General features: G+C 30.3%; 3 protein-coding genes, 1 long non-coding RNA gene and 1 pseudogene across 6 annotated transcripts; 3 read left to right on the top strand and 2 right to left on the bottom strand.

The window, feature by feature from the left end:
- Positions 1–934: 934 nt before the first annotated feature.
- Positions 935–2029, bottom strand: LOC114195829 (zinc finger A20 and AN1 domain-containing stress-associated protein 5-like). The gene has a single exon (XM_028086256.2). It carries the CDS (start codon positions 1765–1767, stop codon positions 1267–1269), a length of 501 nt encoding a protein of 166 aa, XP_027942057.1. The 5' UTR covers positions 1768–2029; the 3' UTR covers positions 935–1266.
- Positions 2030–8021: 5992 nt separating this feature from the next.
- LOC146888653 (uncharacterized) lies at positions 8022–10343 on the bottom strand. Of its 2 annotated transcripts, none has more exons than XR_014996843.1 (4): positions 9858–10343; positions 8742–8945; positions 8598–8645; positions 8022–8192 (listed from the first exon to the last, which is right to left on the bottom strand). It is a non-coding gene; the product is annotated as an uncharacterized LOC146888653 (long non-coding RNA). The 2 variants fall into 2 exon arrangements; XR_014996834.1 differs by having other exon boundaries at positions 9140–10342.
- A 3127-nt stretch (positions 10344–13470) lies between these two features.
- On the top strand, positions 13471–14793 carry LOC146888652 (uncharacterized). Its single transcript, XM_085665537.1, has one exon. The coding sequence runs from the start codon at positions 13471–13473 to the stop codon at positions 14791–14793; it is 1323 nt and encodes a 440-aa protein (XP_085521663.1).
- A 1947-nt stretch (positions 14794–16740) lies between these two features.
- Positions 16741–17325, top strand: LOC146888651 (secreted RxLR effector protein 161 pseudogene; annotated as a pseudogene).
- Positions 17326–40932: 23607 nt separating this feature from the next.
- LOC114184223 (RNA binding (RRM/RBD/RNP motifs) family protein) lies at positions 40933–48083 on the top strand. Of its 2 annotated transcripts, none has more exons than XM_085669529.1 (9): positions 40933–41490; positions 43551–43651; positions 43754–44114; positions 44575–45402; positions 45724–45781; positions 45990–46051; positions 46127–46233; positions 46333–46420; positions 47224–48083. In XM_085669529.1, exons 1-9 carry the CDS (start codon positions 41356–41358, stop codon positions 47542–47544), a joined length of 2061 nt encoding a protein of 686 aa, XP_085525655.1. In that variant the 5' UTR covers positions 40933–41355; the 3' UTR covers positions 47545–48083. The 2 variants fall into 2 exon arrangements, with proteins under 2 accessions (XP_085525655.1, XP_085525653.1); XM_085669527.1 differs by having other exon boundaries at positions 40935–41490; positions 44575–45417.
- Positions 48084–60948: the final 12865 nt, after the last annotated feature.

The raw sequence follows: 60948 nt of genomic DNA, 5'->3' as shown, positions 1-60948 counted from the left end.
AATTAACAAGTATACAAACATAATTAAAAAAACACGTCGTTTCTTAATAGAAAATAAATTATCAAATAAAAGAAATACACTAAAACCTAGTAATTAAAAAAATTGTATTTCTATAATGGTGTATAAATTAACCAACTCACTTATAATTCGTTTATAATCATACTTTTCATCTTTAGACACTTAAATATCTCTAAGTCAAATAAGTCTAATTTGAAAATTCTCAAAAACAAGAAGATCGGAATATCTTAGAGGATACAGAACCTAATAAGGCAATTCGCTAACCCCTTATCCGAAATAAATATACTTCCTCCAGAGAAAAAAAAAAAGGAAAAATTCAAGATTCGTTTTATTAAATAAAAATATATATTCCTTTCGAAGAAAAAAATTAGAAAAAAAAATTGTCTGTGTCATACGTCACATACCTTTATTCAGCAAACACCTGGCGATACTCTATTGGGTCACATAAGGCACCGGTCACTTTCATAAAGGAAAAAACCGCGATATTTCGCACCCGAACTCGTTATCTCACAGCCCAATATATCGTCACATGTCAAATCACGTGGCCCCCACCCCACTTTCAATTATCGCTGTTACCGAAAATTCCATTTTCAAAGCGCTGGAAATTACCACAATACCCCCACGAACACAGCCGAATTACTCCACCACGCCGTGTCTCATTTCTCAGAAAAATCATCATCGCCCACCAACTAATCTAACAACAAAATTCAACGCTTTCCAGAAAATAAGTTCAATTCAAAATCACGAGTTCAATCTCCGAATCGATCGATTTCAGTTGTAAATTAATTTCGAATCAAACAATCTCAAAATTTTCTGAAACAACTTCGAACCTTCATCGATGATGCAAACAACAAAATATTCTTTGATCGAAATCACGCATATAATCAGATCCACGACGCGAGAATGGAAACAAATATGGTAAATCACAATAATTTATCATTTCAAGATCAAATCGGGAAGAAAACAAACGTAAAAATAAGAGGAAAAAAAATGAAACGATCTGAGCTTGATCGAAGAACACAAGAGAAATTCAGATAAATTCTTCTTCATCTTTTCGGCAACAATCTCTCTCTAAACCTCACACACGCTCTCTCTTAAACCTGTCATCAGCTACTTTCTTTTGCTTCTCTATATATATAATCTGAAAAAAACAAAAGCGGAGACCCGTGACCCGAACCGATCGCGTGAAGCCGGGTCAACGACGAGATTCCGTTTCGGGTTTCTCTTCCTTTTTTGTTTTCTTTTTCTTCAGACTTTGACGATCTTCGCGGCTCTGACCACCGGATTCTCCCTGGCGATGGCTTCTCTACCGGCGGCTTTGTAGTCGTAACTGCAGTCGTGGCGATCGGAGTACCGATGCTCCGCGCAGAAGAGTTCGCCACACCGGCACCGGAATCCCGTGAGTCCGACCTTCCGCCTGCAACCGGAGCAGCGGTTGACGACGCGTTTGGCCTCGGACGGCGTGTTTTGGTCGGAGGAGGGAGGATCTGCAGCCGAGGAAGGCTCTTCGGGGAAGGATCTCTTCTGAGGACGCGCGGACGCAGCGGATCTAGCGGAGAGCGAGGAGACTCCGGCGGTGGCGGCGGTAGCGGATGACGTTGTGGCTGTGGAGGCGGTGAAGGCGGTGAAGCAGTTCTGGCACATGTTGTTGGTGGCAGGGTTCCCTGTGACCCCGCAGTTGTTGACGCATAGAGTAATGGTTTCGGGAACCTTGAACTCGGTTTCTTCGTTCTCGGTTTTCTGAGCCATGGAGGAAGAGAAAACGGAGTTAGGTTTTTGCGATCGGAGAAAGAGAGACAGAGAGAGAGATAGAGAGAGAGAGAAAGAAGAAAGGGTTATGATTGTGGATGGGTTGCGAAGAGGTGCGAGAGAGAGGAGAGGGGATTTGAAGGTGTTGCGATGCGTTGTGAGGTCGGTAATGGCAATGGAATATGGGCCTCATAGAGACGCGTATCAAACATTTCTTTCTTTTCTTTTTCTTTCTCTTTCTCTTTCCTTCATGCTCTGGCGGCGGAAATTACCAATTTGTCCAACTGCCTCCTTTCTTTGAGTTGTTGCTGTTGCAATTTGCCTCTGCCCCCTTTCTTTTCTCACAGGTTTCTGACGTGTTCCTGTCACTGCATCATCCAAATCATATGTCTCTGTCTTTTTCATTTTATTTTTTATTATTTTATTACGTTTATTATTATTGCTTTTATTATTATGGTTGGTGTTGCCTCTGTTACTATTTTGATTCATTTTGTTAGGTTGGGTGGGTTGCCTTCGAATTACACCTTTCTTTCCATTGCTACACTTTCTCACAAAACTACTATTTCTACTCCTCAAACTTTTTTAAAATATGTTATATTTATTATATAAATAAGTTTTATAAATTTTTTAGTATTATTTTGTTACATAATTATGTAAAAAATTCTTTGTTAATTACAGTAATATTTTATATTAATTACAAAATAACATTGATTAATATGTAAAAAAAGAATAAATAAGAGTACAAGCAAATAATTTACCAACAATAACATATAGATAATAAAGTATATGTTTTTATCAAATATTTTGATCCGTATATTTTTTGTATGAGTACATGAAAGTGTGTATGTTTTGGTAAAATACTATGTGTATTTATAGGATTTTTTAGATTTTGGATCCCGATGATAAAACAAGGTAATATAATATCAACCAATATTAATAAAATAACAACTTAACTTGAATAAATTAACATTAATAATAATGTAACACCTTATTTAATATATCAAATATTTTTTAAATATTTGATATCAAGGAATATCAAACTAAAGAAATTTGTCATGATTACTGTTAATATGTGAATATTTGCTCTAATAAATGTATCTTAGATAATTGGGCCTTATTGAGCCACATTACTCGATATCATCTACTAGGTTGGGTAGGTACATAAGCCCCTCAGTCTCTAGAGTTTGATTGACATGTAAGGCGTGCTTGTTGCAGCTGATTGGCCTCTTGGTCGACCTGTATCAAGCTTTTACAATGTTATAGTTGGATAGGTTGTTTGCCCGGACTATATGTGGTCGTCTTTAACCTTGCAGGTGGATGATTCGGTTTATCTTACTAGTGGGCAAGACCTAGGACATTTATCTTGATGTCGTAGAATTATGGGGGTGTTTTTGGAGTGCGACCTCTCTAGGCGGGCTGGGTGGTTAAAATGCATACTATCAAGCTGAGGGTAAGGCGGTGGCGCTCCCCATGACTCAGACTGAGTCATCAATTCCTAAGGCTCGGGGGAAGGGCTGTTTTTCGTCCATCATGGACCCCAAGTATACTTGATGTGGCCTTTTACGCCTCTGAGTTCCTTACTAAGGTAAAGCTATCCGAGTTGATGTCTACCTTCAACTTTTGCCCCCAAGGGGCTTATCGCCTTTCCTTGCTCCCTAGGTGATAGGGTTTTTTCTCCTCCTGCCGAGGAAGACGACATTTGTATATACATATATGAATACTTTAGGGATTTTAATATTTCGTTTCCCTTGTCTGATTTTGAAAGAGAGCTTTTGTCGATCATATCTATGGTGCCAAGTTAGTTTCACCTCAATAGTTGGGGCTTTGTTAAGGCGTTTGAGATTGTCTGTGAGCATCACGGTTTGAACCCTACACCACGTATGTTTATGTATTTTTATCAAATGAAAATGGGGCTAAAATTGGTTGGGTTTCATTAAATGGTGCCACATACAATTCTCTGTTCATCGTGTATTTCCAGCCCTTCAAAAACTTCAAAGACAAATTCGTTAAGTTGAAGTCTTCCTATGTTGCATCTAAGGTCAAGTATTTCCTGCACTCGGGTACTCAAAAACCCAGGTTCCTCTATTTTGTTCGTATCCCAAGAGGTTTACCTCGGTGCCTGATGGTGTTCTGATCATTGAGGAGGAGAGAGGGGTTAAGCTTATTGGGCAGCTTCCTCTACCCATAAACTGTAGGAAGGTGATATATGTCCTTTAAGTTGAGGACACTAATGCGTACTTCGAGTGTAAGGCTAATAGTTGTGTTTTTTGTGGGGTTAAAGCTTGGTGTTAATGTTTTAGTTGATGATGTGTAGAACTTTTGTAATGCCTTTTGAAACTTTGAAATGACTTTTTGGATATGTACTAAATTGATGAATGAAAATTTTAAGCATGTATATGTGTATGATGATACACCGATCTTATGCTATATACGATTATTTATTGCTACGTTGGCCTTACTTTTTAAAGTTGCTAGAAGTTGCCCCATTAGGTATGTTTGGATGTCGTTGTCTTAAGCGGGCTTATCATTGTCGTTTTCTGAACGAGTTTTGTGTTGCCGTTTGACAAGCTTCGTATTATGTTGTCATCCATACGGGCTTAAAGATGTGTTTACTTCTCTTCGACATTTGTCACGAGATAAACTTAGCTAATAATTAAGTAAACAAACAATGTAAGAAAAAAAGGACTTTATTAACGAAATATGGTGTGCCTTGTTAAAATCTTGCTCGGCAAAACTCAACTTAGGAATCAAATCCAAGCGAAGGGAAAAGAGTACATACCTCATCTTACATTTAGTTATAGTACTTCTTTAGATGAGTAGCGTTTTACATGCTCGAAATTAGTTTTCCTCTTAGTTCTTATAACTTGTATGCTCTGTTCTAAAGGGAGTGGACGACACGATAGGAGTCGTCCTAGTTAGGGGCTAGCTTTCCTTTTGTTTTGTTTCTTCGAGCGTTACAAATCTTTTTCTAGACTAGGTCGCCTTTCTGAAAGGACCTTTCATAAACTCGGGTGTTGTATCTTCGACCTGCTCTTTCTTTCGCAACAAGAGTTTTTTATTAGAACATTGTCTTATAAAAAACAAATCTCTTGTATGATCTTTTTACTCTTGCTTTTTTTATAAGATTTTTTTGGGTTAAGTATGTTTTTAGTCCCTGAACTTACATGCAAAATTGGAATTCATCCCTTTTTCAAACTTTGATACATTTTGGTCCCCAAACTTTGAAAATAAATGGATATAGTCATCTTAACCTAATGACATTAATTTTTTAGGACTTCTTAAACGTTATTTTAGGTTGACATTTGAATTGAAACATGTCAAAATAGTGCAAACAACTCAAACGTCATCCTAAAACGTGTTTGACACGTGAAAATTATTTAATGTAGTTTGGTTAGAAGGACTATATCCATTCATTTTTAAGTTTGAGGATCAAAATATATCAAAATTTAAGATATGGACGAAATTCAAGTTTGCTTTTAAGAACTAAAAACTTATTTAACCCATTTTTTCTAAAGTTGACAATGTGACTTACATTCATTTTTATTGTCCTAAAAATATTATTATTAGGTGTTAAAAGAAAATTCAAAAACATAATACACTCAAAACTTTGAATTCTGTATAAGAATAAAATAAAAATATAAAATTCATATTAAAGAAAAAAGTCCATTTATATATCATTATAGGTGAAAGAAATGGTTTTTTTACGTCTTTAAGATGAAATGAAACTATTTACATTTTATGTCTTTAAGATAATTTTTTACATACATTATTGTGGCAGTTTCAATATCTAATCATATATAGAGTTGTCAATTTGGTCCAGTCTACAGGGCTTGGTCCTAATCCACTTGGGCTAAGGCCAAAAAACCCACAAGGCTAAAAAGTCTCTCATTTAAAAAGTCCACAGAACCAAAAAGCTACAAAAGCCATGTGGACTAGGATCAACCCATAGAATTTCTTTTTAAACATGAAAAATATATTATTTTTTATATTATTAAACTTTCGGTTAAGGAATGTCTGTCTCGACAATCAATCTTGGCTCACCCATCTCTATAATCGACCCGGGCTGGTCAATCTCGACCTTTGTTACAGATTGGCCTGTCTTAATCTTCGGTCTGAACTAGTTCTAAATGGTCTTTGGCCTGAGTCAACTTATCTCTACCTTCAATCCAAGATGACCTGTGTCGGCCCATATCGGCCTTCGCTACGGGTTAGCTCGTCTCGACCTTTAACCTAGATCGATCCGTACCAGTCTTTGGTGGGTTGGCCCATCTCGACCTTTGGCACAGATCGGCCCATCTCGACATTCGACCAAGATTGGCCCATTTAGATAATTAGTCTAGCTCGGCCCATCTAGGCCATCAATTTAGCTCGGCACATCTCGGAAGTTAGTCTAGGTCAGCTCATCTCGACTATCGACCTGGTTCGACCCGTCTCAACCGTCGACCTAGGTTGGCACGTCTAAGATGTCGGCTCGGGCCAACCCGTCTTTCTCATTGACCTGGGCCAGCCTGTCTCAGCCTTCAGCCTAGTTCGACTCATACTGAACTTCAGGTCGGGTTGGACCTTCTTAGCCTTTAGCCTATTTGGGACTGTCTCAATGGCCTTGTCCATCTAGGTCGTAGATCCGAGCAAGCCTATCTCAAACATCAGTCTGAGCATACCTGTCTCGATCCTCGATCTAAGTTTTCCAATCTTAGATGTCAGGCCGAGTCGGCTCGTCTCGGTTGTCAAACTAGCCCAACTTGTCTTGGGCATCGACACAGACGGTTGTGTTGGTCGTCGGCATTCAGCTTGGGCTTCAACTTGATCTTTGACTAAGACTAAAGTGTTATTTTTAAGAATTAATTAGAGTTTTTTAGTGGGACCAAGTCCACATTAACCCTAGTCCTAACGCACTTGAGAGAAGACTTTAGAAATTGGAACTCGCCCATTAGCCAAAATGACGCCTCTTATCACATCCTATGTCTCATAATATTGAGAATACTCCTTCTTTATATTACTTTGTTTTAGAAAAAAAATTTAGAATTATATATAATTAATATTTACAATTATAAATAAAATCAAGGTAATGCTTAAAAATATTAAAAAACGGTGCTTGATAATTTTAAGGATTAACGTTACTATTGTTCGTGACTTTGAACTAATTTTATGTGTCACTTAGGAAGTAAAATTATTGGACAAGGGCACAGTAGTACTATTTGACTAATTTAAAAAGAAAAGTAAGATACTAAAAATATATCACATGAGAAAAGTTAAATTATTTGAATCATCTGAAAAGAAAAAGCAAGCTTCTAAGTTTGTCCTTAAAAGTTACACACACCATCATGTGGTATTTTAAAAATTCTTTACCATATTATAGCTTTCCTAAAATCTAAAACAAGACTAATTAAATAGTATTAAATTATCTGAAGGAATTAAATATATCACGTATAAGTCGAGTGTTTATCTAATAGTTTTTCTCAAAAAAAAAATAAAAATACATAACTCGAGTGTTTGTTTTTGAAAGAATTATCCGTATACATGTATTAAGTATATTGTATAGTTTCTGTTTTCACACGTGAGATCTAGAATAATTATAACATGTTATTGATAAAAAGGACAAATTTATAAAGATAATGATTAATTTTCTTACAGTAAAAAATCAATAAAGGAATATTCTCAATAATATATATATATATATATATATATATTATTGTAATTTTCAAGATCGTAATATCATGTATTAGTTAGGTTTACTAACAAATAGCACTACAAAAAATCGTGTAAGTTGTGACGTTTATTTTTGTATATTACGATGTTTTTAAACGTCGTTATTTACGCGCGCGGCGTTTTCTGAAAACGTCGTAATTCTTGCCGTCACAAAATATAATATGGCGTTTTAAAGTGAAACGCCGCAACAAACGCCATTTTATATGTTGTATAAAATGACGTTTTTAAGAAGTAATTAATGACAGTTAAAAATGACGTTATTTACTTACTGAAAAACAAATCCAATAAAAAGAACGACACTTATAAATGTCATAATTCACATTGTATTATTACATTTATAAATGTTCCTGTTATAAATAATTCTTAAATAAAATATTTTATTATTTATTATTATCCACTTATATTTATAATTTTTTAATTCAATATAATATTTTTTTAATAATAACAATTTAAATTATATAAAAACCTGTAAAAATAAAATGAAAATATACAAAAGAAATGACAATTTTTTTATTTCATTGATTGTTTAAAAATTACAAGTACCCACCAAGAATTCAAATATACAAACATAAAATAGATAATATTAAAAGATATTATCAAGTCATAATACATTTTTATACTTAAACCTAATCCTAAACTATTTTTTTCCTCCTATTTTGCTCCTCCATTTGATCATGCTTCATCATTGGGAGACGATACCTCACTTTGAACATCATCTGTCCACGGAATGAATAAATAATATAAGTATTTGAATAATTTTAAAATAACAAAACAATAAGTTTAAGAAATTTTCTTAAGTAAATTATCTAGATTTTTTCTTAAGTAGAAAATCTAAATAAAAAGTGGCAAAGAAATATGACAGAGATTGATGCTTATCTATAAAACTGATAAATGATGCTTAGCATTGTTAAAAGAAACACGTGTATGTAGGTGATGGTACAACTATATGTTATAATATATTATTGAAAAATAGTTATATATTAGATGAAACTTTAGTCATGGATAAATTTTAGTAAATACTAGTGTGATAGAAAGAATGTGATGTCATATCTCAAATAATAATACTAATAAGAAAATAATAAACAATAGTAGCAATCAACAAAGGGTTGGATTTCCCCTACAGCAGATCTTAGCAGAGAAGCTTTCTTTGCATACTTTTCTAACCATTCCTGCAAATAATCAAGGAATGCCGAGTCTTGATTAATTAGCACATGTGAGGCAAACACATGAAGACGAATATAAACTTAATCTCAAGTCACATGTACCTCAATTTTATGATGGAAGATTGAACCAATCAAGAAAGGAAGTGATACTCCGATTGTTGTTGCAATAATAATTAGAAAGAATCTCAATCACATTCTTTATGTTAAACTAATTCTATAATTCCTTAAGGATGAAACCCTTTAGAATACATAGCTTCCAGTATGATGAAGCATGACATCAATTTGTTCACCATCCTCAATTTCCAACTGCAACAACAAAATTATAAGTTAAAACCAAAAACTGCAGAGTTAAGAACATGAACAGAAAAGAAGAAAACACAAACCTCATCAGGAGTATGTTCATAGCAACAAGCCAATAACAATTAAATGTCATTATCAAATACTAGAGAATCTCCTTAATATCTACTTCAATACCAAGTTCAATATTCATGTTTAAATACCTCAGTTGGGTGAATTTGGCATCGGAAGGTAGCTAGAGCATGAGATTGAGTCTGAGTATAGGTATAAGAACAAGAAAACAACATCAATCAAAAGTGACCATTTAAGATTGGGAGAGACATCAAGAGTAGGGGGCACAATATGGTATCTTCCTCTTGAAAGCTTGCAGAAACCAAGCAATGCTACCTCCAAATCTGATGTCTTTAGTGTTGGGAATTTTTGTGGTAGAAGTGGCGTCTGAAAGGAGAGTAATTGATCTCACGCAACCAGATGAACAAATGATTCTACTTGACTAGATTACAAGGCTTTCTAATGAAGGGAAAATCCTGAAAGCACCTCATACAAAGATAAACCCAAACATTTAAAAAAAATCAAGATTTAATTTTTACCCAACACCAAAAATCTGAAATAAAAAAAGAAACATAATCAAAGTATCCCAAAAATGAAGCGCCAATTCAATAAAAAAAGAAAAGACAAAAGGTAAGAGATAGTCACAACAACAAACAACGTCACACCAATGCAATAGAAGAAACACGAAATAGGTAAGAGACACGAAATAGAAGAACGATCAGTGAGATGCACAAATCAAAGCACAAAACAAAAAGTGGGAAACCTAATTTCAAGAAAAAACCACTGGCTCACAATAGAAGTAAGATTAAAACGGTTTAGCTGGAAAAACTAAGAAATCGAGAAATCGAGAAGCTAGAATTTGGGAGGTACCAAATGTATATACGTTAATAGGATTGGAGGTGAAAAGTGGATTCCAAGCAAAGACTCACTAGAGTGAGGGTTTAGGATGAGCGATTCCGATGAGGGTGGGCGATTTGGGGTGGTTTTGGTGAGCTTCATTAGGATGAGCGATTTCGATGAGGGTGGACGGTTTCGGGTGGTTTTGGTGAACTTCAATGGTGTTGGTGTGAAAGGATCGTAAGAGAGCCGACATGTGGTGAGGTACAAGTGTGATGACACGCAATGAGGTATAAGTGTGATACCCACGTTGAGCTCCAAGTAGAGTCGGAGAAGGTCCATCTACGGTGGATATGAGGTATGTGAAGGTGGCGGTGTTGGTAAGGAGAGGTACAATGGTGGTGAAGTTTTTGCGAGGAGTGACTGTGGTGGGAGAAATTGAAGAAAATTAGGGTTTAGAAGGAGGAATTTGAATAAGAACATTGAGTTGGGGTTTAGGGGAGGGGGAAAGAAATTTGATAAAAAAGGTTCTCAAAATTTTAAACAAAAACTTTCCGAGACTTGAAAATTAAAGGTTGCAAGAAATTTTAGACAAGAAAAAAAATTTTTATTGTAGAATAATATTTATAAAATGTCATAATTTTTAATAATAGTATGACATTTAATAATACGACACCTAAAAACGTCATATATTGCATGTAAATTATGACAGTTCCATAAACATTGTATTATATTGCAAAAAGTGACATTTTCAAATAAACGTCATATTAAAAATGCCATAATATACATGATTTTTTGTAGTGTAGAAATTCAAAATGAGAATTATATTGCTTAAACTACTTTTCACCATTCAAAATATTAATGCAATTACTCATTTTGCTAGTAGAAAGCAGTAAATTTGAACAACAATAGAAAATAAATACTCACTACAAGAAATTCTCCATTTTACTAAAAAAATTAGCTACAATTTTTGTTTTAATTTATGAGAAAATTACAAAGGAATGAGATCGTTGCTAATTTATAATAAAATAGCTACAAATTTGTTTGAACATACATTTATCATTAATTCTTTTTAATTAAAAAATGAGAAAAAAGTAAAATTTAAATTTTATATAAATAAACTAAAATTTAAAAAGTATTAATAATATAAATATATAGTTATTTATTATTTAATATTTATATGAAATATTAATTAAAAGAAAGTAATGTGATAAAAAGAATGTAAACCCTAAACATCAAATAAAAAATTAATTATTAAGTTTATACATAAACAGTAGTAATATTTATGAAAAAAATTTAGTAATATTTATGACAAAAAATTCCATAAGTAGAAGCTTTTGGTTTGCTTTCTGTATTTAATTATTAAGTTTTAATTAATTATTTATGAATATTTATGAAAAAGATTAATTATTAAGTTTTATTTTTTTATAATATTTATGAATATTTATGCATATTCATTAATTGGCAACAAATGAAATGTACTTGACTAGTAGATAGATGCTTAGCGATATGGGGAACATTTGATTTAGGTTTTTTCTCGTTGATTGAAGAAAATGTATAATAGCCTTCTTTGTTAATCTTGTTCTCATCGCATAACCTTCTTTTGTTGTATTACTTAACCCGAGTTGAAGAAAATGTAGAACGTGTTTTCGTTCATCTCCCTCTCACACATTACCTTCTTACTATTTTAGTGCTCTTCACCGTTGGTTCCACCTCTCGTTACCGTTTGTGTTAGTTTCATCTCACCGTAAGTTCGTCTGCTCCAAATTGGTAACCTACTCTTCTCTTTGCTTTTTCATCTTCAGTATTTCAGTCACTCATGATAGTACTTTTCTGTTTAAGAGCTCATGGCGTCTTTCAATCTATTCAAGGTGTTGGTTGATGTCCAAGGTTTCAATCTTCCACTCTAAATCTAAAATTCGTTGTGGCCTTTGATTCGATTAATCAAAATAGGTATTCTGTTAGAATTTTAGGGTTTGAAACAATTATTTATGTTTGTAATTCCTAAGGAAGAATCTATTTTCTAATTTTTCGGAAACTTAATTAAACCCAACAAAAATCACCACCAACCTCAATCTCTTATGTTTTTCTTTCTCTCTTTTCTCTTCGTTACTCTTTCATGTCATTCCAATTATTCCATACATTACGACAAATTAGTTACGGACTAGCGAGAACAATATTGCGACAGATTAGCTACGGATTTGTGAGAACAATATTGCAACAGATTAGCTACAGATTTGCGAGAATAAAATTGCGACATATTAACTATGGATTTGCGAGAACAAAATTGCGCCAAATTAGCTACGAATTTGCGAGAATAAAATTGCAACAGATTGACTACAAATTAACTAGCAATTATAAAACTTTTTCACTTCAATTAACAAGGAAACATTTTCTAGGATAATAAAACATTTTTATTAGAGACTAATTAGCTACCTAACAGTGAGAGAGTATATCCCTCTCTAATTAGCTACTTGGATTTAGCTAGGAAACATTTTCTAGCAATTTTCTGGTTAATCTGCTGCAAAATGTTTTTGCTACATATTAATTAAGAAATTTTTTGTAACTAATTTGTAACTTTTTTGTAACTAATTTGTAACTTTTTTGTAGTGACTTGGATGAAAAAAAAAAACAAAAAGAGAAATTTGACGACATTTTAAGATTTTTAGAAATTAAATGAAAATTAAAAAAAAAAATCTTCCATGTTCCAATGCTATTGTTCTATAAAAACGTATTTTCACATATTGAAAAGTTATACAAAATTCATAGAAATACAGTCACCAAAATAATTTATCAAAATTTGAATATCATATGATTAACTTCTTTTTTTTAAATCTCAATTGAAAATCACTCAATTTAGTTCTTTAAATGAAAATTTGACTAGTCTTGATCAAATATCGTAAGATTCTTTTTGTGATATTTAAAAAATAAATAAAAATTGTATCAAATATCACAAGATCTTTTTATACAAAAAAGTTTAAATATTTTGAAATCTTAATTGAATACAATTTTTTTAATATTTTCAATCATGAATTTTCCACTATAAAGTCTTTAACCAAAATTTTAACTTGTGGGATTCCACATTTTATATATGTAAATGAATAAATTTTATTAGGAGACAAAACTCATTTCAATAACCTATATATATATATATATATATATATATATATATATATATATATATATATATATAATAGTCTTTAGCTTGGAAGATTATTTAAAAGAAATAAAAGAAAAAGTAAGAAGTCTATGTGGAGAACATATTTGGTGCTGGTTGACAATCACGCACACACAAGTTTAATATTGGTTTTGTTAGGATAAACTTAAATTAGGAGTTATTGAGCATACTTTATGAGTGGTTACATTTGTGATGTTTTAGGAGAGGAAAAGTCAAAAGTTTTATGTGTTATGTTTTGGATGTTAATGATGATTAGTGTTCTGTTTTTATAATAATTGGAGACATTATGGCTTACAGATAAAAAGCCAAATGTAAGTCCTATAAATTGTAGTGTCTTGCTCATATGAAATACACAAGTGAAATAAATCATATTTTCAGAGATAGAGTGCCTTTGCTAATAAAGTGGTATCAAGAGCCAGTTAGCCTGAGTGTTTGAGAGTGAAAAAAGTGTGAGTGTTGGCCAACAATATGTCCTTACCCCAACTGACACAAAAATCTGACTACGATAAGTGGAGCATGCAGATGAAGGCCTACCTCGGATCCCAAGACGTGTGGGATGTAGTTCAAGGTGGCTTTGAAGAGCCAGAGGATTCTGATGAACAGACAGTTGCCCAGATTGCTGCGTTGAAAAAAACACGAGTCAAAGATAGGAAAGCTATGTATGCATTGTACCGAGCTGTGGACGATGCATGCCTTGAGAAGTTAGCAAACGCTACGACTTCAAAAGAGGCGTGGGAGATCTTGGAGAAAACATATAAGGGAGATGACTGTGTGAAACAGGTTCGTCTTCAAGCTTTTAGAGGAGAGTTTGAGAGGTTACTGATGAAGGAGAACGAAGGGGTAACCGAGTTCATATCTCGGGTGGAGACTGTGGCAAACCAACTTGGCAAGAATGGGGAGCCGTTGCCTGCAAACCGAGTTGTGGAGAAAATTTTGAGGTCAATGACAATTGACTTCGACATTGTGTGTGCTATAGAGGAATCCAAAGACCTCTCAAAGCTCACGATGGAGGAACTTGCTGGGTCTCTAAAAGCCTATGAACAAAGAAGAAGAAAGACGAAGGAGGACTACCTTGGCCAAGCTCTCCAAGCAAGGATAAATTTCAAGGAGAAAAAGGCATTTGGAACTCAGAACACTCGGGGCAGAGGTGGAAGAGATCACGGGAGTCAAAACCGAGGTCCTGGAGGCAGAGGTCGAGGACGTAGTGGTCAAGGTCGAGATGATTACGAAGACGGCACTCCCAGCCTGCAAAATTGGCGAGGCCGAGGTCGAGGTGGAGGCCGAAGAGGTCGGTCAGGCAACAATGGTGAGTGCTACAAGTGCGGCAAGCCCGATCACTATGCAAATGAGTGTAGATCGGTCAAGTGTTATAACTGTGGTAAGACCGGTCATTTTGCAAAGGATTATCGGTCTCAAAATAGGAGAAATGAATCAACCAATCTTCTTACAAAAGAGGTTGAAGAACAAGCTGGAATATTGTTGATGGCCAGTAGCGAACCGAGCTTGGCACATGATGTGAAGAGCTCGGTAGATGATACGAAGAATTTGGCAAGGGAGGAAACTGATGAGGATGAGATGTTGTTGACAAAGAGCTCGGATATCGAGCTTGGTCCGAACTCTAGCACAAACACTGAGTTTGGTTTGCAAGTCCTAAACAACTCGATTTGGTATCTAGACACTGGAGCTAGTAACCATATGTGCGGAGATGAAAATATGTTTGATGAGCTCTCCAAAATTGAAGCTGGACATGTGTCATTTGGAGACGCTTCCAAGGTGATGGTAAAAGGATGAGGTACGATATGTTTTTTTCAAAAGAATGGACGAATTTGGACAATTCGGGATGTGTACTACGTACCCGACCTCAAAACCAACATATTGAGTATGGGGCAGTTAATGGAAAAGGGGTACTCAGTCATCATGAAAGATCGAGTGCTGGAGTTGAGGGATAAACTCGGACACCTTATTACCCGAGTAGAAATGAAACAAAACAGAATGTATAAACTAGAGCTGAGGTGTTTGAAACTCGACGTCAAGGATGAAGCAATGAAGTGGCATTTTCGATTCGGCCATTTGTACTTTGGAGGGTTGACCGAGCTAGTACAGAAAGAAATGGTGCGTGGATTGCCAAACATAGAATTTAAGAAGAATTTTTGTGAAGATTATGTACTTGGCAAGCACCAGAGAGCCTCGTTTCCAAAGACAACTGAGTATCAGGTGAAGGAACAACTCAGCCTGGTGCATACAAATGTTTGTGGACCAATTACTCCTATATCTTTCAATGGTAAGAGGTACTTTTTAACATTTATTGATGATTTCTCTCGGAAGACATGAGTTTATTTTTGAAGGAGAAATCTGAAGTATTTGGAGTGTTTAAAAAATTTAAAGTAATGATTGAGAATGAAATGGGCACAAAAATTAAAGCTGTTTGGTCAGGTAGAGGAGGTGAATACACATCAGCCGAGTTCATGAGGTACTGTGAGGAGCTTGGCATTATAAGATTTTTGACAACTTCATACTCACCACAACAGAATGGAGTTGCTGAAAGGAAGAATCAGACAATTCTCAACATGGTTCGAGCAATGTTGAAAGGTAAGAATATGTCAAAAGAATTTTGGGCTGAAGCAGTGCAGTGTGCAGTATATGTGCAGAACAGGTGTCCTCATGCAAAACTCAATGGACAGATACCACATGAAGCATGGAGTGGAAAGAAACCATGTGTATCTCACTTGAATGTATTTAACAATGTAGCATATGCTCATGTTCCAGCACAACAAAGAACCAAGCTCGAGGACAGGAGTAAGAAACTTGTTTTTATTGGATATGATGAAAAAACAAAGGGCTATAAATTGTTTAATCCAGTAACAAACAAAGTTCTTGTGAGTCAAGATGTTGTAATAGATGAGGAGAATGAATGGAACAACTCGACAGTGACAGTTAAGAGCATAGCAACGACAAGTGGGAGCTCGGAAACTACCTTTGGAAGCCCGGCAAGTGAAAGAAGAAATTTGGACAATGTACCAGCAAGACAACAGGAGGTCTCTAACGAGGAAGAAGAACCATTGCAGCCCAGAACTCGGAGCCTACAAGACATATATAATACAACTAACAAGGTACATGTTGTGTGTCTTTTGGCAGAATCGGAAGATGTTAGATTTGAAGAAGCCGTGGTGGATGAGAAATGGAAGAAGGCAATAGACGAGGAGATTGCTGCTATAGAACGTAACAACACGTGGGAACTATCTGAGTTACCACAAGGAGCTCGGCCCATTGGAGTAAAGTGGGTTTTCAAGAAGAAAATGAACGCACAAGGTGAGATAGAGTGATATAAAGCTCGATTGGTGGCAAAAGGCTATAAACAGATGGAAGGAGTTGACTATGCCGAGGTGTTTGCACCTGTTACTAGGATGGAGACTGTTCGTCTACTAATTTCTATAGCAGCTCAGAACAAATGGCCCATTTTCCAAATGGACGTAAAGTCAGTTTTTCTAAATGGTGTGTTAAAGGAAGAGGTCTACATTGAGCAACCACTCGGCTACATGAGGAGAGGTGAAGAAAAGAAGGTGTTGAGGCTGAAGAAGGCTCTTTATGGCCTGAAGCAAGCTCCAAGGGCGTGGAATGACCGAATCCACACTTATTTCGTGGAAAATAAATATGAACAATGTTTATTTCGTGGAAAATAAATATGAACAATGTTTGGTTGAACACACACTATATATAAAGAAGCATGGAGGTAGGATAATGTTTATAGCTCTTTATGTTGATGACCTTGTGTTCATGGGTAATGATGCAGAATTAATCAAGAAGTTCAAAAGAACCATGGAGAAAGAGTTTGAAATGACGGACTTGTTACTAAGCGTTGGTATAGTAAGTCGATACATGGAGGAGCTGACCTACACACATTGGAGAGCACTGAAAAGAATATTGAGGTATGTGCGGGGAACAACATCACTCGGATTATACTACACTAGGTCAGACGATTACCGATTAGTAGGGTACTCAGATAGTGATTGGTGTGGAGATGTAGATGACTGGAAAAGCACTTCCGGGTATGTATTCTTCATGAGCAACACGACGTTTACCTGGCTCTCAAAGAATCAACCTATAGTGACGTGGTCTACATGCGAAGCTGAGTACGTTGCAGCATCATTGAGTGTATGTCATGCAATATGGCTTAGAAATCTTCTAAGCAAATTGGAGATAAAACAAAAAGGAGGGACTATAATTCAAGTAGATAACAAGTCGGCTATTGAGTTGGCAAAGAATCCAGTCAACCATGGAAGGAGTAAACACATTGATGTGAAATTTCATTCCATCCGAGAATAGGTGAAGGAAGGTAATGTAAAGATGGTGCACGTGGGAAGCAGAGATCAAATTGCAGACTTATTTACAAAGCTATTGCCAACTGTGTTGTTCAATAACTATAAAAATCTAATCGGAATGAAGGATGGAAGAAGTATTTAAGTTTACGGGGGAGTTTTGTTAGGATAAACTTAAATTAGGAGTTATTCAACAGACTTTATGAGTGGTTACATTTGTGATGTTTTAGGAAAGGAAAAGTCAAAAGTTTTATGTGTTATATTTTGGATGTTAATGGTGATTATTGTTATGTTTTTATAATAATTGGAGACATTATGGCTTGCAGATGAAAAGCCAAATGTAAGTCCTATAAATTGTAGTGTCTTGCTCATATGAAATACACAAGTGAAATAAATCATATTTTCAGAGATAGAGTGCCTTTGCTAACAAGTTTATATTAGTCTTGCTAACCAGTCTAATGTAGTTTCACTCATTTATGTATTCTTGGGTATAGATAATTTATTATTAGCCAAAATGTATGGGATTGATTTAAGATCATTTATCATAATTATATATATTTAGGTTTAGATGATTTGTATAAAAAATTTCATCCAAATGAGAGATTATCATTCAAGCAACTTTTATAGCTTTTATATGATAAAATTAATGTTTCAAAATTGAGACTTTTTACATCTATTATTTGATTTTTTTTTATGTATGTTTCAAATTTGACGTTATATTAGGATATGAAAATTTATGTCGACAGTGTAGATTATCCAATGTAAATTTACATTGGACTCTTTCAAGGATTGAAGTAGAATTATGTCGAATAATACAAAGATGGACATAAAATGTTTTACATCCAATAAAAAAATTATAATAAATGAGCATTTCTGAACTTGTTTAAGTTTTTAAGTTTTGTGTGTTTTTTTTCAAATGAAAATTTTTGATAAAGTGAAGAAAGAGTTAGTAAATAGAGAAGCTAAACTTAAGATAGAGATTGAATCACCCAAGAAGAAGATTGAGCTATACATGTTCAAAGGCATTGAAGTCGAAGTTCATCCTTGGCTTAAGTACCCTTAAATATGTTGAACTCAATTTCTTTTGAGTGGCTCAATCTCTATCATAAATTTGACTTCTCTAACCACTAACTCTTATTCAACTTTATCTAAAGTATTCACTTGATATATAACAGACAAAATTGAAATACGTTGAAAAATACTCATTTTATTGTAGTTTTTTTTATTGCTTATAAAAATGAACCAAGGTGAGACCGATATTCAGTTTTGATTTTAAATACCATGAATGTAGAAAAGATGTAAAAATTTTTACAACTATAACATATTCCTAAATGATAAACACGGTATACAAAAAAAATGAGACATTTATGCAAAGCCATGACTGAGTTTCCCCCTAAAATAATCACGGTCACGAATGAAAATACAAATTTTAGCAAACAAATTTCAACGATGAAACCAATTGAAAAGAAGTATTCCCCATGAGAGGCCCATCACAAAAGAACAAGACTTGGTCAAAATGAACCATCAAACCACCACCATTTCATCATCGGAGATGAAATCCTAACCCGTAACAATGTTTCAACATGTTTTCGTGCAATGAGAATAAGGAAGAGAACATGTGGATAATTTAAAAATAAATACGTCAAATCCCCTATTAACCGACGTAAACGAGACCATCTATGTCAAACGGTACAATGTCTGATGTAAATTATTTTGTTTATGTCGGCCAATAAGGGGTCCGACACAAAATTGTTTCATTTATTTACAAAAATGTCACTACACATTTTTTTACGTATGTTTTTTTTTTCTTTTACTTCATACATAAATGAGGTGACGTCAAAGGTAGTTCTTATGTTAGTAATAAGTAGATAATTTTTGTTAAGATGTTATTTGATTAATGATATAGATATTTATATAGAGATTTCATATGATAAAGTTGATTAAATTGATACATATATATCAAATTTGATCGTTTAAGTTACATTCATAGGATAATACAGTGGCGAACTTAAGACCGTAAGTATGTGGTGACAATTAGAAATTATTTGAGTCTACATCAAGCAACATTTTAAAGTAAAAGTAAAGAATTAAGGCAAGCAAAATTAGCTGGACAAATATATAAGATTAGGGAGAGCAAAATAATTTTTTTTTCACATATTTGGTTATAATTTTAACAAAATCAGGGAAGCGCTTGTCCACGTTCAACTGCATATAGGTTCACTACTGGGACAATATGTTGACTTAATCTATTTATTTGTTTGATATATGTATTAGGTATGTGTACCTATGTTTAGCAAATACATTCTAGTTTAATGGTTAGTGTTTGATAAAACATAAGTGAAAAAAAGTTAGAAGAGAAATACTAAGAAATATTGGAAATAATTTATTGAAAGTATGAGAATAAGTTATTTACATATGTGAATTATGCTGGTATATAAAGAGAAAATACAAGCAACAAAGAATAATAACATAATAGAATATCATAATAAAAAATTATAATATAAAACCTAACATAAATTCATAATTGAAAGATATCAAAGATATCTCTAACACCCCATGTCAAAGTGGGCATGGAGATTAACAAAGCCCAACTTGAAAGTAGTAGGTTTAGAAAGTAGTCGGATGGATATCCTTGAGAGATTGAGAACCTTGATAAATGGAGAACCTTGAGAAATGGAGAACATGAGAAATGAAGAACTTGAGAACCTTGAGAAATTGAAAACCTTGAAAAAAGGAGAACCTTGAGAAATTGAAGAAAATTAATGTTTTATTTTTGTTGAGAGCTCTGATATGTAAGAGGTATTGATCAGAAAATTGTACAATCAAATTTTCGTTGTTGAAAAATTGTACAATCAGATTTTCATGGTTGATAATTGTTATTAACAAGAAAGGGATATAAAAGAATAGGCACATCATTTTTTTTTTTTTTAAGATGAAGAGATAAAGGGTGAGGAGAAGCAAAACTCATCATGGGTAAAGTGGCAAATAGGAGGTAATGGCGGAAGATGTGGGAGGTATATTTCATCTGATACCATATTAGTGTTTGATAAAACACAAGTGAGAAAAAATTAGAATAGAAGTACTGAGAAATACTTGAAATACTTTATTGAAAGTACGAGAATAAGTTATTTACGTAAGTGAATTATGTTCGTATATAAAAAGAAAATACAAGCAATAGAAAATAATAACATAATAGAAAATCGTAAGAGAAAATTATAATATAAAACCTAACATAAAATCATAATTGAAATATATCAAAGATATCTCTAACATTAATTGAGTGCATAAATCATGTAAATTAAAATCATGTATAAATCAGGTATATATATATATATATATATATATATATATATATATATATATATATATATACAACTAGATAGACAGATAGAAGACAGCTAGATAGACAAATAAATAAACAGATAGATAGACAGCTAGATAGACAGATAGATAGACACAGATAGATAGATATATATAGACATATAGATAGACTGTTAGATAGACAGATAGTTAGACAGATAGATAAATAGATAGACAGATAGATAGATAGATAGATAGAGATAGAAAAAGAAAGTATATGAAAAAAATAAAATAATAAGTTCATCTTGCAACATATCTTTTATATCTATCATATATCTTATATCTCTCATATTTTTACAATCTCTACAAATTTTTAGCACTCATACTATTTCATACTATAATTATATAATCCCTAATATTTTATATTATAATATGACTTTTAAAATTTCAAAAGTTTGAATCATAATTAAACCCGCATCAAACTGTCAAGATCAAAATGCAGACCTAAACAAATGTTTACTATACGTAGATAAAAAAGAGAGGAGTAAATTACATCTCTATAAGCTACACCAAACTTTACATCATCAATAATGTTATATAGAAAATTTTGTGAATCTAATGATTAAATTACAATTTTGTATCTTCGTACTTATTCATGTAAATATTATTTGAATTGATCACAATAATAAATTATAAAATTTGATTCCAATTTTAGTATATTTAGAACAAAAATATATATTACTTAAATTTGGATGTATATAAAAGATACTTTTTATAGAAAATCATCAAATAATTTTAAATTAATATAAATTTGTGTGTATGATCTATAACATAGCTTTCATTTAATAATGAATTTTGGAATAAGATATCATCATTATTGAAAAGTATAACATTTAATGTACAGATTAAAATTGATTTATTTATATATCGGTTAAATCGTGGATTCAATATCTCATTAGGTACTAGAAATGACTACTCGACTTTCAAATCAAGACGGTTTGTTTTGATGGTTGATTTTAGACTATTAAGTTAGATTTTTGTTTTTAAAAGACTCGACTCAATGTGTGATTTTGGAAGATTTGACTCAATTTTTGGTTTACGATGACTCAACTTCATTTTTGGCTTGGAATGACTCGACTCAACTTGACCTCTTTTCTAGGCTAACTCAAACATACCTTTAGTCAAAGTAGACTAGACTTAGCATTCAACAACCAGCTAGCTTAACCTTCGGTCGTGGTTAGGAGTGTCAAAAATATTTGTATCTACGGGTATCCGCGGATAAAACTCGTAATGGGTAGGAAATGGATATTGTAAATGGATGGTACGAGTATTTTTTATACCCGCGTGTTAACGGGACGAGTATAGGTATCATAGTATTCATACCCGTGGATACCCATACCTACTAACTCTAATTTAAATTAAGAAAACATGATTAAAATATTAACACATTGAGTTGGAATATGTTATTTTTTATCAATTGGTTTTAAAAAAAAAAATTCTTTGTAAACTGTCATTAACCCTATTTAAATGAGTTATTTGGACTTTGTTTGAAATTTATGAATGTTAAGTATCGTATTTTATTTGAATTTATGATTTAAATATGTTGTTAAATATTTTAACTTTTTTTTGTAAATACATACGGGTACCTGTAAATATCCATGGATATTAAAAGAATATGTGGGTACCCGCATAGTTGATACCCACACGGATATGGGTACAAGTACGGGGCCAATATTTATCCAGCGGGTAGGATACAAGGGAGTTATTACTTGTACCCTACCCATCTCGTTGACATCCCTAGTCGTGGTCGACTCGACTCAACATTCAACCCTAGCTAACTCGACTCAACCTTCAATCCAGGCTTACTCAAATCAACTTTTGATCCAGGCTAACTCGACTTAACCTTTGGCCCGACATGAATCATCTTGATTCTTCAGCCTGAGTAGACTCAACTCGACCATCAGCCTTCAGTAGACTTGTCTCGATTGTTCTACTTAGGCCAACTTATTTTGATTCCTCAAAATCAACTTGTCTATACCTTCGTACAAGGCTAACTCATCTCAATTATTTGGTCTGAGCCAACTCGGCTAGATCTTTAACTTAGACAAACTCGACTCAACTTTCGGTTCGGGCCAACTCGACTTGACCTTCAATCCAGGTCGACTTCAACTTGACCTTTGATTTGGGTCGATTCGGTTGGACCTTTGGTCAGGGCCAAGTCATTTCAATTCTTCAACCCATGCTTACTTATCTCGATTCATTGTCCCTAGTTGACTCATCTCACTTTTTTGGCCTACATTGAGTCATCTCGATCTTTATACCAATTCTTTAACTTGGATCAACTCGTCTCGACCTTCGATCCTAGTTAATTCGATTTGACCTTTGAATCGAGCCAACTTGGCTAAACATTTTGACTTAGGCCGGCTTAACTTGACCTTTTGGCCCAAGCCAACTCTACCTAGGTCGTTTTGACTCTACCTTTGTCTTGGGTCAACTCAACTCAATCTTTAGTCCGACCAATGCTACCTGACCTTGGATCCCGAACGACTTGACTCGATATAGTCTTCAACTATTTGATTTGACTTATACACAAATTTTATATTTTCAAAATCTAAAAAAATCTAAATCTAAATCCTTTCCAAGTTTAATTAAGTAGATTGGAATTCAGTTCGGTTTAAAATAAATCTATTTAAATAGATTTAAAATAATATATCTTTTTTATTATTATGAATTGAATTTCACATATTTTACGCACACTTCGACCAACCAATTCATCAAATTTTTAATTAATCTGACTATATCAAACAAAGTTGATCTTAATTGTTTCCAGTTTAAACATTAACCCTTCGTCATTTGATTATTCCAATTTTTACAAGTTTACTAAATAAAGAAGATATAATTTCTCATAGCTATGTTTGGTTTACATTTTTATTTTTTATTTTCTTTTACCTTTTTTAATAACATTTAGACACTTTGTTATGATATGTACAATGTGGACATGAAATATTATTAAGTGAAGGTAGAAGCAAGATGCTTATTAAATCGTATCCATTCATTATTAGTAAGTCGTTTTCAAACAAAATTAATGAAATGTATATTTATTAAAATTATGGGCGAAATTAGGAAGAAAATGTTTGGCTTTTAGAGCCACATAAAATATCATTGAGTTGATAAATGATGTACATGTAGCATTTTTAAATAATATTGTTCGAGAACAGTGTTGAACTTTAATAATTCACCAATTTTGATAATTTTCTCTATGTTGTTTATAATTTTATAAAGTTATCATGAAAAAGTTGTCTCCAGCCATAAGGCAGTGTGTTATGTGGAGGACCATCTATTTATTTACAAATTGTACTAAAAGCTTTATAGTGCGTGAAATTTATAAGTATTCTCAAAGGAAATTTATTTTAATTTTAAGTTGGAAAGATGAAATAAAGGTTAAAGTAATAATAACTTTAAATAGTATTTTAATATTTTAGATAATAAATTATAATTACATTATTGATATATAATAATATCCACTAACTTGGTTGATGATAAATTTTTAGTGGGAACTTGTCCCTACTAAATTTTCTCGTCTAAAGTACTCCAATCATATACAGATACATTAAATTTGTTAATTTTGGTAACACATTTTCTTTTTATAGTCAAGTTATCAAATAAAATATATGTTAACTTTGGCAACATATTTTCCTTTTATAGTCAAGTTATTAAATAAAATATACACTAATTTTGGTTTTTTTCTTTTTCACATAAAGCATTTCTTGTTATTTATATTTTCTATTTAGAAGATAAAACTTTGGTAAATTTATTAAAAAATATTTATATTTAAATTAATATTGATTTAATTGCATAATCTACCAATCAATTATTAGTATTTTAAAATATTTACAATCCAATTTTTTTTATAGCACATTGTACCATTTTTTAAAAAATTTTCACATCTTTTACATATTTTATTACAATTTTATTACAATTTTTCGCAAAATAAATATTTATATTGGTTACCAACATAATACTAAAATGGGTTTTAAAATTCAGGACATAACATTAAAATATGTGAAAATAAATTATTGATAAAATATAAAAATAAAAAATCGAAGGTAAAATATTTAAAAAAAATAAATGATAAAATTATAAAATATCAACATTTGAGTGTTAAAATATAAAATTAAGTCATCAATATTCATTAAAAAAAAAATTGAAAATGCGTTAAATTAACAGCTCTTTATAATTAAATTTAACATTTAGTAACGCTAAAGCGCAACAAGAGGAACAAATTTAATTTTTCAAAGTTTCATAACTAATCAAGAGTATATAGATTAAAATCAAATTTAATAAAAAAAAATGGTAGTTTAAAAGCACATTTTACCCTTATTAAAATATGTTTAGATGATTTATCATGTTTAAACTTGTGAATGATAAAAATGATTAAAACATGAATAATCCGTGGATAAGATACTAATTTTATGCAATTTTTTCTTTTGTTTGAAGGAAGTGAACGTTGAGAAATGCTTTTAGGAAGCAGTTTATGGAGAAGTTAAAAAGGAAAAATAAGAAAAAGTAATTGTAAAATAGCATGAATTATTTATTTTGTAACTTCAGATTGATTAAATTAGAGTATGGAATAGGTAGAGTGTTTAAAAGCACGTTGAAATGTGTGTATTTTAAGCAGTTGAAAAGTGATGGAGAGGAAACAAGTTGATTGAGATGGTTACTACAACGAGCATTGACGAGGAAAGGGCAAAACGGGAAAAGCGACCATCAGCCGCCGTATCTGACTAAATCTGTCATTTTTCGACGTCAGCTTTTGTCCACGCCGTCGCCGACGCGTGTGCTCACCGGACACAGATGTGCCACCATGCTTCACGTTTCTTGGGTCCCACCCTTTTTCACCATTTAAATAAAAACTACAAAGATAAAAATAAAAATAAAAATAAAAATAAAAGTGTAATAAAAGATACCAAGTCTCATGCGTGGTTGTGTGGGATTTATAATAAAATTCGTTAAATATATTTTTAGTTTTTTGATTTGTAATAAAAATTGTAATTAATTTTTTTTTAAATATTGAACTAATTTAGTCTTTCAATTTTATAAATATATAGATTTAGTTTTTTTAATCAAATTTTATTATATTTATTTAATATTTTAAACACATTTCATCAAAGTATTTTAGTTTGTTTATACCGTTTGATATATGTTTGCTTCAATGTTAGTTGAGAAATACGTTTGAAATGTTAAATAAATTTAAAAAGAAAATTGGTCTACTGAATCTATGCATTTATAAAGATAAGGGACTAAATTAATTTAAGGTTTTCAATAAAAATTAATTCCAATTTTTAATAAAACTTGAACGTACAAAAACATATTTAACCCTTATAGGAAAGTAGCATGATACACACGCTCACTTTTTTTTTTATGCCAATTTTTTTTATTTGCAATTTTCTAGCTTTTTTCTTAATTTATTTTTACTGTTTAGTGTAATATGATGTATATAACGCTTCACCAATTAACTTTGGTTAACATGTTTTAAAACAGTGATAAATATTTTAGGAAATGTTTTTCGACCAACAAAAACTAAATTGAGACTCCAAGTGTATTAGGATTGAGTTAAGATTTTCTTTTAGGAAGTTGTATACTTAGATTTTACTTTTCAATTTTAACTTATTTTTTTTGTCTTACTTTTCATTAAAATATATACAAGAAGATAATTTTTTACAAAAAATAAACCATAGTAAAAATTATTTTAACTTGTATGAGAAGGATAAGTATAAAAAGTATATGATCAATTTTTTAAATTTTTGTTAAAGAAATTACCCGTCATAATAATTTAAGGAATTATAAGTATTTTATACTTTCTATTTCATTTACGACTTCTGTTGTATTATATGAAGAATTTGAGAATAACACCCAGATCATGAATATTCTTCTTTTTTAAATTTTTTATTTTTAATCTCGAATTATTACATGATTGTAGTAGTGGAGGAAGTGCATTTTGATAAAATAACAAGATGTCAAAAGAAAAAAAGGAAGTGAGTGAATAATTTTTCATACTTCTAGTTAATGTTGTAACTTACAAATTAACTATTTCCTATATATTTTATGAAAATGAATTAAAAAAAATACAAATTTAGGGATTGAAATTTATTTGATGGTGTTCCAAAATTTACATGAACATTCTTCTTTCTTAAATGTGCGACCTCAAATTTTGTTTATGTATTTAATGAGCTTAGTATGAACTTTTCCTTTTTGTAGTAACGGAGCATGTGCATTTTGACAAAAGAATAAGATGTAAAAAAAATAATAATAATAAGTGAGTGAATGGTGACACCTTTTCATACTTCTAGTTAAGGTTGTAACCTCCATATTAACTATTTTCCATATTTTGTATGTAAATGAATTAAAAAAATACAACTTTAGGGATTGAAATTTATTTTATGGTGTTCCAAAATTTACTTGAAAAGGTAGATAAACAAGATTATGTTACATCGTAACTAGTCTCTATAATATTTAAAGTAAACAAATCTAATGGTTAAAATTTCAACATTTAAATTTGTTTATAGGAGGTCTAGAAGCTTACTAAAAAAAAGTAAAAAAAGCAAGAATCTATTACATATTAAGAAAATAAGATACTCTCAAAATTATCACATTACCTATTTTTATGTATGTTTCATTTTTTAGTACTAATTAATATACCTCTATTAAACTAATTATAGAATTATGTTTAAGATAAAAAAAAGGCTTCCAAAATATATTTTATTACTAATATAACTCTATTAAATTAATTATAAGTTTATTAAATTATGTTTAAGAAAAAAAGGCCTCAAAATATTTTTTAGTATTATCTATTAAACTAATTATAGAATTATGTTTAAGATAAAAAAGGCTTCCAAAAAATATTTTATTACTAATATAGCTCTATTAAATTAATTATAAGTTTCTGTTTGGGAATAAAATTTAATTAAATTATTATTAGTGTATGTTAATTTTTATTAGTAGTAAAAATAATAATTAATGAGTTAAAACATATTTTTAGTAGATTATAATTTTGTTTACAAGAAAGAGAATGATTAGTTATATTTATTCTTTATAATAAATTTGTGTTCTATTTTCTTCTTTTGTTTTTATGACTTCTCTTACCTCTCCTTACTTTATTTTCTTCTAATAGTCTTTTTTCTAGGGTATTGGCATATTACATCCCTTAAATCTCTTGAATCTCATGTTGATCGTGTGTATCAATTTTTTCATCCTCATTTCTAGTTAGTGTGATTTTTCTTTCTATTTGTTTGTTGTTATTTTTTATTTTGTTTCGGATTTGTATTAGAATTAGAAATGTGTTTATTTTGTCTAGTTTTGTTTTTCGGTACTTTTATATTTACAGATTTTTTTTTTGCATATATCTTAAGGAGAAACTGAATTTTTTTACAAAACTATTAATTAGATTATGGTTTAGTCTTTCGGTGGATAATAGATTAATTGGAGCATAATTCAAAGTTGAATTTTCAGTAGAAAGATAATTCAAGTTTAGGGGAAAAAATACTTACTATCGAGTTTAGAAGAACAATATTTTTCTAATTATTTTTATTATTGATTAATCTTAAAATAAACAATTTTGCAAGTTTGTGAAAAAATTGAGACTTATGAACGAAAAAGAGACATGAGACCTCAAGATAAAGTTTACTATCGAGTTTATTTTCTTGATAACCAGAACCAGATTTTATTATTTTAATTCATTCATTTTATATATTTATCTTTAGTAGTGTTTTATATATTATCATTTTTTATTTCATATAAAAATATATAGATATGTCAACTAGAAAATTTGAATCAGGCTATTCAAAAATTCAAAAGAAAAGAAGAATTAAGACTTTAATTGCATAACAAAAAGAAGTTATGGACAAAAAAGAGAAAATGTCTTGTGTATTGTAGATATTTCATTTTTGAAAGAAAAATACTTAAAACTTGACAAATCTTTAAAACATATTAATTTGTTGGTATTGATGGATTTGATTTAATTTCAGAATTAAATATCTTAAGGGAAATTATAGGTTTGGAAAATGATAAGCCAATTGACATTCTTAATTATATAAAAAGAATAAATTCTTTTCCAAATGCATATATAACTTATAGAATAATATTAACAATTCTAGTGTAAGTTGTTTCAGCCAAAAAAGAGTTTCTCAAAGCTAAAGATAATAAAAACTTATTTAAAACCAACAATGTCTCAAGAAAGATTAAACGGATTAATCCTATTATTTATTGAGAAATAAATATTAAATGAAATAAATTATGACAATTTAATAAATAATTTTGCATAAAAAAAACTCAAAAAATAAATTTTAAATAAAAGACCTCATTTTTTAAGTTTGTTTTAGGTCTCCCAAACCGTTGAGCCGCCCCTACTTGCATGTTTTCCCTTATTCTTATGTCAACACTTTAGAATATGCTTGACTTTTCACTAACAAATTTCATGATTACACTTAGTGTGACATCCCGACTACTATTATTATTTGATAAAAAAATGCAATTAATTTTTTTTTCTTTTGTACAGTAAGGTTTTCCTTGAGAGGACACTAACAATAACATAAGTTCATATCTAACTATATATCAATAGTTTACATCTTTGTAATTATTCATGAAATATTATAAAAATATGTTTTTGTATAATATTAAGAGTTTTACATCAGAATGGAAGATTATCTATATTTTTAATATCTCCTAAATATATTAATAGAAATTATCCACAAGTCAATCTTTAGAAGATTCATCAATAATATCTCGAACAACTCTCAATGAGTAGGTTCCTCTTCTACTCATGCAACAGGTACATATGAAAGAAAAATATGAAAGGAGTGAGGTCTTTATAAGCCTTAAATATCAATCTGAATAAACTCAGCAAACAATACAACAAACAATACAGACATTGGGGGCCTAGAATTGGACCTACAACCACAAAACTTGATCTCGTTTTACTAGACATATGGATCCATATTCCACTTCTGATGATCCATTATGAACATCAAAAGTTACTTTGGAAAGTGATTAGATAGTTAAGTATTTCTCATAAACCATTGGTACAATCATAATTATTTCTTTCTCGAGAATATTAGTCATTTATCAGCCTATAAAAGAGATATATACTCATTACCTAACTTTGGCGATGCCAAGCAGATATCAGATAGTCCTAAGTTTGGCCTATGAATATCCTAGTCCGACGTGCTATTCTGAACTATCCAGATATTGACATATTTGGTAAGACTTCCTTAGACCTCACCACGGTCCCTACCTTTCATCCCGCAATGTACCAAACTGTGACTTCCCAAAAACAAATACTTTAACATTGGTTTGATCTCAACTTATTGAAACCAGACTTAACTCTTTCTTAAATGACATACTCTTGGACATTTTCAAAGGTCATAAAATGTGATGACTATCAAATTATGTCATTGTATAAACTATACACAAAGAATATAAAATAACAATAAAATGTACATCTAATTTTCTTCTATCCAAGCTCACTGATTAAAATAATATTTACTTTTACTTAATTTTTATATTTTTTGAATTATAAAATAATGATAAAATAAGAGTCAAAGCAAGAACTTTAAATAATTAACTATATATGTATTATAATTTTATAAACACATATAATAAAATAAATTATAGATTAATATAAGGACTTGTGCAAATATGGAGATAAATGAAATGAAATGAATAAATAAGACAAGTACATAACTGGAGATAAATTACTACAATAAATAAACAAGACCAATGCATCATTGGAGATAAATTAAATAAAATAAATAGACATGACCCGTGCATAACTAGAGATAGATTAAATAAAATAAATAAATGTGACCAATGTGTAACAGGAGATAAATTAAATGAAATAATTAAACAAAACCAGTGTCTAACTATAAATGAAATAAACAAAAATGACCAGTGCATAACTAGAGATAAAATTAAATGAAGTAAATAAACATGACCAGTGCATAACTGAAGATAAAATTAAATGAAACAAATAAACAAGATTAGTGCGTAACTGAAGATAAAATTAAATGAAATAAATAAACATGACCAATGTGTAACGAGAAAGAAATAAATAAATAGGACTAGTGCGTAACTAGAGAGAAATAAATAAATAGGACTAGTACTTAATTGGAGATAAGTTAAATAATATAAATATAAATAAATGAAGAGGATAATAAATAAAAATAAGTTAAATAATAAATATATTTCAAAATAAATAAGATTAATATAACACACACGAGTTTATCAAGATTAACATAGAAAAATCTTAACATCACTCTCCCGTTACCTTTAATTGTTGAAGGGGTCCACTAGCAATATTTTAAGAGGACTATGATCTCTTCAAATCTTTTGTTCCAAACTTTCTCACTCTTTCTCTTTGTATTTTCTCTATTTCTCTTTCTCCTTTCCTTCTTTCTTTCTCACCTTTTTCATGTAACTTTTATCTCTTTCCCACCTTCTCTCTCCATTGCACCTATATTTATAAGCCAAAGTGCAAGCATTCATACATATGTGCATTAATTGCATGATCATATTTGCCTTAAATGCAAATTATTCCTTATTATCTCCTTATCTTTTTTTCTTTTTCTTTTCTTTTTCTCTTTCACTCCATTATTTTATAAGCAAACCATGTGCACACTTATGATAACATGTATTTAATGCAAAAATTCTCTTCATTAATGAATAGATAAGCCTTATATCTTTCTTGTTTTTTCTTAAGTAACTTTCCTTTCTCTTCACTCTCTCACATTCCTATCATATGAAACCTATTTATAAACCAAAATTTTGTAAAGTAATCATTGCATTAAATGTAATACATGTGCATTATGTCCTCTTATCTCATCTTTCCTTCATCATCCATTTCATTCATCCATTTACAAACCATGCATGTGCCAAGTAATGAATGCATGCATTAAATGTAATGTTACCATGTATTAAGATAAGATTTCTTTCATTAATGAAGAGTTATATCTCTTTTATCTTTTCTTTCTTTCTTTTTTTTATGTCATTTATTTTCATTATTACTTAGTTATAATATTTTTTTAAAGCTACTTGATTTTATTATTATTATTATTATTATTATTATTATTATAAATGTTCAAACTACATTTAGATAAAATATGAAACATTAAAAATAAAATATTTTCTAAATCTTATTTTTAAAGATGAGGATAAAATAAATAATATAGTTATTTAAAAGTAGGGATGTTACACTTAACATGAATGGTGGAGGACATCTTTTTATTTTTATGTTCTTATATGTTTTTGACAACATCAAATTGATTATACAAATTCAAAAAAGTTAGTTGCATGTGTTTGAATAATCTTTAAGAAGTGTGATTCAACATGCTTCAAATGTAAATGTTCTTGTATTAATAATGTTTTATGTGAGTTCCATATGTTTTATTCATCTATAAATATGAACTTATGTCTTATGATTGAAGTTTATTTTATCTATATGTTTAGTCTTCTCACACAAGGCTTTCTCTACTCTTTGAGTATCGTTTGTTCTCTTTAACACTTATTTTATAGACTTTGTTTGATATTCATTTATTTGCATTAACGGCTTCTTGTAACCTTTGTGTAATCTTTATATGTGTCAAATACTTTGTTAGACTTGTCTCTAACTTTCATGTACATGCATCTGACACTTCTTTGTTGACTTTATATAGTCTTCATGTTCTTGCAGCTTACCCTTCTAGAAGGCTTTATCTAGTCTTTGTTTGTGTTCAATGTTTTTTTTTATTGACTTTGTCTTACTTTCACATGCTTTCAACTTGTGCTTGTCGTAGACTTTCTTTACTTTTTGTTTGCGTATAACATTTTTGTTAGACTTGCGTTTGTTCTTCAAGTTGTATAGACATAAAATTTGTCACACACTAAGTAACATTGTTAGACACACCAAAATATAATATTATTTAATATAATCAAAGCCATGAGTGTCTTTGTTAAGACTCTCAGATTTAGACTTGCGTCTAATTATGAATCTTGACTATTCCTTAATAATCTTTTCCTCTTTTATTATGACAAATAATACCCATTTGTAAAGGGAAAATAACATGTTTTTCATTATTTGATCAATAATTTGTATTACTTAGTCTTTTTGAAAAGAAATCGAGTGATACGATCTTATCCAAGAAAGAGTACGATTGTTTCTGACTTTGGATTCCTTCTGTAAAATAAATAAGAAAATCATATAAAGAATGCAGAGTTAGACAGGAAGGAAGACGCTACAATCTAGCAGATTGATAAGTCAAGGAAGATTAGACACAAAGATGTCAATTTTTGATAATAACCTTTGTTTTAAGATAGGAACAAAGAAAATCCTCTCTTTAATGAATTCAAATTCAAAAAATGACTAAAAATCCTTACACATACTTTTAGTGCCCGTATATATAGACAAAAATGTTAAGCAACCTAATAAAACCCTCTAAGAAAACCCAAAGACATTGGGCTAAAAAGAACGTAAAATTCAAAAATAGACTTGGACTCTTTGCCTAACGAGTGGAGCTCACTCAGCGACTCATCGTTGAGTGACTATATTCACCCAATGATAGTTACAAATTGTTTACAAAAATAAAAAAAAGTTACAAATACTTTTAATTTCATAAAACTATTCTATAATTCTGCTCCAAGCCATGATCTTCATGTCCTTTGAATTCCAATAGTTCCTCCTTAAGTTTTTCTTGTATTGGATTAGGAGATAGTCCTTTATCATAGTTTTCTTATTGAAAAGAATTTGTCATCAAATTCATACCACATGAATACACCTTCTCCTTGTATTGGATCAAGAGATAATCCTCTATCGTGCCCTCCTTCTTGAAGAGAATTTCTCCTCAAACTCGTGCCATTTGAAGACTCTTTCTCCTAAGGTTTGGTAGTATTAAAAGTAGCTCTCTCATTCTTAAATTTCTCCTTATTCTTCCATGAGGTGGATGATTTCTTGAGTTGTTTTTGCTTTGGACTTTATCAATTTCTCATCATGTTTCCCTTTTTGGAGAGAATTTGTCCACGAATTTTAGAAAATCCCACACTCAAACACAAACACAAGCAAAAGAACACAAATATAAAATAATACAAAATAGAAATTCTAGCTAAAATGAGATTTGGATCCAGGAGGAGGCAAATATGTTATTATCAAAGGGTTGAAGGTTTGTCTCCAGGGTCAAATACCCACCTGCAAAAAGCATCAAGCAATTTTAAAGCAAAAATGTCATGCTCAAATAAAAATAAAATAAAATTGCATAGATAAACAACCAAACTATAGGCATGTCTTTGAGTGCCCATAGGTTTGTTAGTAATGGATAAACAAGCTAAGTCATGTGCATATATTTTCAAGCAGTTTTAAAGCAAAAATGTCATGCTCAAATAAAAATAAAAGAAAATTGCATAGATAAACAACCAAACTATAGGTATGTCTTTGAGTGCCCATAGGTTTGTTAGTAAGGGATAAACAAGCTAAGTCATGTGCATATATTTCCAAGCTTGTGTCCTCTTTCTCAGTCATCCTTTCTTCTGCTTATTGTTGACATCATTGCTCTTTGATAAACAATTCTTCCTTATGCAACAAAACAAAAACAAAAAGAGATGAGTTAGTATATTTCTCTCTCTTTTCTTCTTCCTCTTTCCCTCTCTTTTCTTTCTCCTCTTTCTCCTTCCTTTCTTCTTTTTCTTTCGCTCTCTTCTTTCTTCTCTCACTCCTTCCTTTCTTCTTCTTCTTCCGCTCTCTTTTCTTTCTCATCTCTCTCCTTCCTTTCTTCTTCTTTCTTCTCTCTTTTTTTCTCTCTTTTTTCTTTCTTTTCATCTTCTTCCTTTTCTCTTAGTGCTTCTCTCTCTTTTTGTGCTTCTCTCTCTTTTTGTGCTATTTGCTCTCACTTTTCTCTTTTCATCACCTCTCGTTTTTCCCATGTCCTTTTTTCCATCCCTTTCAAATATAGAATGAAGTTCTTAAGGTCTTCATTAGTCATGGAACTTACATTCCAATTAGGACATTAATGAATTTCATGGCCATAACTTTCCAATGAGTGGTTAAAATTTACAATAAACAAGGACGAAAAATTTTGAATTTCAAAATTCAAACATAAACCCGAAGAAAATCTCCTCACCTGACTGATTTTGAGACATGTTTCTCTTACTTATCTCATGCTTCTCTTGCTTACTAGAACATGTGTCTTCCTTTCCTCCTTTATAACTCTTTGACCGAGATTCCAATCTTCAAAATTGAATTGGATGTGTAGCTCAAACTGATACGAGGTTTCTATAAAAAGGAAAACCCCAATAAAGTCCTAAAGAATCCTAATTACAAACCTTACCCAAGAAAAAATTACAAATAGGAATGCTATAAAGAAATACAAAAGAATAAAATGTGATGACCAAAACCTTGACTTTGTGAAATGCTCCTAGTAACCTTCCTAGAAGGCATAGGTCATTGGTCATGTGTTATTAACCCAGTCATGTACTCATCAATGTAAAAGACATGTCGAATAAGTTCCTTCCCACCCTTAAATCCAAATGTATATTTATAATCTTAAGGTTTATGGTTTAGGGTTTAAACTCTTGCAACCATTTATATTGACTTAATGATACTTCTCGTAGTTCATCTTTGTGTTGGCTCTTCATTATTTGTTATCACATCATTTGGATAGGTAAGGATAACATAATCATTGTTGTAGACATGGTCGGTAATAGGAAAAATACAACAATAATTGTATCAAGACAATAGATCGATAAGTTTGTTATGATATTATACTTGTTTATGCCATTGAATGTTTAGTGATTGATCTATTATGTTTTTCTCTTGGTAAATATTTTTGGCTATTATTTATTACAATTCTTATCATGACTTGATTGTACTTTTCTATATATATATATAGAAGATCTTGTTTGTAACCAGAAGTTCAAAATAAATACAAATAAGAAATAACATTAAACACTTGGAATTTGTTTCATATATAATTAAAGTTACTTTTCATACAAAATTTTCTTCTTTTTTCATCTAGATCTTTCCAATATGTCCATGATAAATTGATATTAAAGTTCAATGTCGATCAATTGAGTTAATTGTCTTGCTTTCTTTCCTGTGAAGTCTTTGAGTTTTTAAGATCAATATTTTTGTGTTGATTGTATCTCCAGGATTCATTAAAAAAGTTAGTTAACACATTCAAGATTAAGAAATTTATTAGGAATAATATCTTTATCCCTTAGTTTGTTAAATACATACCTTGTTGAAGAAGGAACAAGGTATTTGGACACCACTCTCCAATCAATTGTATAAAGTGGACATATTATAATGGAGTAAGAAAAAAAAGACTGTGAAGAAAAATGTTGGATTTAAAATGGAAAATGAGCGATAACGTTTTTTTTATAAAAAAAAAAAAAAAACTTAAAAGATCTTTTTGGTAATGTTCATTTCTTATCCCTTCCAACAATTTTTAAAAGTATTTTGAAATAGATTGTTATATATCTAATATTGGAATACGGGTTGTGTTATTGCAAGAAGCATTATTGCCCACTTTAGTGACAAAAAAAAAAAAAGTCATCTAAATTATTTCTCACATGATAAAGAGTTGTATTTTATTGTTAAAGTTTTACCAACATGACAATATTTTCTTCTTCCTAAAGAATTCATGATTTATGATGATCACAAGTCTCTTAAACATTTGAAAAGTCAAGTAAAGTGTAACAAAAGATAAGAAACATGGTAAAATTCATTGATATTTTTCTTATTTGATTAAACATATACAAGGAAAATAAATGCAACCACTTATGCATTTTATAAAAGGCATACATTGTTTGTTACGCTTGAAACAAAGCTTCAAGTTCTTATTAGATAAAAAGAACTATATAAAAAGGATGTAAATTTCTCTTTAAATTTTCAAGAATGCTCTAAAAGATTTTACAAAGGCTATTTTCAACATAATGAAATTCTTTAGAAAGCTAAAAGGTTTTTTTATTATCAAAGGATCCTAGAGGGTTGTTTATAAAAAATTCACATGAGAGATGTCTAATTAGAGATTTTGCAGTTTAAAACTTTAGATGTTATTGACGAACATTTCTTATCTCCACATCTTAAGAAAAATGTTAACATTCCACCTCTATCAACTATATCCTTCCTTAAATATTTATTTCAATGAACTTTATATTTAGGTTTTCACGAACAAGGAACAATAAGGGATTAAATCTATATGGTTGTTTTTCATTTTTCTAAAATGACTTATTTTATTCCAAGCAATAAATTTGTTTGTGCATGTATTATTGCTAACTTATCGTGGACTTAGTAAAAACATATTATCAAATAGAGATACAAAGTTCTTAAGTCATTTTTGAATAAATCTTAGGAAAAAAACTTAAAACTAAATTTTCTTTTCTATTGGATGTCACTTCTACATTGATGGTTAAAAAAAACATAAACTTCAACCTAAGGAAAATAAGCCCTTTCATTTCAAGTACATTTAAAGATTCATAACAATGCATACAAGTTGAATCTTCCTAATGAATACGGGACTTTCAAAATTTATGGACGAATTTTGTTTTCAAAACAGGAAAGATGGTGATCGTTTTGATAGAAACATAACATTTAAAGAATGACTACAATGTCCATAATTATAACTAAGTAAAAGAAAGTAAGGTTTCAATAATTACAAGAAAAATTTAATTGAAAAATTAGTAAAAACCAAACTAAGAACATTGAAAAAGAATTAGAGAAAATTAAAAAGATTATAAGAACAGAAACAAGTCTTCTTATATAAATAAAGTGTTTGGAAATAAATGTTATTTGAATATAAAGGTAGTAATAGACATGTTTGGATGCAAATTTAGTTTTTAAAGTGTTGGATTTTTAAATTAGAATTGTTTAGACAAATTTACAAGATTATATAGAAAGTTTTTGTTGGGTGTAGTAGTAGAAAATATATCAATATTTTTATTTATAAAAAGGGTTCACTTCATGTAACAAAACTTTGAAAATAAGTTATAGTTTTTGGAGCATTCTTGTCGAAAAAGTTAGACATATATATTAGGAAATAAAAGCTGTAACATTGTTATATTATGACGAAACTTGATATTTTATTGACTTCAATGTTATAGTTTTTTCTTTCCTAGTGCTTTGTTGCACATCTAATGTGAACAGTCATGTTTATTGACTTTTATAACATCCACACTGAATTAGATTTGCCCTAAATATCTATTTCGATATTATTCAATTGAAAATTGATTAAAATAATTTCAAAACATTATAAAATGACGTCTTTATTATCTTTTGTTTAGACAAACACTCTTTATATATATATATATATATATATATATATATATATATATATATCATAACTTTAAATTTGTTTTAGTAAATTAATTTAAAATTAATTTGTTAAACAGGCATTTGAGTGGAACAAGAATATATGTATTCAACTTTTAAATTGATAGTATCTTGAAGGGGATTATTGGTGTTGATAAAAGATACTTATGGGAACAAAGGAGTCAAATATTATTTTTAAATTTAATATTTTAAAATTATAAACATGAATATGATTATATAATTATAGTCCAGATGTGGCAATTTGTTTCCAAATTTTGGTTTAAGTTGTTTTTATTTGCAATGACAACTTTTCAACTTCTCAATTCAAATAATGATAAAGATAAATAAACATAAAAAAATAGATAATTTTAGTGTTTAGTTAATGTTCAAAAGATTAAACTTTTATAAGTATTAATATATCTCTTTGATTTTATGTTTTTTCATAGATTAACTATTTCAACATATGGAAAGGGGACTATGATTTAAGGTGTCAGGAAGTTTATACCCAATACATAATACACATGTTAAAATTGTGGGTAAAGTTTGTTTGTTACTATTTATAGATTTAGATTTATCAGCCCTCATTTCTTTTATCAATCATTATTACATGTATAAAATGTTTTTAAGGAATGATTTTAATATATAATAATTAGCTAATTTTTCTCTCGATTTTTTTTATCAGTAAAGGAACTATATTTTCCTCCAACATTTATACATGATATTTACAAAAGGGATTGTATAAGATTTTATTTCACAACAGTTTAGTTGTCATTCCCAATATCATTTTTCATATCCACATTGTACTCTTTCATAGTGGTAGTTTCAAGACACCTACAAGAAGTTAGATATAAAGAAATAAAAGTATTTTCCGTATTTTATATGTGATTCCTATGTTATAGGTTAGTTTATCTCTTTATTTCTTAAACACTAATGTGTTTCTATTATACCTATCTATACTATTTATATAAATGATTTAATGCACTCAATTGGACATTGATGTCATTCTATGTATGCAAATTTTACACTAGGAATTTTGCATTTCATCCATACCAAAACTCTCAATTGTGCAATAGAGAAAATTTTCTCTCTATCAACTTTTTCTTGCCTAAAAATAACTCTATTTCTGGGACTCCATATGACAGAAACCCATAACCCTTTCCATAGTTTGTTCCTCTTGTTGTAAAAGTTCAATAGAGAGATAGGTTGGAAATGAATGCACGGTTAATCATCCAAAAACTCTATTTCAAGTCTTCTATTTAGACTTTCGTAATTCTTTAAAGTTAGAAAATAGTGAATTAAAAGGAATATAATAACGATTAGGTGTTGTCCTTCGGCAAGTATACTGAGTCAATTGTAATACATACACAAGAGTCGTATGTATAGGAACTTATGCAAAATATTAAAACTCTAATTTGTTATTGACTTGCAATAAAGTTTTCCTTAAATTGAGGTTTAATGAGATTTGTTGAAATAATTCAACAAAAATGAAATGAGATTGAAACAACCAATAGATATTCAAATATATTGAAATTGAACTTCACCTATCTTTTTTAATAGTAATTGTACTGATTTAATATATATTAATGTAATTATACAATGTCATTGAAAGTTATGACTCACTCTAAATCATTTCCTTGAGTTTAAAAATTTAAGGAATTCAATCACCATGTTTGATTTTCTCAAATCACTCTAAACAAGCCCCCACTTTAAGTGTAAGACTTATTTCAACTAAAATATTCAAACCTATTCTACTATTCAAACATGTTTAGGTGATTTGATTCTACCTCAAATTTAAAATTAGTTGTCTAACTCAATCTAAATCAATTAAATATGACACGTGAATCAACCACCGTACAAAGAATTAGAAAATGTTACATCTAATATCAATATAATAGAGTTGAGCCACTCATGATGATGCTATGCTTACAACCATATGGAGTTGGGAGCAAAAGATTGAGGCTTGATGAATCTTATTTCCTGTTGATCCATGCTTCGTTCTTTGCTTGCCCAACTTCATCTCTCACAATTCTATTAAAGTATTACAATGAAAAATAGAGAAAAAGTGTGTGGCTAAAAAGTCTCCTTAAAACATAACAACACTATTTGTTAGAATTGATGCTTAGTTGTAGAGGTTTTCTTCTATACAAGATTTTTTTTGGCTTAAGCCTTTACTTGGTGTTCAAACAATTAAGGTTTCTTCTCTCGAGAAGGTTTTCTCTAGGCCCAACTCCTCAACCTGATGCTTAACCCTTAATATTTGTTTAGTTTAAATTTCCTCCTGATGAGGATGTTCTCTTTAGCTCAACTGTTAAGACCAACGTTTGAATCTTGCTTAATCACATTCCAATGCTTTGCGCCAATCTTTAACATTCAGTTGCCCTAATTCTTTTATGCCCTAATTCTTCTTTGCCCTAATTTTTCTATTTTTACAAAAGATATTTATTTTCATCAAAATTTTATTATCATCACACTTAACTAAGTCTTAATACCATATTCTATATTTTTAAACTAAAAAGGTCTGATTTACTTAAAGATTTTAGTGATACTTAAGAATAAAATACAAAAATAATAATAAAGAAAGAAAATGAAAGGAAATTGAGAATAATGAACATTCATGTACATTAATTACATTTTCATTAGTCATGGAAGTGTTATATAATTTATAAAAATGTAGACAAAGTTTTTATTTATAAATTTATCTTTATAAACATTTAACTTATTTCTAAAGTATATAAATATGTATAAAATATGTTCTTAAAATATGATTTTAATATGAATAATTGATATGTTCCATAATGTTTCTATTATTTTCGTTAATCATGAAAATACTTTAATTAAAATCTTCTATCTTATTTCTTTCTTACTTTAAAATTAACTAATTGTATCTAATATTTTTTTTCATAAAATATATTGCTAGAATAAAGAAATAGAAAATACACATAAACTGCATGTGTACAATATTTGATGCACTACCACCGTAGCATTAAACCTTCTGAATCCCACATTGCGCAATGGGCATTGCGCTATCTTGGGTACTACGGATATACTAACCGACTCAGACTGTATTAGGTTCCGTTTTCTGCTAATCCAATCCCTCTCCTCTCTATTGTCTTTCTGTCTCTCTCTATATATACTCTTCCGCATTCCATCGTTCGTTCTCCGTGAAGACGGAAACGCGCGGTTTGTCCATGACTGCGCGAATGTTTTCCGTCACTTTCCCGATAAAGATACACTCTCCTATCTCCTCCCTTCGCATTCTCTGATTCCTCTCTGTTCTGATTCTGTCATCGCAGATTTTGATAGGTCCGAGAGCGAGTTAGGGTTTCGGAAGCCTCGCGATTTGTCGACAGAGGGAGGGAGGGAGAGTTTCGTTAGGGTTTTGTTTGCCGAGTTATTTTTTCGGGATTGGAGATGGGGAGCGACGATCGAGACGGTAATAGGCTGATCAAGGCGAATTTCACCGCAGATGGAGCGGCCAAACTGAAGGAGAGTGTGATGGAGAAACTCAAGGAATTCATGGGAGATTATTCCGATGACACTCTCGTGGTACGAATAAAAATTGTCATTTATTTGTTGAATTATTTCTGGGAGAGAAGTCCGAATAAAAATTGTCATTTATTTGTTGAATTATTTCTGGGAGAGAAGTCTCGCGCTTATTTCAAGCTTTCCTAGGTTGAGATTGTGATGACCGATTAATTTGCTCCTGGTGGTTTTCCTAGGAGAGGATCTTGATTTCATTTTAAATTTTGTGGAGTCGTGTTGTGTGTGAATGCTGTATGGTATGAGTTGAACGAGGGAATGGGGTGTGGTGGGAAATCTGTATAAAATGTGACTTGAATTTATAGGGTATTTCTGCATGTTGCGGAGTGCTTGTTTTTAGGAATATAGATGAATGCTAAGTGAAGATGTTAAGATAAGTGCATGGATATTGTAAAACTAAAGTGAAGGTCACTCGTGGCATTGGGGCTGAAGGCTATCATATGTGCTGTGTTTGAAAATGTGATTGAAGTTGTAGTGCATGCTAATTGCTTTTGACACGTTACTTTATGGAAATTCTGATTGTTATTATAATTTGGTGAAATCGTGGTATTGTGATCGGGGTTGGGGTTTTGCGGTGATTCTCGTCTTGCAGGCAACTGCCTCCGCCAATGCGGCACGGGTGTGGTTCCTTGAGTCCAGAAACCTTGATGTTGAGACCATAATCAAGGTCATGGACTTTTTTGACACCTTGGGTGAAATCTCGATGCAGATACACTATGCATCATGGTCGAACTTTACTTTTGTTTTTGTTTTACATGTTTCCCAATTTTGGAATGCATGTTCAACTCCAATTGTTCTCTCATTGCATAGTATTGAACATTCTCCTACATGTTTTCAAACACAACCTACATATGTTTGACTGGAGCATGTGCATGTGCATGCTGAATGAGCTTCTTGTCGATGTGCTATAGCCAAGTTGAACAGACATAGTTTTCAATCTCATTTGGGGGAATTAGTCTTAGATGAGGTGAGGTTGGCACAACGGTGAGTTTGCCTTGTGAACTGTATAGGTCATGTGTTCATATTCTGGAAATGGGCTCTGCCTGCATTGATAGGCCTGCTAACCCTATCCTAACCTCATAACGTGAATCTTGTGCTAGACTGCCCCCCTTATATTAATTGGAATAAAAAAATTGGGTGAATAAATGAAAACTGTTACATGTGAGGAAGAGACTGGTAAGAACATTGGGAGAACCCCACCACAAATAACTAGCTGTTGTAGTTGGAGAGCCCTAGGCCTTGTAAGCTCCACCATAAAATGCTATGCTTCTAATGTGGGACTTAAGTTTCATACCTTCAAAATGGATCATAGCATGCCTGCAGTCCTGGTGCCCATATGGGCTGGCTGGCTGATTAATTGTCCTTTGACTAGTTTGGGTGAACATTTAAATGCCAGTTTTTCCAGCCGTCTTACTTGTTTGCTGTTGAGACATGGTGGAAGGCTTTGATGTCATTTAGTTAGTACATTGGGAGAACCATGCTGTTAAAACAAGCTATTGTCGTAATAGATCCCTAGGCATTATAAATTTCACACTAAAATACCATACTTCCAATGTGGGACTTACCTGAACTCCAAAGCAATTGGATCCTGGCAGAGAGAAACAGGATTCCAATGAGAAAAACATATCAAATGAAAGATAATTCGATTATCATGGAATATAGAGGAAGACAATACCCTGAAATATTTTAGGAGATACCATTAAAGGAAATTCACCTTAATAAACATATTGAAAAATAGTTTATAATAGTTTAATCCGATGGTATTGTTTGATTCTCTTGGCCAGTGAGACAATTTTGGTGTGTTGCATCACTGCTGGCATTCATTTATATTGTGTTGTGTGTTTTATCTTCAGATTTTCATTGTTATTTTTAGCCATTATCCTTGATATTCTTATTCTTGTTGTACGTGAGAATATTGTATTTCTAATATTCCTTTCCTTTCTGTTAATAAATATGCTCCAGTAGAAAGAACCATTGAGTATATACAATTGCAATGCGATTTTTAAAATTTCCTATGATGAATTTGACTTCATTGAGTAAACTAACTTTATTTTGTGCAACAACAGGATTATGTTATTGTTTTATTGAGGAATGGTAGGCGCAAAGAACAAGCTAGGAATGATTTAAATGTTTTTCTGGGAGAGAACAGTGATTCATTTGTATCATGGTAATTTTATCCCTTGATTTGATTATTCAAGTTAATTTAATTGCAGTAATACAGTTTTCACACCTATCATTTTGTGCTAACATCTATGCATCTTGTTTATAGGCTCTGGGATCATTTGGATTTGCATTTAGATTTGTATGTTCAACCTGAAGTATTGCTGAATGAAGCTCCTAAAAAAAGTATTGTATCAGAGGTTCAAGCTGGGGGCGATGATTCTCAGCACTTAAATTCAGTGTCAGAAAGAGGAAAATCTAATAAGTTATCTAGAAGTCGCCATAACAAAGATTGGAAAGGATTGATGAGGGGAGATGCTGAACCACCTCCTGTTCGAAGCTCTGTGGTTGACAATTCTCATTTGGAGGAAAAAGGTCGACCTGAAGCCAATTATGGTCAAAGGTCCCTTTCTCCAAAGCCTCCAGTTCAGAGGAAAAGGGGCCGTGCTGATGAACAACAGAGAACAAAGGTTTGAACTGCTACAACTATATTTGCTAATTTACTCTCCACACGGCCATTTTATTCAACTGAAGCTCTTTTAATGAATTGTGGCAGTGATCATAATCTAATAGAAGTGAATTAGTTTATATAGATGAGAGTAGTATATTTTATTTTCACTTGATGTCAGTGTTGTATAATTTTATTCTTGTATTTTGAGAAGATGGTTAGGTTGATCATATGTCAAAGAGAAATGCATTAATTGCTTTAAATTGAGCTTCCAATATTTTATTGATACTTGATTGGATGGATCATATGTGTCTATGCCATCACCCAGTGCCTGAGAAAAACTAATGGCATCCTCGTGCAGATAAAATCACAACTTAGTGTGCTTTCCTTAGCTTGTTATTTCAGTATTTTTTTTTTCAATATAATAATGAAATACTTCTTGATCCCTTGCTTTCAAACATCTAACTTGTTAACTTCTACAGAGGGAATCTGTCTCACAAGTAAATATTGCTGCTCCACGAAGGCTGCTTCAATTTGCGGTGCGAGATGCTGTAGCAACTTCAAGGACAGCCAATTCAGGCATGTTGGAGCCTTCCCTAAAGCGTCTACGATCTGTAGTTTCTACATCGGCTGGTGATTCAGCTATGGTTGAACGTCCACAGAGGATGCAGCTTGCTTCCAGGGTGGCAAATCCAATGGCTACAGTGATTAAGGCTGTGGCAGAAGCTGCGGAAGATGTGATAAAATCCAAGTCCTCTGGAAGTGTATTTGATAGACTTGGTCGTGGTATGGATACATCAGATGATAACAGACAACTTGAAGATAGTTACCAACATCAGGAGCAAAATCATTTATTCAGTTCTCATGGAACTGACTACAATGGGCAGTATGCTGCAAATACACCTATGCTGGGACATGAAACTGGTTATCCTTCTGATTCAAATTCTTCAGATAATGAAGTGTACGATGATATTAATACCATGGGTCGTAGAATGTCTGGAACTTCTCAGATCAGTCCCTCTGTTGGAAGCAGGGGCAATGATTCAGTCATGATGCAGTATAGTTTAGCAAAAACTGTTGACGATAGTTTGCACCTAAAACGGAATCAAGAAAGAGAGCAACATGATGCTTCACCCAACACATCTCATAAGATTGTGAATATATTTTCAGTCAATGTAAATACATGGAAACCACCCAAACGTCAGGAACCAAGAGAGGTTGAAGAATTAGATGGTAATAAAGCTTTTTACAATGAAAGAGGTCCCAGATCTAGTCTGCGGCTGGTGAAGGAGCATGCCAACACACAAAACGTTAGTAATGGGAATGTGAGTTTTAACTCTTGGTTAAACTTCTGATGTGTTGATTTCCGTTAAAATTTAGGATAAAGAACATAAGAACTCCTTGGAGAATAGCTCTTTTTCTAGAGTTTCTTCCTTAAGAATATTTTATCATTTAATCCCTTGATATTTGGTATGATGTGAAAAATTTACTGTTTCAGTTAAGTTAAATATTTGGGGGGTTCAAATTCAAACTCCAAGGGGTAAAAAAATGTATTGAACTGAAATTAAAATAAATATAACATGCTTATTTAGCAGCATATCACTTTTCACTGATATCATGTCATTTAACAGGTAAACGCTGCTCTTGATGCTCAGAAAGAGTCTAGCAAGGCACACCTAACCGCTTCTGGTGAGATTTTAAATCTTCTAATATTGTTTGAGACATGTGAAAACTTGTATTTTTTGAGGCCAAAAATATTTTATTTTGCTGAAGGATCTGTTATTATTAAGTACACATTTTACAGTGTATTGTTTTTATTTTTTTATTTTTTAAATATAGCATTTGAATACTTGGGATTTATGAGGTGAGGAATTGACTGCATCTTGTGTGTTCTCAGGTTCTAATGCTGCTGGTCGTCCTTCAGAAGATGTTGATTCCAGAACCATTTTTGTTAGCAATGTAAGAACTCTTGCGGTGTTATTGGTGTGGGAAGTTTTTTGGGATTTGTTTGATTTCTGATGATGGTTGCAACAGGTTCATTTTGCTGCCACCAAAGATGGCCTGTCTCGTCATTTTAATAGATTTGGGGAGGTTTTGAAAGTGATTATAGTTACTGATGCAGCAACAGGGCAGCCAAAAGGGTAAGATGGGACGTGTCAAGATTTTGTTTCATTCATTATATATTCAATATATCTTTTCAGTGAATTTATAATGATTCAAATTTATTTGAGATTGTGCAGGTCAGCTTATGTTGAGTTCATGCGAAAAGACGCAGCAGATAATGCATTATCTCTGGATGGCACTTCTTTCATGTCACGGATTCTCAAGGTAGTTATCGCAGCGCTTGGTAGTTATATAGCTGTTGACCCCTGCCTATATTTTAATTTACTTCAGGCATTTTTCTTGTTCTTGGCCTTCATTATTAAGGTATATATTTTAGGATTAATTAAGGCTATTTTTGGTTTTCATCTCCATCTCAAACTTTGATTCTGTTAAGTTTCATACTTAAGAAATACTTAAGAAATGCATGGACGCTGTCCTCCTTTCCAACTGTTAAAAAACAGTTAAAGTTGTTCCGCGAAAAAGATTGCATTCATACATTTCTTAGATATAGGGACCTAATAAGATCAAAGTTTTTAGGAATAAAAAACATAGCTAATCTATTTCTTATGTCATTATAAAAATTAACGATTGCGTCATCGCCTCATTGATAAGAACCTTTTGTTGGTTTGATTGGGGGTAAATATTGTTCTTTTGTAGTAGTACCTAACGAAGTAAAGCAGATTAAAATTTGTATGTTTATTTATTTACCCTGACTTATTTTTGTAATAAAAATGGAATTCTTTGAATTTAATTAGGAGTTGATCCTGGTCAATTCCTGGATAAAATTAGAATATCACCTTTTTAACATCGGCAGTGTAAAACATATGTTGACATATATACAGAAGACACAGCGTGGAACTCTCCATGCAGTTTTAGCTAAACAAAATTTTCAGGTTTAATCAACTTTACTGGCTTGATTAGAGAGACATGTCATGATAATGCATAAAATGAGTCCATTATTTTTGTATATTTTAAGCTAAATATAAATTTAGTGAAGTAGTTTGATTTGCGAGTTTAATCTACTGCAGGTTGTTAAGAAAAGTGCTGCACATCACGAATCAGGTCCAGCTATTGCATGGCCACGCATTTTTAGGGGTTCAGCGTTCCCTTCTGCTAGGTTTTCCAGACATCCCTTTCCGAGAGGTATTCCTGGTGCATTTAGAGCTCGACCCCCAATGAAATTGGGTGCGAGGAGCTTGCAATGGAAGAGGGATGCCCAGGGATCTGACAACAGTAGTTCATATATGAATACCGGCAGTGTCGCTGCTCCTGCAGCAGCGCCTGCTACTCGTGGTTTCACCTATGTCAGAACAGAATCTAAGCCAGAAAGCAGCTTGGGTACGACATAGTTTATTTCTTAAGATGATGGTCTTTAGTCTTTAGACTGCGATTGCATGAGAGTGCTTTCATGTCATGTCTGCTGGTACCAAAAAACTGGTAAAAAAAATGATGTATGGAGACGCCTGCCCTAAATTTTGAATTTTTCATGTGTACATGGAAGGTGGATATTTTAATATCCTAGGTGTCTATCTATGTAGGTGGTAGATGACCTTTCTAAAGAAAGGTGGTAGAAGACGTTTAAGAATGTTTTTTTTATTGTGTCCGGTTGAAGCATAGACGACGGGAAGGTCATTGATTTTATTGGAGGGAGGTGAAGTTTAATAGAAATATGTGGTGGGAATTATCCATACAATTCATTGTAGGATGGGCCCTTTGTGGTGTTGGTTACCACGGTATATCATGTTTCTCTGCATTATTTTTGGTCAAAAGTGTGTTACCTTTGAAAAACCAAATAAATCAGGGAGTGAGGGGGTTAGTTCGATTAGACTTCGTAATTATCTCCACTGTTCACAACTTCAGATCATTAAATATTTTATTCTTTCTGTAATTTCACTCTTCTCTACCTTTCTCCATTTCTTTTTTCTTGCCTCCAACCTTCATCCATCATGCTCTGTATGGTACCAACATCACTTTATTATGCATGTCAGAGAATGTTATTATTTGATATAGCATTAATTCACCTCACTAATGTATGATCACCACATACCAATAAAGTAAACTAAGCAATCTTTTATGTTCATCCCTGTCATTATTCTTCTATTTTGTTTACAAAGATCTTTTCTACGGAAACACGTTTTATAGACTCATTTAATTTATATAGTAAATATAATCAGTGCAAGAAGGTTTTTGGTTAATGAACGAAGTGGTGAGTGTTTTTAACATATGTTTATATATGAGCATAACTGTTATAAAAGGATACAATTGTATTTTTATTAAATGAATAGTTTGAAAATAAAAATTAAAAATATTAAAATAAATCAGAGATTAATTTTATCAAATAAACTATTAATATCAAAATATGCACGATTTTTTTTTTTTCGCATCGTTGTCAACTTAATATCTCAGTTATGCCCATTCTATAAAGTTTACCATAATTTATTATCACATGAAACATGTTATTGAAAAAAAAAGAAAAAATATGGGAGACCAAATAAAACCCATGATAAAAAGATACAAAACAAACTTTCAACTAAAAAACTATACAATTTTAGAGAGTTGTTACCTGTTTTGATAAAAAACGACACTATTAAAAGTAGGAAAAGAAATAAATCACTTGAACTCAAACTTCCCATGAATCCGTACATTAGTAGGGAGTTGCTACCTGTTTTTTTAAAAAAAAAACTATTAAAAGTAGGAAAAGAAGTAACTTGAGAAAAAAAAACACCCACATATATATATATATATATATATATATATATATATATATATATATATATATATATATATCTCGAGAAAAAGAAAAACACAATGGCAGGACGTGGTTGATCCATCAAATAATTGATTTTAGGCAAAAGATATTTATTTTGGATAATCAACTTATTCAATTGTCTACAATCATTATATCAGATAATCATCTTTCTTCTTTCCAAGTAATATAAAAGCTCTCTGTGCATATACACTTAGGGATTATAACGGGATGGGACGAGTTTTGCTATCCCATCATTATTCCCGTAAAAAAAATTTATTTCCATCTTCAAACTTAACGGGTATCAAACTTTTGTCCAATCCCCATCCTTACCGGATAACGAGTATAATCTTATACCCATGTTCATACCCATACCCATTTTCTAACTATTTCAATATTTTTTTTTTGTAAAAAAAAATTACGGTAAAAAAAGACATAATATTATCAAATATTCAATATTGGGAGGATGATTGTTTTTTCCATATCAAATACTTTGAAATAAATTATAATTTTTTACATTTTAGATTATAATACGAAATGGTTTACATTTTAGATTAGAATAACATTTAAAATTTTATCAGAAGCAAAACATTTATTAAATTTGCAAACTACAAACAAAACTTAGTTGATAAAATTAAAAAATATTTAAAAAAAATATAAAGGAAAACAAATATTCAAATTAAAATATATTTTAAATGTTTGTTTACTTCAAATTTTAAATTCTGATAAATCTCTTTTTTATACACTAATAAAAGTTATAATATATCACTTGATCAAAATAACATAAAGAACAAATAATAAACATAATAATAAAATTTTGACATAAATTTTGTATCTTTTGAACTCCAATATATGTTCGATAGTGACAAAAAAATATTCATGGCAATTACATTAAATTTTTATATTGTAGTAAATAAAAGTTATTTATACAATTAAAGTGAAAAAATTACAGTATGATTGATAATGAGTTAGAAAATAAAAAATAATTAGATAGAATATATTGAAATATTATTCTACACGATGAAAATAAACAATAAATAAAAATATTAAAAAGTTAACAAATGTGTGTCTTAGAAATAATTTGAGAGACTATTGAAAGAAATCACACAAAGAAAATCAAATGTATAATTAATGGTATAATAAGATGAAAAATACCTTAGAGATCTAAGATAACTTTTCAAATATCAACATATCTACCCAATGGTTGAGAAAAAACGAAAGTTATTTTAAGGAAACAAAAGAGTTCTTTAAATTAACCAAAAATTAATAATAATAAGTACAGAATATTTTTTATATTACCTTAAATTGAGAGTATTAAACATTTTCATGTGAAAGAAAAATATATAATAAATAAAAATAGTAAAAAATAATAGAAATATTCAAATGTGAGACATAAATTTTTTTTAATTGACATATGTCATTTTAACATAATTACATAAAGGTTATAATAAGATGAAAAATATATTGGAGATGAGAATGAATTTCATGACAAACCAAATAATTAGAAGAAATAAAAAATAGAATATATATATATATATATATATATATATATATATATATATATATATGATTACTTAATTAATAGTGAATATTTTAAAAATTTAAACAAGGACAAAGATATAGCGGGGACATGTATTATGGCAGAGATATGTACATCCCCATACCCAATTGAAAAGGTCGGAGATTCCCCATACCCATACCTATACCAGTCAATGCGGGGATTCCCCGTCAAAACGGGGACGGGTTTGGGCAATACCCATGGGGACGGGTTTGGGCAATACCCACGGGGACGGGTTCGAACAATACCCACGGGGACGAGTTTATTTGCCATCTCTAGATACACGAAGGTAAATGAATTTTTTCTTTGGTAAACTTTTAATATGTTTATTTAATGAATTAAATTTAATTTTCGTCCTTAACTTATTTTCAAAATTTATATTTTGTCATTGTATTTTATAAAAGTCATGTAAAACATCCTCTACAACAAATGATATGTGTAGTGTTTCCCAGTAGATTATAATATAACCTCTAGATGTCATTTGCTGGGAAGAATATTTTGTATGTCTTTTATAAAGTGTAGAGATAAAATAGTTATATAATTCAATTTAGAGACGGAATATAATTTTTTTATAATAGTTTAGGAAAAAAAACATATTTAACTTTATTTTAATGTAACTATTGGTGTAATCCAATAAAAATAAATGAATATGAAATCTACATTTGAAACTAAATCTACAAATTATGTCTTATTTTAGTAGTTTTCGAATTTAATTGGAAAACATATCCATAAAGTCTTAGTACTATTGTCACATCACTTGTATATTTTCCTTATCCACTTTTATACGAGTGATAATGAGAAAGAAACTAGCTCTATCTTTAAAATCACTCCACACCTATTGTCTAGAATCCAACTTGTCTCAATGATTAAAGAAAACTAATCATTTTAGGAATACAATCTACAAGATTATGATTGGACAATGCATTTATTCGTAAGATGATATCAAAATCATTTAAAAGTTAACAAATTATATTCGCCTCTAATTAGTGTCATTTAATAAAAACATAACAACTAACAAAGATTGTGGAAGTCATCACTAGATTGGAAGTTTGGGTCAGAAACCACAAACTCAAATTGAAGTTCTTTCCTAGTAAGATATAAAGTATTCATACAATCAAATGATGTAGCTCCAAAATCATATAACACTCTCAATTCATCACTTGCTATAAAACATGAACTTTCAAAGTATCAAATCGCAAGGCCTCATATTTATTGATATCAAAGACTCTTTCAACTACTTTGGGTCTAATCTCATCACCCTACTAAGCCTTCTAAATATGAACAACTACAACTACTTTATAATTTTATGGAAAACCTTAGCTAGGTGTTATAATTTCTAATAAATAAAGTAATTTCCAACAGTTTGTGTTAAAGGACACTAATTAGCATAATGTTGCCCACCATATATGTAATACTTGATATTTGGTCTTTGTTATTGTTGTTATTGCTATAAAGAGAAGTTACCCCTATGAGATTGGAATCTACAATATTTTTTGTTTTCTATCTTTCTTTTTATCATTGGACAATTTAGTAGAATGAGATCAAATCATCTTGATACTACTACTAACATTTTTCATTACTTTAACTTTTTCTACAAAATCAAATTATTGAATAATAATAATAATAATAGGAAAAAGAATTTCCATGATTTCATATCTTAATCCATTTTCAAGCTACCTAGGTTTTGGATACAAAAATGAATGAGTTTCTAAATTAGTCTCTAATTAATTAGTGGCCCATTATATTTTTTTATTTATAATAATGACTATTTTAGTAACTAATAATTTTTAATTTTGTAAATTGATATCTAAATTGGTCACTATAGTGACTAACTATTTTTGGTTTCTAAAATTGATTTTTGATTGAGAATTTTCTTATACTGGATCTTCTTCGTCGAACTCAAATGGAACAACCCAAAACTCAATCCACTCCTATGATATCTTCTTTATGGTTAACTCAAGGTGGCACAACAACGTTCACAAACCCTACTCTTTATCATTCAATGGTAGACTCACTTCAATACCTCACCATTATGCGTCCTAAGTATTCATTCTTGGTTAACAAAGTAAGTTAGTTCATGTATGCAACACAAGAACATCATTGGCATGCACTAAAACAAATTCTTTGTTTTCTGGTTGGCACTCAACATCATGGCCTACACCTTCAACCTTCTTCAGATCTTGCTATTTGATGAATGTTTGGCAAGTGAATCAATCGTTAACGTAGTAATAAAATATCGTCCTCTAGATTGACTTGTTGATTACTAGATTCCTAATTTACGTAATTTTGAGCAAATAAGAATCAATAGTATAACATTCCATTTAATAGTTTTTAAGCTACTAAACAAAACATTATATCATGATTAAACAAAGCAAGTAGTCAGGAATGGCCATTATAGAATGCTGATACAATCCTTCAACATTATTATATAAGTCACTAACATCATGTACAATCTATACTAAGAAGGAGTTTAACTTGTACATCCAAAACTTAATAGAGCATAACCAAAAACTACTGCTGGATCTCCAAGGCAAAACTCAACTCCTGTCCAAGAGGGGAGTGTCATCACTTGATTCTTTCTCTGCTCACACCAATTATAAGGTGATCATTGCAAAAGAGAGGACATACAAAGAGAAAAACACAGGCAAGAAGGGTAAGCTAACTTAAATAAGAGGAAACATGTAGTTCGAATTATGAATACCAGGCAATTATGTTCACAATCATCAGGATTACTTAAACCACCACAACATATAACAAATACATGACTCTAGACTCAATATCCGGATTATGTAAGCGACATTGGATCTCTTGGTGGCGTGCACCTGTGAAGGTCCCCAAACTCTGCATAGTTTGGGCGCAAGGGGTTATCACCCGACCACTCCCAGGGTAAGTCCCTTCGCGTCTAAGACTGATCAAGTCCAAAGACTAGGACCTCCTGCTACTCCTCACGACATAATCCATTCTGCTCTATCTGAGCGTGAATGATTATTGGAGTTTTAGGATACCAACTAATATGGAGTCCTCACATCCTTACACGCACTAACATACTCTTTTGAATTTCTCTTGAAATTCTAATTCAACCACATCTCCTCATAATCCATATTCACCCAATTTCACCATTCATAATATTAGCAACAACAATCCAAGCATATAATAAGCTAGTTGCACATTTTCACATTCAAACACATAATTTCATCCATTAAAACAAAGAATCAAACACTCAACTGCAGTGGTTCTCGCTCAAGCTGGAAGATCTAGCCTAGGTGAGAGGCCATCTTGCTTAGGCGGGTCATTCTTGCCTGAGCGAGGCTCCAAACAGTGGACAACTCAAAAATCTGAGCGAACTCTCGCTCAGGCTAAGCTGTTTCGCTTAGACGAGAGTGTCTCTCGCTCAGGCGAAACCAGCTCGCCTAGGCGAGACCTTGTGCAGTGACAGAGGCGAGTTCCTAGTGTTTTCGCTCAGGCGAGAGCTGCTCGCTTCGGCGAAAATACCAAGTTCCCAATCTGTTCTCTCATGTATCAACCCAGAATTCATGGAAAAACTCAATCATGCATTCAACTATATAAAAACATCAATTTAGCACACAATTCTTCGATCAAACTCATCAAACATGGTTTATGGACGAAATTCAGAAGAGAAATCAGTTAGCTTCCCTTACCTTTTTTTATTACAGCTTTGGTGAAATTATCCTCAGCTAGCAAAGGCAGAAACCCCTTAATTCAACCTAAAGAATTCATCACCAAGACAACAGGGAAGGAAAAACCTATGATTAATCCCAGAACAGAGACACAATTTCAAACTCAAGCTAAAACTGAACTAAAACAGGAATGGAGACTTACCTAAGAGGAAGGGAGCTGAGAGAGGGAGCAGCAGAGGGCTCTGTTGAATTTGCTCTTCCAGAATCTGATTGCAATTCAAAGGAAATGATGAGAAGACTGTTTTTGGAAGAGAGGTTGAGGAAGAAATTAGGAGCAGAGGAGGAGAAGTGGGGAGAAACTGGTTTTTGGTTCTTCAAAAAAGAGAGGAAAAAGAGAAAAAGAGAAAGAAGGGTTTCACAAATAGAATTGCAAGCATAAAATTTTAACAAAAAAATCAATCTATATAAAAACTGTCAGAGGATTGATTTTGTACCATTTCCTATAGAATTCTACTCCTTTTCAATTGATGCAAGCAATGTAATCATCCACTTGAGTATACTCAGAGTTGTTTTACCCTTAATCCCTTAGTAGGTAAAATCTATTCATTGAATTCGAACCCCAATTCCTTTGGTCAGTTTATGAAAATTCAATAGAATTATGAAAAATCACTAATAATCTATAGGCTTAAATAATGGTTTGGTCCTAATTTTTGTTCATTTTTTTAATGTGGTCCTACTTTTGTTTTCTTTTTCAATTTGGTCTTAATATTCGTCAATTTTATTCAATTTGGTCCTTTTTGCTAACACTATTAAAATAGTTAACGGAATGTGAACAGTAATCGTCACATGTCATTTTGTGATTTTTGTGATTTTTCAAAATTTTTTATTTAAAAAAATGTACACGTGTCAAGCTCATATTATACCACGTGTCATTTTGTGATTTTTTTTATTTTTTTAAATTTAATTTTTTTTAATTTTAAAAAAAATTTCACATGTCAAGTCAGTGTCATGCCACGTGTCAGAGTCAGTTTTTTATATTCAATTTGGTTCTAATATTCGTTATATAGTTTTTTATATTTAATATTATTACACGTGTAACCATTATGTATATTAAAAAAGTTAAATAAAACTATATAACTTGATTTTTTTAAAATTTATACGTTTTTAATTTATATTTTTAGCAAAAAAAAAATTGTATAATTTAAATGATATAAAAATGATGAATTCTTTTTCAAATATCTAAATTTTTTAAAATAAAAATTATAAATGAGATAGTAATGTATATGTTTGTATCCAAAAATTTAAATTTACTAAACACTTAATTATATTAAATTTAGAACTAATATTCTTTAATTAATGTTAATATTTATCCTTTTTAATAATTAAAATATATTAATCGCATAAATATTCATTTAACTTTTACTCACAAAAATATTTAACAATTAAAAGTTCTTATGAAAATAATTATGATATTTGTGCTTAAATGATGTTTGTTAAACTAAATCTAAATTTTACTTTTTACTTACATAAATTCATTTATCTATTTAAAAAAGATATTATAAAAAATATATAAGTTAATTAATAACTACTAATTTTAATAAAATACTAATAATAATACAAGTAATTATTATTATTTCAATATAATTAATTTCTTTATATAATTTTATTTAAATATATAATTATGTATAGTTATAAATAGAATATTTAATAAAAAGTTTAATAATATGAAAAAATTAAATAATTAATTGCAGTTATTTTTTATAACAAATTAATTAAAAATAGATAATATTATTTTATAGTAATATTAAATATAATAATGAATTATATTATTAATATTATAATATACCAATTAATACTGCACTGAAATTGTAAACATAAATTATATTGAAATGTCCGTCTTTTAAAGTGACATTTAATATAATTATTATTATATTTGGAAAAACATTTACTTTGTATTTTTTTTTCTTTTAGAGTTTTTCTTTCATATATATAAAATTCATCAGTCTGGTGTTTTGATGTCTTTGAGGAAGAAGTGTTCATTCCGGTGTTATAGTTTAAAAAAAAAATCTAAAATTTTGTCTCCTTACTAATAGGATAAGATAAGTCGATTTTCATCTAACTTCCATGATTTCATCAGTTGAGTTTCCAGTAACCCATTTATAATATTTATTTTTTTATTTTATAATTATTTTTTTAATCGATTTAGGATCTCTTGGTTTGTTTCATGAATGTTGGTAGTGGTAGAAGGATTGGTCTTATTATAAATAGAATGATTTTTGGCGGAACAGTAAGAATGATTGTAAACCTAATCTTTTCAATCTAATAATTTTTAGATGGATTGTTTCACATATTTAAGTATGTACATCAAGTGAAACAATAAATTCGGCCTCCTTAATTTTAGTTATACAATAAGTTGTAATAAAAAAAAATCACATAGATTTAATTAGATATATTTTTTTAAATATATAAAATAAGGGAAACTTATATTTATACAATATATGTAAATACAATATATTTAAAATATGCAATTGAATAATCTTATATAGAAAAAAACATATTTATAATATCTTTTGTTTACGAAAAATAATATAAAAATTGCAAACTCATAATAACGTAACAATAAAATTTAAATATAAAAAAAATAAAACATGAATACAAATAAATATATATGATAAAATATTAAAAGAATTATAAATTAATGTAGAATACTAAAAGAATATCATAAATAATAAGATTTTTAATACAATAATTAACTTAAAGATTTCTTTATGTAAAAAAAATATATATTTGAATATTTGTTTTTAAGAACCTAATATAATAAAAATTAATTTTTTTAGGAAAGAAACAGATAGAAATTCTAAATTTTCTAAAAATTTATTTGATGTTAAAAAAATATACATTTGAAGTCATAAAAAAAATAACTATTAATGTATTTTTTAAATCTAATTTAATATAAATTTAATTTTTTGTTCAAAATTTTCGAAAACTACCTTAGTTGTTGCTTGAGTGTAGCTATATTTCACCCAAAAACAAAATTTCTCCCAAGATCTCGTCACAAAATATTTGTTGGCTTAAAATTATAATTATTCATTTTTTTTTTAAATTTCTTTATGCTTTAGTTTTGAAGTCCATATCTTTGAATATATAACAAAAAAATGTAGAGAAAAGTTATTTTTTTTATAAGAAATAATGAAATGAAACAAAATTATAACAAAAATAGGAAACAAAAATGATTGTAAATTCTCCTCTAGAATTTCTTCCACATACCATTAAGGATACCTTATTGTTAACAATCAAAAAAGAATTTTTTTTGAAGTGAAATTAATTAAACAAAACTATGGTTTCAGTTTCCAAAACTTTTATTAAATATATACATTATATAATAATAAAATAATAATACTACATCAACTATTTGACATAATGGTGAAACCTACTTCTCTTGGGAATGTTCTTAATTTAAAATTCTTTTTGGTTACCATGCAAAAGGAGTACTTTTGTTGAACATAAATAGTACAACCAAAATGGGACTTTATTTGTCAAAGAAAAGTAAACATTGGTATCAATGTATATTTTGTTCAGAGATGAATTTCATACCTTCTTCCAGTAAAATAGTGAGATGAAATTCCATTATTTTCGTCCAATGAAATAATGAAGAAAATATATCTGTGGAAGATTAAAAGTAAGAATGCCAATGTCACTTTAAAAACTTTACCAAAGCTTTTTGAAGAAAGTAGCTAAATATTTGAATAAGAAAATTAAATTAAGAATAAAAATAAAATAAAGTAATGATGTTATATATAAAGATAAAATAAAGTCATGGTCATTTGAAGTACTAAGTAATTATGACAACTTTACAAAACTTCTTGAGGAAGTCACCTAAAATTTAAAAGACAAATTTAATTAAAACTTCAAACTTGGCGACGTATCAGTATTTGGCAGTGCATTGAGTCCCACAAAGCATAATTGCTCACGTTGATAATTGATGCTCACATAACTGGAAGATGTGTGTTTGCAGTGCATTATGACATCAAAACCCAAAATATTAATTGTTTTGTTCAAAGAAGAAGTTAAGTGTTAGAAGACAAAAAATTGGCTTTGATGAGTGAGAAGATAAGTGTTGGAGAAGGAAGGTGAAAAGTTGGTGACAGTAGTCTTGGAAAACGAAAAACTTTGTAGTAGTGGCGTTGGTATGCTGAATTAAGTTTTTTGGGAAGATAGAAAGTAGATCTTTACTATTGAAGATGATAATTGAAATTATGCAAGAATTATTTTTATGGCTTTTTTGAAAATGCAAAGTAGGTTTCTATTACTTGGCTAGAAGGAAAATTGGATAACATCATTGAAACTTGATTTTTTATTTTGAAAGTTGGCAACATCAACTAAACTTTTACTAACATCATTGTCGCATATAGTATTTTGGATCTTACACGAAATGAGAAAGAAGAAATGTTGAAAGACAACAATACAACGAAAATGACACATTATGTATTTGTGGATTTGTGAAAGATAAAAAAAATGCTAAGATGATAGATTTACCAAAAATAATAATTTTATTATTTTAGAGATGTCCATCCGATGCAAATATTTCGTAGAAAGAAAAAGTTTATTATTCATTGCATTCTAGTGCTAAGACAAATAAGTTTTACAATGTGAAAACTTTTTCATTGGCACTTTGACAACAAACTTTATGATTTGAGAATTTCAAAATAGACATTTGGTCCCACAAAACTGTTGGTCTTCATAATAAATAATAATAATGCATTATAAATACACAAAATTTTTTTGTTTATTGTAGATCTGCCCATTGATATGCTTCAATGCATTAAAATCATAAAAAATGAATTACTTCTAGTGACAATTAATGTTGTATGAATTAATGCTTGGTGAGAATAAAATTAAAGTCCCAAATATTAATTAATTTTCATTATATTACTTTCATTAACAATGTTTGAGCATTAATTATTAAGCAAAGTATTTCAAACACATATTTTCATAATCTGGAAAATTAAAAAAAATATATCACATTTTCCAATTACAACTTATTATAAAGAACTTTGATGGCGATGCTAATTTCGTTACATTCAACTTTGAAAAAGAGAAAATATATGCCTTCCTCCAAAGCATGAAGAAGGAATGAGTTAACATAACAATTAAATGCGGACTACACTTACCAAGATGTGAGGGTTTGACATGTAGTTGGACTTTTCAGTGACCAATATAAATTGAAATTGGACTTTTGAATTATTGAAATACAAATTCAATTAATAATTTTAATAAATAAAATAAAAAAAAATACCGAAATAAAAATAAATAAAAGATTAAAATGTCACCAAATAATACAAAATGCTAATTTCAAATCCTAAAGTCAAACTTTTTAGTTTATTAAACTATCAAACACTGAGTTTTTGAATTTTGCCAAAATTAATTAAAGAAATAAATATCACTATATAAGTCAAACAAATTTGAAGCTCAATATTTATATTTAAATAATTATATAATAAAGATTAACTGATTATATAATAAAAATAAATTTTCAATCACCAATGACATTGATAAATATAAATATATGTTTATTTGTTAATCTTAAAATGTTTGCTATCAGTACTATTGGTTATTCTTATTATTGTTATTAATCGTTACTATTATTATTATGATTAGTAGTATACAAAAAATATAATTGAAAAAAATAAGTATGTCTTTTTGGTATTGAAAAATATTTACTTTACGTTATTTATAGTGATAATTTCTAATCTTAAATGTTCTATAGGATTTAAAAAATTGAACATTATTTCGGATATACATCTCTATTGCATATATTATTACTTTGCATATATCATTATTGCATCCAAAAAATAGTGTTTACATATAATTGAATTAAATTAAGTTAAATTGAATCATGTAATATATTATTATACATTATTATTAAATAGTAAATAACAAATGTCAAATATTAATAATTATATTTCTTATATTAAAATTAAAATAGCAAAATACAACTCATAAAATAATAATCTTAAATAATAAAAAATTGGTGTGAGAAGACCACGAGAGAGCATTGAATGTTTTGGAAATGATTAACTTTTGCATGCTGCAGCCAAAAGATGTGCGAGAAGAAATCTGTTGTTATCTTTTTACACTTAAGTATGCTTTGGAAGATGCAAAAGTTACCTAAAACATAAAACAAAAAGTTTTTCAACAATTCATGTATTTGAATACTTTATACTTTAATTTCAATTTTAAAGTATCTTTGGTAATGCTTAAGAAAAAAATATCAAAGTACTTATTTGACCAAAAAAGATTATTATAGTCAAAGACATACCTTTTCTTGTGAATGAACTGTAATGAAACCTTGAAACTTTGCAGCTAGTAAACTTGGTGTAGTGAGTGTCCATTGATATATCTATATGTCTACAAGATTTGGTAAAGAAGACGATGTAGCAAATATATAATTATAAATGTAAAATAAATTCAATATTATTAAAGAAATAAAAAATGAAGAATTAAATAATTAAATAATTACATTTAAACTTATTAAATATACAAAAGGTACATTTAGTTATAATTAATTACCTTCAATGATAATAAGTAGTCTCAAACAGATGAACGATCCACCAGATTTAAAAATATGTTGAAAATTTAAAAATTTAAATCAAAACTGAAGAATAAAAACTTAGAAAAACAAACAATCAGATCATAGAGAAGAACAGAATATCAGCCAAAGTATGAAACTTACGTACCTCTATTGAGAGTGAAAGGTTAAAAGATTCAATATTTACTATGTAGAAGAATGAAAATACGAACAACAAAGTAA

Source organism: Vigna unguiculata, chromosome 1, assembly GCF_037176805.1.
Source record: "Vigna unguiculata cultivar grain cowpea cultivar isolate G323 ecotype 2 chromosome 1, ASM3717680v1, whole genome shotgun sequence".
Taxonomy (NCBI): Eukaryota; Viridiplantae; Streptophyta; class Magnoliopsida; order Fabales; family Fabaceae; genus Vigna; species Vigna unguiculata.
Note: the sequence above shows the minus strand (reverse complement) of the source record. Positions and strands in the feature narration are given on the sequence as shown.

Excerpts from the sequence above, each read along its gene's own strand:
- LOC114184223 (XM_085669527.1), top strand. The coding sequence starts at position 41,356 with ATGGGGAGCGACGATCGAGACGGTAATAGGCTGATCAAGGCGAATTTC. Across the intron at positions 44,115-44,574 it reads ATGAACAACAGAGAACAAAG|AGGGAATCTGTCTCACAAGT; the intron begins GTTTGAACTGCT and ends TAACTTCTACAG. Across the intron at positions 45,418-45,723 it reads AAAACGTTAGTAATGGGAAT|GTAAACGCTGCTCTTGATGC; the intron begins GTGAGTTTTAAC and ends GTCATTTAACAG.
- LOC114195829 (XM_028086256.2), bottom strand. The coding sequence starts at position 1,767 with ATGGCTCAGAAAACCGAGAACGAAGAAACCGAGTTCAAGGTTCCCGAA.
- LOC146888652 (XM_085665537.1), top strand. The coding sequence starts at position 13,471 with ATGTCCTTACCCCAACTGACACAAAAATCTGACTACGATAAGTGGAGC.